General features: G+C 33.9%; 4 protein-coding genes and 1 long non-coding RNA gene across 9 annotated transcripts; 1 reads left to right on the top strand and 4 right to left on the bottom strand.

Moving 5' to 3' along the window:
- The first annotated feature begins 6,232 nt into the window (after positions 1 to 6,232).
- LOC145328963 (uncharacterized) lies at positions 6,233 to 16,644 on the top strand. 2 transcript variants are annotated; one of them, XM_080172943.1, is made up of 15 exons: positions 6,233 to 6,370; positions 6,985 to 7,029; positions 7,455 to 7,504; positions 7,978 to 8,041; positions 8,531 to 8,616; positions 9,455 to 9,507; positions 10,303 to 10,364; positions 11,064 to 11,152; positions 11,942 to 12,148; positions 12,676 to 12,752; positions 13,151 to 13,382; positions 14,171 to 14,235; positions 14,824 to 15,045; positions 15,357 to 15,391; positions 16,060 to 16,644. In XM_080172943.1, exons 1-15 carry the CDS (start codon positions 6,328 to 6,330, stop codon positions 16,173 to 16,175), a joined length of 1,446 nt encoding a protein of 481 aa, XP_080029069.1. In that variant the 5' UTR covers positions 6,233 to 6,327; the 3' UTR covers positions 16,176 to 16,644. The 2 variants fall into 2 exon arrangements, with proteins under 2 accessions (XP_080029069.1, XP_080029070.1); XM_080172944.1 differs by lacking the exon at positions 14,824 to 15,045.
- A 1,082-nt stretch (positions 16,645 to 17,726) lies between these two features.
- Positions 17,727 to 27,064, bottom strand: LOC145328964 (CD82 antigen-like). Of its 3 annotated transcripts, XM_080172947.1 has the most exons (12): positions 26,975 to 27,064; positions 24,312 to 24,389; positions 23,394 to 23,537; positions 22,925 to 23,011; positions 22,523 to 22,579; positions 22,008 to 22,073; positions 21,783 to 21,852; positions 21,001 to 21,074; positions 20,639 to 20,686; positions 18,564 to 18,647; positions 18,005 to 18,097; positions 17,727 to 17,960 (listed from the first exon to the last, which is right to left on the bottom strand). In XM_080172947.1, exons 1-11 carry the CDS (start codon positions 27,032 to 27,034, stop codon positions 18,050 to 18,052), a joined length of 816 nt encoding a protein of 271 aa, XP_080029073.1. In that variant the 5' UTR covers positions 27,035 to 27,064; the 3' UTR covers positions 17,727 to 17,960; positions 18,005 to 18,049. The 3 variants fall into 3 exon arrangements, with proteins under 3 accessions (XP_080029073.1, XP_080029072.1, XP_080029074.1); XM_080172946.1 differs by having other exon boundaries at positions 17,727 to 18,097; XM_080172948.1 differs by lacking the exons at positions 17,727 to 17,960; positions 18,005 to 18,097; positions 18,564 to 18,647 and adding an exon at positions 19,497 to 19,583.
- Positions 27,065 to 34,722: 7,658 nt separating this feature from the next.
- Positions 34,723 to 39,108, bottom strand: LOC145328965 (uncharacterized). Its single transcript, XM_080172949.1, has 5 exons — positions 38,950 to 39,108; positions 36,902 to 36,980; positions 36,186 to 36,223; positions 35,581 to 35,667; positions 34,723 to 34,926 (listed from the first exon to the last, which is right to left on the bottom strand). The coding sequence occupies exons 1-5, from the start codon at positions 38,994 to 38,996 to the stop codon at positions 34,854 to 34,856; spliced, it is 324 nt and encodes a 107-aa protein (XP_080029075.1). The 5' UTR covers positions 38,997 to 39,108; the 3' UTR covers positions 34,723 to 34,853.
- Positions 39,109 to 43,583: 4,475 nt separating this feature from the next.
- On the bottom strand, positions 43,584 to 45,168 carry LOC145328966 (uncharacterized). The gene is made up of 3 exons (XR_013882744.1): positions 45,093 to 45,168; positions 44,662 to 44,710; positions 43,584 to 43,698 (listed from the first exon to the last, which is right to left on the bottom strand). It is a non-coding gene; the product is annotated as an uncharacterized LOC145328966 (long non-coding RNA).
- Positions 45,169 to 47,803: 2,635 nt separating this feature from the next.
- LOC145328967 (uncharacterized) lies at positions 47,804 to 50,273 on the bottom strand. Of its 2 annotated transcripts, none has more exons than XM_080172950.1 (3): positions 50,144 to 50,273; positions 48,997 to 49,076; positions 47,804 to 48,563 (listed from the first exon to the last, which is right to left on the bottom strand). In XM_080172950.1, exon 3 carries the CDS (start codon positions 48,366 to 48,368, stop codon positions 48,024 to 48,026), a length of 345 nt encoding a protein of 114 aa, XP_080029076.1. In that variant the 5' UTR covers positions 48,369 to 48,563; positions 48,997 to 49,076; positions 50,144 to 50,273; the 3' UTR covers positions 47,804 to 48,023. The 2 variants fall into 2 exon arrangements, with proteins under 2 accessions (XP_080029076.1, XP_080029077.1); XM_080172951.1 differs by having other exon boundaries at positions 47,804 to 48,577; positions 50,144 to 50,248.
- Positions 50,274 to 67,706: the final 17,433 nt, after the last annotated feature.

The following is a 67,706-nucleotide window of genomic DNA, read 5'->3' on the forward strand; positions in this document are numbered from 1 at the left end:
TTTAGTAGAGTACATGATAATCAGGTGTAAGACCCAAGTAATAATAAATCAATTACTTTAAGATATAGATGGCTTATTGTTTGATAAAATTCACATGATCATCTTTTGACTCCTTTTATAACTCACTTTAACCGTATGCCTGCTAGTATAAATGGCTATAGAATATACGTGGATATTATGGCAAGGGATAGGTGGGAGGATTGTTTTTTTAGCCAGCTACAAGTTTAATATTTATAACAGTACATGGTAATCCAATTAGAAATAAATCCATTAACTTTAGGTAGATGGCTTGATGTTAAAGAATGAGTTTTTTCTCAATACTTCTACATTTTATAACTCATAATACATAGTAGCTTGATGTCTGTCTGTCCGTCCGTCCGTCCGTCTGAAGCTTAAGATCTCGGTAACCACTGAACCGATCGGATTCTACTCGTCAGGGAATATACCTACTGGTCCTGTGGTGGTTTTAGGCTATTCTTGGGGGGTGGGACACCCCCAACCCCCCAAAAAAACAAAAATTCCCCCCCCCCCTCCATCTTTTTATTTTATTTATTTTTTTTGCAGAACATTTCCTTGGTCCTTTTGTTTATTTTGTTTTTTTTGCAGAACATTTCCTTGGTCCTTTTTTTTGCAGAACATTTCGTTGGTCCTTTTTTTGCTGAAGATTTCCCTGGTCCTTTTACGAATTTTGCCTTATCACCTCTTGGGGCAAATTCCCTAGAGGCTAGGGGCGAAGCCGCTAGTAACTCATATTACACCAAATATTCGTAGAAAAGGCGATCTTTTTATTATTAAAGATTTTTTTCTCACGTTTTGGCTATACCTTATTCCAGATTATTTGTTCATGATCTTGATTTTATAAGGGTTAAAGGCTATCCAATAATTGCTGAATGTCAGACAAATTAGCCAAACCTAATTGTAAATATATTTTCACGCTAATTTAAAGTACAATATAAAATAAATATATTAATACTTGGATTTTGCACCAGATTTTTGTGTGTTTTAATAAAGGAATAATCGCAGCTGGCAAAAATACCGTTAAACCCAATCCATCACTTTTCCCCATCCTCTACTCTCCTATTTCATTAACGAACTGGCCAATAAATGAGATCCATATTAGCAACCTAAAGTTACGATAAACTTTCTTCTGTCAATATATCCACGTATCATATATCAATTTACAATAAAATTGGGAAAACAAGAACATAGTAATTCAAAGGTTAACTCTTGAATAAATGATTTTTGTATCTTTGGAAGAAAAACAATTTTTAAAAAACATGCAATTAATGCGAATTTGAAAATATACGTTCATCAAAATTTAGGAATAAAATAATGATTTAAAAATCAAGTAGAAAAGACGACATTTTAAAAATCCATTTTGACTAAAAACACCATGCTACTTTGATATTGAGGGACATGTCTCTTTATACTTATAGTGATAAAGAAAATTATAAAATCTTTTTAAAAGCGAAGCTTTTATATAATTATGGAAAGTTCGTCCGCCTGTCCGTAACGGTTATTTCTTTTTATAAAATGAAGACGTGTTAGAATTGTCCTGTTGGTTTCAAATTGACATGATGATTCCTACACTAATAAGGTACTATTTAGGAAGCGTAACAACTCTATAACCGTTACCTAAGAGTACGTAAGTCCATTTGAAATATATTGATTATATTATCTTAATTATCAGATTTTGGAATAATGACAACTAGGTCAATATAATTATCTTAAAAATGAAAATTGAATTTTGCAACTAATTTATATGTCATTTTGTTTAGACTTATAAATTAATTTACTGCTAATAAAGTTCTGACACTTTATAAGAATAATTTGTTTGACCATCTTAATGATTTTAGAGCTTTCCCTTTATAAATGTTGTCATCCTTGTTATTTAATAGCCTCATGATTTTATTTGTACTTTTTTGTTATTTTTACTTTGGTGGAGTTTATTACTTATGCATTACAAGCATACCTAACAATTTAGTTAGAAATACCTAGTTGGTATAAAGAAACCTAGACTGTTGTAAATTTTTCATTAATTTATTTAAAAGCTAGTAAAAGTGGCTTACTCAGATTATGACGTAATAAAAATAACCAATGAGAGGCCAGTATACACTGTAATTGGCCAATGGTAAAATTTATAGTGGCCTCTCATTGGTTAATTTTTTTTTGACGTCATAATCTGAGTCAGCCACTTTTACTATCTTCATTTATTTTGCTTTTAATTTATCATTTAGTTTTAAAATCATTAAATTTTAAAAACAATAGTTTTTTTTATTTTAAGACCCTGTTCCTCATTTTTGTTTAACAACAAGCTACCAGACTCTTTGTCTACAGATGGATTTAAAAACTGAAGAGATCTTTATTTGTTTTCTCTAAATTAAATCAAATTTGGTGTCTTTTAGGTTATGATATCCCCCCCTATTGAAAAAATAAGAATAGGGAAGTATTCTTTACCTTTGCCTAACCCTTGTAGGGCTTTAACCCCTGCGGGGCTACTCGGTTTCCAATATAACCTAACATAATCTTACAAAGAAACAAAAAATCCTTCCCTTCCTTTTTTTGAATTTATGTAAAAAAAAATATTTTTTCTAGAGGAGGGGGGGGGGGTATCAGTGATCAACAAGGTTCTTTGTGTGAAAGCCTTGTTGTATCCCTGAAAAATTTTATTTGCCCTATCCCTATTGTATGAATAATGTATATATGAAAATATGTCAAAATCAAATATTTATATAAGCAACCGCCGTTGCTGTGAGGTTGGGGGCTTTCCCAACTAATTTAATAGTGAGAGAGACATGTTATTAGAAAACAATACACAATATGTTAAACTTTTTTATATTTAGAATCATAAGTCTTCGGAAAGGAGAGCTTAATGGCATGCTTATACCCGCCCCTATAGAATAAAATTGGTATGGCCTACCTTCACCCTTTTTCATTCCCTCGTGAAATACACAACCCTTGCAAAACCCATTGATTAAAATATAAAACTCGTTGCGTTACAGGCCAACATACAGACATAATAAAAGAAAGGTAGATGTCTGTCTTTCTGGCTTTCAGTCTGTCTACCTGTCCGGTATGTCTGTGTGTCTGTCTGAAGCTTAATATCTCGGTAACTGCTGTCTGGGCTCGTCTATTCAGAGAATATAGATAAGATAATTGTTGTGTGGTGTTTTTATTTCCTTTGAGGGATTAGACGATATCATCCCTGTATTACTAACTGGACTATAGGTAATAAGCAAGATTTATTTTTCATAAAACAAGTCTTTTACCAGGAATTTTTTTTAGTATTCTTATACTTAAACTATTAACCATAATCCCCCCCCCCCCCCCCCAACTCCCTAGGAACTATTCCCTCCCCCTAAAGAAAGCCCTTCAGTTATTAGACTACTCATGTTACTACCTCTTCTACTTTCCTTTTACATTACATTATACAGTTTCTATAATATTACAATAATTTAGTTTATTAAATAGCAAGACGTATATTAAACAAAGCTTTTCTATATGCAAAAATTGTTTGTTTGTCCGTGATTAATGTTTCTAAAACGGCTGACAAGTTTACAAAGAAACTTTTATTTGTAGATTTTTAATGTTGTTATAATATAACGTTTTGATTAAAAACATTGATCGAAAAGTTTGTGCACTGCTATTTGGACATTAATAAAAATTCAATAAAAGCCAATGAATTAGCTTGGTTATTATACTACATTGGGTACCAGTGTCCCCTTCCTTCTCTGGCTATAACACAAAATATTTTATTTTGCTCTGACTGTCAATTTAAAAAATAATTTGTGTAAATGTAAAAACGATGGTAATATTTTTTTGTGAGTCAATAGTCCGTTTTCTTAAACAAGCTGCTAACTGATCTAAAATAAGTGTGGTTAGGTTACTGGACTCAGTTCAGTTACCAATCATGAAGAACGCAAAAGTTTTATTATGGTTTCATAAATAAACGGATGTGGACAATGCGTCATTTTTAACATAGGTTATAAGCTGTCGTAGTAAACCGATGAAAGGCAGGGTTGCCGTTTTAAAATTCATTTAAATTAGCATAAAAGGCCTGTTTCTGACAAATGTCGTCTTATAAAAGACCATAATATATCTTGGTATTTTTTTATTAATGGTATAAGTAATGAAAAGATGCAAAGAGTATAGAAAATAAAGAAAAAGTACAAAGATTTTTTTTAAAATTTAGGTTAAATAAATATATTATTTATGATGAAAAACTTTTTTTAAATCCCGTGTTAATTAAGATCTTCATAATAGGCGCATGCTGATTTTTACTAATTTTTTATTTTTTTTTTGGGGGGGGGGGGGGTGCAGGGGGCTGGACGCGACCGCAGTTCTTCATTAAGTAATTTTAGGTTTAAAAGTAATTTCTATTTTTCGAGAAAGCTTTGTTTTGATATGGTTTGTAATGGGAGAAAAAAAAATTTCTTCCTTAAAAAATATTATTTTTAAATCTACAAAAGCATCGTAGCTAATTGATAATTTACATAATTAATGCCACCCCATTTCTTGTTTGTTGTTACTTTTTATAGGCTGAAGTACAAATGCCCCGTACGAATTTCGACAGCTTGCTTTGGTTAAGCTGTTTTTACCGCCTTCGGTTAAGTCTTCACTGATGTAAACATTGGTTTAGCTTTAACTTATGTTATGACGTCACACATCGGTTATCATGATCAGTTAAATTTACTTCAGTTTGGTCTATGAAACACTTAACAGCACCCTTAACTTATGTCTAAGCTGCTAACCAATGTCAATTTATTTTATGAAAACGGGGTAATGTCATGTAGAAGAACATTTAGCAGTAGCAGTGCATTTACGTTGTTGTGAGAAGGGAGATGACAATAGTAGTTAAATATATCCAAATCCCTTTCTCACCCCTCAATAGTTTTAAGTTTTGCACTTAAAGAGTTAAAGAGAAGATAGATTAAACCCCATTGTAATATCCCTCCCAATAATATTTAGAGGTTATTTCTATAACAAGTTATTCCCCTTGTATGTTATTAAAGAAGAAAGTTATCTGTATATCAGAAGAGTACCTCAGATTTTGATCAAGTAGAAGTTATCAAAACTGACCCCATCATAAACTTTTTTTTAGGTCCATATCAAAATAAGATAATGTTATTATAGATGTGTGATTTATTCGATTGCTATTCAAGATAGATGGCTGAAATTTTCTGTTAAGATTACCCTTAATTATGCTCATTATGTATTCAACTCACTTTATCTGTCAGGCTGTCGGTCATGCTATATTGGGATAACAAACTTCCTCAGAGAAATGTATTTTTCTCGGCTTATATAAGATATATGTAGATGCATGAAATTTTCGTGTAGGCTGACCAATTATTACCACTTGATAAATTTGTCCGTTTTTCTGTTAAATGTAACTTTCATTTTTAGTTTTATGTTCCAGTTTTACAATTCTTAACTGGACAAAATCCTAGGTACCTTTATAAGCTGAATTATGTATGTGCTATAGAGAAAGTTATTTGGGTGCAAACAGTACGTGATAACTTATACATAATACTAGTTATCAAGTTATTTCAAAGAGCGAAGCTATTTTATACTTAAGTTTAGTTCCGTTACATGGAGTAAAGTGACATAGGACTGTAAAATACGCAGGTGCCTAAAAATCATGTTCATTGATCTCTTATTCGTAAACAAAAAAACTTTGGTTTGTTGTAAGTTAACTATAAATTTTGCCATTGACTTTCAAATATTTGTAATTGTTATTAGATCTTGATTGGTTGGTTCAAACTCTTTAATAATTAATATAAATAACATTTTGGTAATCATCATTTTGCTCATCTCATCTCTTTCGATTACTGGGTCTGATATGTATAATTCTCTAGGCAGGTTATTTATACATTTGATATGTCAGTTCTACATACATGATATATCATAAAACTACTTTATAAACTCTACTCATATCTAAGGTCAGTATGTCCGAGCAAAATAACAATAATTAGACGATTTTATTTTCATAGCGGCTATGAATATAGATATTTGATTTTTCATACGTAGATAATAGATATACATAACTAAAGGTCATGTTAAACCAACTTCGTTTCTTATGGATTTTAGCATCCTTGTTTTGTATATGACTTAAACTTCAGAGTCAAATATTAATAACTAAAAATGTTATATCTAAATGCTATTTAAGTTAGAAAAGATAAAAAAAACAATATAAATTTTAGATTATTGATGCATACTATCTTTAAAAATTTTCAGAATCTAAATTTTAATATCTAAAATGTATAGTTCTAAAAGCTAATAAAGCTAAATTAAATTATTAAATTCATATCATTATTGAAATATATAAAAATGGGAAATTGTGGAAGTAGCGAAGAACCTGTACCTGTTATAGGTAAATTTTTGTTAATGCTAATTGACTTCTGCACCTACAGGCCTTTAGGGGCCCTTGGGGGGAGTGGGGGGGTTGAATTCGACCCCATCATTTTTATTTTAGTTTTAGAAAGAAAAATGGAAGAATTTTTTAGTATAGTCCCTTTCGTGGCAACGCCCATTAATGGGCGATTCGTCGTATTTTTAAAATGGCTTTTAATAGGTTATTTTAGGTTAGGTGATTGCCCCGCAGGGTTAGAGCCCCACGCAGGGGCTAGAAATAGGAAAAAGCAACTGTGAAAATACGAAGAATTGCCCCTTAAGGGGCGTTGCCACGAAAGGGACTATACCCGATTTTTTAGGGGGGGGGGACTCGGGAGAGTAATTTTTCTATAAATGATTTTTCTTAGGATGGTGGCGGTACCCTCCCTAAAATAGTTAAATATGAAAAGCTACACTGTAAAGGACAACCATTTATGTTAAGCAGTTATAGAGATCCTTTAGTACAGACAGACAGACACAGATCCTGTTACTTTTTTTATAAGAAAGAGATAGGAGACCAAAATTTATGAAATATGGCAAAAATTAAGTTGAATTTGAATAATTATGCCTAAAATTAAAAAAATTTATTTTCAGAAAACTTTACTGAAGTTAAAAGCGGAAAGTTTATATATTGGAAAGGTAAGGTTGTATACAATATTGGATAGAGGAATAGGATAATTGACAATGAACGTTAGGTTTTACTCGAGTGTGTAAAATTATTCCTTTAGTAAAATGTTAATAGCCACCCTCCCCTTTATTTGAAATAGATTAAAAATAAGGGTGTTTGGAGTAGGTTTTCTTTATTACCAAATACTGTGTGGCTATCCTGTATTCAATGTAACCTAACCTAACCTAAACAAAAAATCTAAATACTACCCTAAGGACGTTCAAGCTTCTTTCTAGAGGTTAGAGCTAAACACTCTATTATCCCCCTCCCCTTTTGGACGTCCTCTCCATTTAATGAAATTGAAAATATTTTTTTCTTGTTTGTCTTGGCACTGCTTAATCAGAGAATCCGGCAATTTTTTCGTCAAAAATCCGTCAATTTAATCAATTTCTTTTAGAAAGATGGTTAGGGAACAAATGGGAGGATGTGTGGATGACTTTATATCAGGTATAACTGCTACAGGAGAATTATATTGAGTATTAGGATGTTTATGTGTGTATCTATCTACCTCATGATGGATAATTAGTGTTTGTATGTGTATGTCTATCTAATGAATTGATAGCTCGCAAATGGGATAACGCGTCTATATCAGTTATAACTGCTATTTTGTCAGGCGTTCTACTAGAAGTATTAGGAATATAGCATAAAACCTGATTTTTTCCCTGAAAAAGAACCACATTGGAAAAATTGTTGCAGATATGCAAATGACAGTTAGACAGTTGCACAAACTTTCATATGGACAAACATTTAGCAATTTTTGTAAAGTTATTGTTAATTTATCCATTAGATATTTAGAACTAGAAGCTGATTAAGCTTATCCAAACATTATTAAATAGCCTAAAACCTACCTAGTTCCTAAAAAAGTTTGCAATATCATACAAAGACAAACATACAAACACCCCATTTATTTAATTTTTTAGGACAGTACACTTGTGTGGGGAGGAGAAGGGGAAGGACCAAGAGGAGGAATCAAAATCTCTGATGGTATGTCAGTTAGTCCAGGGATGTAAAGGGATAAGACAATAGCTATAAATTGATGTAAATCTACAATGATGATACACAAAATTACCCCTTTTGTAAATAACAATTAATGGTTGAAACGTTTAGACACTCAAATTATTGAACCGGTTAATGAAAATTTAATAAAAGTCCCCAAAGTTGTTAAGCTAACGAGTAAAAATCATTTGTATATAACTTTAGGGACTAGTGTAATAAACGACCCAACGAGATCCTGGAGTCTCATATCAAGAAAACATAAATTAAATCCATCTTTTTTTAAAAGGGGAGGGGGAAGGGGATCTTTATTGGTGATTCTTGTGAGTGTGGAGGTAGTCTCCCAGGGAGAATAAACTTCATTGTAAAGGATAACCATATCGGTTCAGTGGTTAGCGTGATCCTTTTTTGTAGACCCACACACAGACAGAGTACCTGTTACTTTTACAAAAGCTATTTTATTTTATGTATATTTTTTAGCACCTGAATTATTTGGTGCTGGTGAAATGGTGGAGAAAATCCCCAAAGAAAAACCAGACTGGCCAGATTCGAGCTCAAAGAAATCGGTAAGAACATTTCCAGCATGACTTTGCAATAGATTGATATCCGCTGGATTAGAACCAGTTCTAAGCCATACTGAAATATCATGTATTGTATCTTATATCCAGCTTTCTACGATTCATATTAAAATCATTTGTTAGCCAATGCCTTCGTTTTTAATCTTATAGTTGTACATTATTATATCCGCGGAAAGCTGTTTATAATACGATGCGATAAATAACTATTTTATATTTTGGTTTGTACCTGAGGTTTCTTAATAGATAAAACAATTGTCGATAAATTTATATGATACTCAATTTTTCTAATAAAAATTGGCCTATTCTGTAGATTAAGATTATAGGTTGAAAAGTTTAGACAAACTATCATAATTCAATAAAGTTATCCAATGTTTTTCATTATTTCTGACTCTTTTATTATGACTGCATTCTTAAGTTGATATTTTGACAACTCATTTTATCGAAGGATCCTTAAATTACATAACCTTTGTTTGGAAGTCCTAACTATTTATTGTAAAGTAATAATGTGACAGTATGGCAAAAAGGTATAAGTTTACCTACATCCTTATGAATGGATATATACCCAATTGGATATTGCACCAAATTTCCCCCTACTCAAATGAAAATTATTTTTCTAGTTATCTAATATAACTAAATCACCCCCACGGCTTTTGTTTTTATCCCATACCTTCCCCTGATCATGGAGGAACGCATTGTCCAACAGCTGTTGACTGTATTAGCAACCTAAAAATTCCGCCGTCAGTCACAATATCCACGTACTATATATCTATTACCTTTGGAATTAAATAGAATTTAGGCTAATAAGTAATATTGTTTTATTCTCTAGGCAATGGCTATTGGAACTCGAGAAAGTGATAAAATCTATTGGTTTATTGCAAGGTATACTATAGAATCTATAATACAAAGTAGCTTGATGTCTGTCCGTCTGTCTGTCCCTTAAGATCTCGGTAACCACTGAACCGATTGGATTCTACTCTTCAGGGTATATACCTATTGGTCCTCTGGTGGTTTTAAGCTATTTTCTTGGGGGGTGGGACACCCCCAACCCCCCCAAAAACAAAAAAAATCCCTCCATTTTTTTTTTTTTTTTTGTAAGAAATATCCTTGGTCCTTTGTAGAAGATTTCCTTTGTGGAATATTTTTTTAAACTAATTTCACCTTACATTTTTTTACCATCTCTTGGGGCAAAGCCCTTAGAGGCTAGGGGCGAAGCCGCTAGTATAGAATAAACTAGACAGTAATACTAGTTAATCTTATATTCAAAACAGCGGCTACGCCCTTAGAGGCCTCTAGTGGCACTTTAAATGTTTGTTTATTTATTTTAAATATCTAATTTGAGAAAAAAATTGTTAAGATTAGCTGATCTTTATTCATGTTTATACGATACTGGCGCTACCCTGTAGGAAAATTTTAAAAGTTTTTAGGCTATTTCTCCTGAGAAGGTGGTATTTCCCTCCTCCAAAATAGTTCCAAACCTTCCCAGGACATATGAGAAGCCACTATGTAAAGGAGAACTTTATCAGTACAGCTGTTAGCGAGATCCTTCGGTATAGACAAACAGACATCCTATTTCTTTTATAAGGATATGTAGAAAATCTGTCTGTCTAAATGTTTGTCCGCTAAGATCTCATGAATGGCTGGGCCAAAGTTTCACATTCTTCGTTTTTATTTCAGATCTGAAGCTGATTTACAAAGCTGGATACAAGCAATAGTTTCTACTTTACCACCCCCTCCAGGTATAGGATAGATAGATAGCTGGATATATAGGTATATAGATGAATAGTTAGATAGATAGATAGATTTACAAAGCTGGATTGAAACATAGTTTCAACTTTACCACCTCCTCCATGTATATGATATATAGACAGCTGAATAGATAGATATTTAGACATATAGATAGTTAGATTTACAAAGCTAGATTCAAGCAATAGTCTCTACTTTACCACCAGGTATAGATAGATTGCTGGATAGATAGTTATATAGACAGCTTTAAAGTTAGATATATAGTTAGATAGATAGATTATACATATCGAAAGACAGACAGAAAACTAGACATATAGACAGACAAATAGAATTATAGTTACTTATTAAGAACAGACAGTCAGACAGACAGAAAAATAGACATACATCGACAGGGAGACAGATAGACTAACAGAATAACAGAAAGAATGACAGACTAACCAACCTACAAATTTTTTAGGTCAATCTCCACAGCAAAACTACAACCCTAACCTACATCTATTTAAGGTCAACCGCAATAACAAAACTACAACCCTAACCTACATCTATTTTAGGTCAACCGCAACAACAAAACTGGTACACTAATCTACATCCTTTTTAGGTCAACCGCAACAACAAAACTGGGACACTAACCTACACCTATTTAAGGTCAACCGCAACAACAAAACTGGAACTCTAACCTGCATCTATTTAAGGTCAACCGCCACAGCAAAACTACAACCCAAACCTACCGCCTGCAGCACAACCAAGTGTACCACAACAACCCCCACCTTACTCACAACAGGTTGGTTTGGGCAGCAAATATACTTTATAATTGAATTTCCGTCTGTCCGTATGTACATTAGATTCATTCTTGCTCTATTTTGCTGTTCCAAATATTTAAATGATTTTTTTTTAAATTTCAATGCTTTATTGTTGTTTTATTTTTGTGATTTATGTTACTAGTTTCATAACCATATTGCTTAAATACACTAAGGGGGGGGGGAAGTTCTGACACATTTTCGTAAACCTGGTGTATAGGCTTTATCTTTGGACTGAGAGGATAGGTTATTAGGGATAAAATCATTCTTATATGATGAATTTCCCCCAGATTTAAGATTTTTTGGATAGGCCTCCAGGTTCCGGAGCTCCAGGTAAAAATGAAAAAAAAAAAATTTTAAGAGTTAGATGTCAGCTTATGAGACAAAATATGTATGTAATTTCTTCAAATATGTGAATAACAATCAAAAAGAAGCATATTTTGTTTTAATAGTTAACCTCTAACTCTTCAAAAAAAAATCTTATTTTTAACTTTTACCTGTACAGAGACCACCTGGAGGCCTGGAGCTCCGGAACCTGGAGGCCCATCCAAAAGATCTTAAATCTGGGGGAAATTCATCATATAAGAATGATTTTATCTCTTATAACCTACCTTCTCAGTCCAAAGATAAAGCCTATACACAAGGTTTACGCAAATGTGTCAGAACTTCTCCCCCCTTATTATGTTATTTTGAACATTTTATTGTAAAAATTAATTATTCATTATTTAGAGTGCGTTGGTGGAATATTATTTTCATTTTCTGTGTAATTATAGAATCCTGGCGCACCGCCTCAAGATATTCAACCAGGGGCAGCTCCTTACCCCCCACAACCTGGAGGTGGAGGAGCGCCATACCCCCCACAACAAGGTGGTGGAGCCCCCTACCCACCCCAGCAGAGGCCGCCTTATCCTGGACAACCCCAAGGGGGTCAATATCCCCCCCGACCTGGATATCCACAAGGTGGAGCTGGTTATGGACAGGTTTGCTTTATTCGAACATTATCTTCACGAATGCTTTGTCGCTTAAGTGTCTGGTCGATCACAGACCACCACTTTTGATGGAAACCCCCCAAAAAAATCAAATTAAAGAAAAATTAATAAAAAACAAATTATATCTTGATATGACCTGTTGTGTTGTTTTTGGTTTATATTTTTCCAAAATTGCTCATAACTATCACCAAAAATCATAAATGTTAAAAAAGTTTATATACATAGGTACATAAAATACAAGAAATAAACAGAATTTTTTTTCCAGTGTGGCTTCGAAACCGAATAATACCATGTGGATAAGAACCGGTTATCAGCCACACTGAAAAATCATGTATCGTAGCGTATTATATTTAGTTTTCTACGATTATAAAAATGTGCAATCATAATATTAAAACCATTTTTGTTAGTCCGTGCCTTGGGCATCTCGGGACTAACAAAACTGGTTTTAATATAGTTGTACATTCTTATATTCGCGGAAAGCTGTTTATATTACGATGCGAAATAAATAACTATTTTAGTATGGAGGTGGTGGGGGAGGTACAACCATAATCATGGACCGAGGGGGAGGTGGCTACGGAGGGGGGTATGGAGGGAGGTAATATTTTTTTAGCCCCAAAATTAATTCAAATAAATTATCGATATGTTATTTTTTATGCATTTTAAAATAATTAGTTTATACTTGCAAATAAGTTAATTCGTATTCAAATATTTCGTTGTAATTAGTGGCACCTTGACCTAAACAAAGTATTTGACATGTCGAAATTTAATTATCGGCTGGATTAGAACCGTTTCTAACCATCATGTATAGTCTCGTATTATATCTTGTTTTCTACGAATATAAAAATTTCATTATATCTAAACCAGCTTTGTTAATCCTTAACTTCGGCATCACGGGGCTAATAAACTGGTTTAAATCTTTTAATTGTACATCTTAATATCCTCTTAAAGCTGTTTATAATACGATACGATAAATAACTATTCTCGAACATTTAGGGATTCGGGACCAGGTTTTGGCACTGGTTTCGGGACCGGGATGCTAGCTGGCGGTCTTCTGGGCTATGGCCTCGGCGGAGGTTGGGGTATGGGCGGCGGGTTAGGGATAGGTGGCGGATTTGGGGGCTTTGGTGGTGGTTTGGGCGGAAGAGGTGGATTTTACAACAATGAGACAAATACATCAGAAAATGTGACTAATAATGAAACTGTCAATAACTACTATTATGGACAGGTGATAATTAAATCAGAATGATTTTCGATCGCGTCTTATTTCCGCGGATTAAAACATGAAAAATTATAAGATCAAAACCCGTTTTGTTAGCCCTGAGGGGCCGAACTATCAAAATAAATTTATGATTTTTATTTTAATATTCGTGGAAAATTTCTGTAATACGATGTTATACATGATTTGTCAGTATAACTAAGAACCGATTCGAATCCAGCGGATAGTAATCGTGTTCAAAGTTAGAATGGAAATATTGGCAATAAGATTTGTCAGTTTGCACTTAGTTTATACACGTTTTTTTAGATTATTCATAGATTAGGTAAATAAACACTTTTTCAAATCATTTCTATCCATTTAAAATTATTTTGATAATGTTACACCATTTATAGCCTTAACAGACAAAAAACTAAAAAACTTCAAAAAATATGACGATCTGCTTGTTTGTCTGTTCTGTCCAATAACATTCTTCGGTTAAATCCAGGGATCTAAAGTGATAAGACAATGGCCGATGAACTGATGTACATCCCCAATGATGTTAGAAGAAAATAACCTTATTTCAGTTAGTGGTTAAAACGTTTGGACACATAACTTCATGAACTTACCAATAAAAATTAAATAAATGTACCCAAACTTGTTATGCTTACGAATAAGAGGACGTTATTAAAAAACTTTGGGGACTAGTGTAATAAGCAGCTCATTCTTTGCTTACATCCTGAGGTTAATTATTTTGCATTTCTTAGGGTTCCAGGTAGTTGTCTGGTTATACATCTATATTTTTAAATTTATTTTTTCAGGATCCGAATGCTGCAGGATCAGATGCGCTGCCAGGAGTACCAGAACAACCACCTCAAATGCCTCAAGGAATAAATACTTAAATTAAATCTTTTTTAGTAAAACAACATTTTTAGTAGCGACACTACTTTTAAATTTGAAATGTCCGTTTGCAAGGAACGGTTGAGGAAATTTCTTGCTGCTCTTCAAGATAACCGGCTGATTTTTTGTGTAGATGGCTGGACCAATAAATATTTAGTAAATTATTAACTGGGTCCGTCGAACTATCGGTCATGCAATAGATTTTTTATTTTCAACTATGTTGTCATCCTTGTTTAATGTTTATGTATAGTAAAATGCACATATCTTTTATTCAAAGTTTCATACTTTTCAATTCTAAAAGGAATACAAATTGAATTCATGTCGGCTACGAGACAATGAATAATATGCTATTGTTGTTTGTTTCATATTTTTATGAGAATAAATTTTTATTATTGCTCTAAAATTAAAAATTAAATTAAAATATGTTAATTTATCGCAGCTAAGCTATTAAAATGCATATTTTTATTAGTACTTAACCTGCATCATATTTTAAATTTATAAAGTATTTACAAAAACTCCCTAAGTAAAAAAAAGAAAATGGGTTTTAATGATACGCATTAAGTATTTTACTATTAGAACCAATCCAAGCCCCCGAGGAACCCACCCAGGAACAATTTTCTCAAGAACCAATTCAACCCCCGCAAGAACCCTCCCAGGAACAATTTGAACCCATCCCAGAGCCCCAAGAGCAATTTCAACCCCCTCCAGAGCAATATGACCAATTTCAGCCCCCTCCAGAGCAATATGACCAATTTCAACCCCCTCCAGAGCAATATGACCAATTTCAGCCCCCTCAAGGAAAGAATACTTAGCTACCCTTAAACAATCAAAATATTATAACCTCAGGGAGGGAAGGGACTGTAAATTTAACTGCCACTTTATAACCACGTTATCTTATTTGATTTTTTTTTTAATTGTGTACTTTTTACCAACTATTGATTGGTTGGCTTCAAGCCAGAAGTGTCTAAAGTTTTAACTTATTCTATAGTATATAGGGGTAATTTTGTTTATCGAAATAAGGGTTATTTAACAATCAAGGTAAAAGCATAAATCAAAAGGAAAATAGATTGTTTGTTGCACTAATATTTATCTAAGTATTTATTTTACAGAACAATTTGTGGATCCTGGCTATTATGATCAAGGTTAGACTTTTTTAACGCTGAGCTTTTCTATAATTAGGGTCAGTCCGTCATTAACAGTTAGCTTTTTCATTGATTTTGACATTTTAGAATTCTCCAATTGATTGCAAACTTTGCATAATGATTACTACAATAGTTAGGTACGATTAGGACTCTATAATTGTTAATATAAAGTTCGTACGTCTATATTCTGCTTATTCAGTTCAGACACTACAAAATTAATGTTTGTTTGTCTTACCGTTACAGAGCTTCGATATTATAGATGTTGTCATCCTTGTTTGTGTGCAAATCTTCAACTGTCAACTGTTTGGTTCTATTCTGTAGCACAATTATAAGACATAACAACTAACTACTCTAGAATATATCAATACAAACTAAAAAATAAAGTAGGTTATTTTGTCTCTTGTCCTTAATAGGACCTGTCTGTATTTTATGGTATTGGGAACATCGTGTCCAACGAAATATTCTGAGCTGATAAAAAAGATATTTTTGGCGAAGACTTCAATGAGCTTTTAATGTTAACGTGTACATTTAGCTTCAATTCTTCAATTCACATGTATGTCTGTTCAAATTGCTACTTACTGATCACACTATTGTGGATGTGTAAATAACAATTTATTATCCATTGTATTATCCATGGTCTTATCCCTCAAGATATCTTTATATTTAAGAACCTGACATGGGTGGAGATTTTGGCGGAGATTATGGAGGCGAAATGGACGATTATGGCGGAGACATGGACTTTGGCGGAGGCGATATGGATTTCGGCGGAGATATGGAATTCTAAAAAGAGCATAGTACAACATAACAACAAATATTTCAAGCAAGGGCCGTGATTCAACAAATTAATTCCATTTGAGATCTAATAATATCGTAATATTGGTGTAAAAGTTGTTTTGTGCTGTAACTAAATGGAGGTGGATAAGAAGGCGGGAGGGAGGAAGTGTTTTTTTTGATATTTTTAATAAATATTGTTTGTCAGAATCCTGTTCCCTTGATCTCTATTTCAAGCTAGATATAATTAATATTATTTTACCAGAAAATGTTTTTTTTTAATTTTAATATAAACGAGTTAAGAAATTTAAAATTAAAAAATGTTATCTTCGGATTTAAAGGTTTTAATATTTAATGATTTAATATTTAGAAAATGTATTTAGAGTTTTTCTATATAAAAATGCTAATTATTCTATAATTTAAATATATTTATAAAATCTTATATTAAGTAAGTGTATGTTTAATAAACTTATGATATTTAATTTTTGTCTTTTTATAAATTATTTTTGTTGAAATAATTCTAAAACAAGAATAGGAATATCCATGAAAGCGAAGCACGCCAAATCAGAGAAACAAGCGAACAATTACTAACTAGAAGAATTTCATGTTGTGAAAAAGTAATATCAAAGTGACGGTAGGATTTAAGCTTCGTGGAAACGTTCAGTCTGACAAGGCAATCGCAGAAAAGCTACGCTTTAAAGTAATAAGTTATAGAGCTGCTACGCTATAGAATGAAACACAGCACAGGCTATCTCTGGATAGGCAGGGTTAAGCAGGATTAACATATAGATTCATAGATTTCATGGATTTGTATTTGAGCCAGGGAGTAAGGGAGGGGATAATGGATCGAATATTCAAATTTTAGGAGTCTCAAACTTTGGGGACTGGCTTAAAGGGAATGTGCAACAATTTAGCAGTTTCTGACTGAGTTTGGGGACTTGCGCATGAAATGCCGCTACTCGTTGTGTATGTTTTGAATATTGCAGACGGGGAGAAGGGATAAGGGAAGTGGGGGCAAGGGAAATAACTACTCGTTGTGTTAGTTTGGAATGTAGCAGACGGGGAGAAGGGAGAAGGGAAGTGGGGGCAAGGGGCAAGGGAAATAAACAAAATAAAAAGGGGCAGTCATATTCTTGCTAGCAGCTGGCCGGGTCCAATAATCTTGTAATATAAAAATCACACCTTAAAACCTCAATATATTTCATCAAAAACAAGTTGTGATTTCACTTTACATGACGCTATGGAAATCTATTATTCAATTAACAATCCCTTTATAATTTCCTACAAATTTATTGGATTAAACTGGATTTCATGCCCTTTCTTTGATAACTCTTATATTGAATTAATTGCCCATTGTCCCCTCCCTTACTCCCTGATTTGAGCAAGGAATCTGATCACACACAAAAATTCATCCATAATTTCATACAAAATATTTAATAACAAGAATAACCCATTTGCAAAGAAGCGCAACTAGCCTAAATCATCCTGCCTGGTCACTTCAATAAGACGGACAACACACTTATTTAGAATAGTTTCACTATTTCAGTCATAAGAAAATCAAATAAACAATTATTTTACTTTATTAATTTAATATATGATTATATTTTTAAAAGAATTTTTTTATAATTTGCCAAAAAAATATCATATTAAAAGTCGTTTTCGTATGAAACAATTTTAAAAATTATTCTTATATAGCGTTAAAAATTAGAAAATTAAGGTGTAAAAATACATATAATACATTTGACACAATTACTTAACAGGTAGATATGGTTTGTCTAGGACCTATACTCCTTTGGTATTTGGTCTGTTGGTCCCCGGAGTTTAGTCTGTTAGTCCCCGGAGTTTGGTCTGTTGGTCCCCGGAGTTTGGTCTGTTGGTCCCCGGAGCTTATTCTGCCATTGTGCACAGGGCAAAGGCGCACAACATGTTCAAGAACTGAAAAATAATAAAAATAAATCATGTAAAATATTCCCAATGGTGTTAACAAAACAACCACTTCTATAGATTAAAAATATTTGTTGAAAAGTCTGGACAATCCTAGTTTTGAACCAACCTATCAAATTCATAAAGGGTGCTCAAGGTTTTTAAAACAACTTATAAGAAACGTGGTTATAAAACTTTGAGTACCAGACCCCAGATTGAAAATAAACTTTATAAAATAAAGACTAAAATTAGCATTTTGGACATATTAATGTACAAGAAATAATGCTCAATATGAATAAAACCCGTAATTTTGAGTGGACTAAATATTGAGAGGCACAGTTTTAAAATCCGCTGGATTAGAACCAATATTTTTAGCTAAGGCCGTCGGTCCTCGGGGATAACAAAACTGGTTTTAATCTTATACTTTTTCACTTTAATATAGAAATACGATGTGATGGATAACTATTCTTTGACTTACCATGACAACAATTGTAGCAATAGCTGCTGCGAATATCTTGTCTTGTTGCTTGTTTATTTGGTCAGTAAAGGCATCATAACATCCCTAAACAAGTATGTTATTAGATCTATTATCTTGTTGCTTGTTTATTTGGTCTGTAAAGGCATCATAACATCCCTAAACAAGTATGTTATTAGATCTATTATTTAATTGCTTGTTTATTTGGTCTGTAAAGGCATCATAACATCCATAAACAAGTATGTTATTAGATATATTATCTTGTTGCTTGTTCATTTGTTCTATAAAGGCATCATAACATCCCTAAACAAGTATGTTATTAAATAAATTATCTTGTTGCTTGTTTATTTGGTCTGTACAGGCATCATAACATCCCTAAACAAGTATGTTATTAGATCTATTATCTAGTTGCTTGTTTATTTGGTCTGTAAAGGCATCATAACATCCCTAAACAAGTATGTTATTAGATCTATTATCTAGTTGTTTGTTTATTTGTTCTGTAAAGGCATCATAACATCCCTAAACAAGTATGTTATTAGATCTATAATCTAGTTGTTTGTTTATTTGTTCTGTAAAGGCATCATAACATCCCTAAACAAGTATGTTATTAGATCTATAATCTAGTTGCTTGTTTATTTGGTCAGTAAAGGCATCATAACATCCCTAAACAAGTATGTTATTAGATTTATTATCTAGTTGCTTGTTTATTTGGTCTGTAAAGGCATCATAATATCCCTAAACAAGTATGTTATTAGATCTATTATCTAGTTGTTTGTTTATTTGGTCTGTAAAGGCATCATAATATCCCTAAACAAGTATGTTATTAGATTTATTATCTAGTTGCTTGTTTATTTGGTCTGTAAAGGCATCATAATATCCCTAAACAAGTATGTTATTAGATTTATTATCTAGTTGCTTGTTTATTTGGTCTGTACAGGCATCATAACATCCCTAAACAAGTATGTTATTAGATCTATTATCTAGTTGCTTGTTTATTTGGTCTGTAAAGGCATCATAACATCCCTAAACAAGTATGTTATTAGATCTATTATCTAGTTGTTTGTTTATTAGTTCTGTAAAGGCATCATAACATCCCTAAACAAGTATGTTATTAGATCTATAATCTAGTTGCTTGTTTATTTGGTCAGTAAAGGCATCATAACATCCCTAAACAAGTATGTTATTAGATTTATTATCTAGTTGCTTGTTTATTTGGTCTGTAAAGGCATCATAATATCCCTAAACAAGTATGTTATTAGATCTATTATCTAGTTGTTTGTTTATTTGGTCTGTAAAGGCATCATAATATCCCTAAACAAGTATGTTATTAGATTTATTATCTAGTTGCTTGTTTATTTGGTCTGTAAAGGCATCATAATATCCCTAAACAAGTATGTTATTAGATCTATTATCTTGTTGCTTGTTTATTTGGTCTGTAAAGGCATCGGAAACATCTAAATCATAAATGGCCGATTAATTGATTTATATCACCAATGACGATACACAAAATTACACCTTCTGTAGATTACAATTAGTATTTAAAACAATGGATACTCAACTTGTTGAATCAACCATAAATTCAATAAAAGTCCCCAAAGTTCTTAAGCCAACGAATAAGAAAACGTTTAAATAAAACTTTGAGGATTAGTGTAGTAAACAGCCCATTGTCTACTCCCTCCCTTGTGTTATTAGATTTATTACCCTAGAGGGGCTGTCAAACAAAATAATCCGTCAAGCTAAAAAGAAAAAATATTTCATTTATTTTCGATAGCTCATACAGATACAAAAAGGTTTTTTCGTATATCTATTTCTATTTTTAAAAATAGGGTATCTATTAAACTGAGGTGGATTCTCAAAAAAACCTTTTGGCTAACTGACTAACTAAAACCAGTGAGGGTCGCTAAAAATTAGGTGGGGATAATTTTGTCTCACTGCGACCATAACTGATTTTAGGGAGCCAGTGAGCCAAAAGATTTTTAAAAAAAGGATCCACCTCTGACATGAGAGACCTACTTGAAAACATAGTAGCTCTGCAACTAAATTATATTACTACTTTTCATATGATGAAAATATGGTACCTTAAAGTAGTATTTTTCTGTCATGGTGTAATCAGCCTTTCTGCATTCCTAAAATAAAATAATTTCAATCTATAATAAAATTTTCATTATATGCATGGAATTTTTGTTGCTGTAAGGTTTACATTGCATTGTAGGGAATTTTGTACTTCTAACGTCAACTATTTCAAGAGGATATGCCAAAGAAAAAAAATCAACACCTCCCCCCCCCCCTCCCTTAAGAAAATTTCATTTAATTTTCTAAAATCTGAAAATGAGGGTCGACTGATACACCTTTCCTAAATTGCCCCCAGAAACCTCTAGGGGCATAGCTGCTAGTATTGAATATTTTTTATCAATTAATGCTTTATTAGGAATGATTGTACCTTAATTTGATCAGCAGTATTTTCAGTATCCTGTCCTCTGGACCACTTACAACATCCAGCTGGCTTGTTAGCATCTAAAATCATTCATCAGAAAATAAAAGAATTAAGAACTAGATGCCTTTTACTAAATTTTACTTTTCTCTGAAGTTACGAATTTTTTATACACATGGAGATTTGAGGTGAGAATCCTTTGGCCAATCATAGATTGGTAAGCTTGCTGATTCGCAATTCTCATGGAATCCACTCAATTATTACAACCCCCTGGCCTAAATGTTTACTAAATCCTTATGCTGCTCGTCTTAGTGTAAAGGAACTCGTTTTGTTAGCATCTGAAATAAATCATCAGAAAATAAAGTTTTCAACAAATACGATGTTATTTACTGAAACCTTTAAATGTTCGTCTGTATAAAGGATCTTGCTAAACTCTGGACAGTGGTTTCTCCCTTTACATTGAAGCTTACTATAGGACCATGGAAGGTTTATAACTATTCTGAGGTTGGGTACTTTCCCCAGAGAACACCCCATGAGAAATTGCCTTAGAAAAATTACCACCACCTCCCCCACCCCCTCCAAAACCAGTTTTGTTTATTATTATTTTTTTTAACTGAAATTGAAGGTATATTTCTGACTATCCCCCCTTAAGTGCCGCTTTGTTTTATGAGGCTTTTTGTTTTGTTTTTCCCGAAATATCAATATCTAACATTAACATTTTATTTTATGTTTTCTTGTTTTGTTTTAATTTATTTCATAATAAGAGTTATATTATAAAAAAAAAACCCTACCAGCTTGGTCCCAGTTTGGTTTATCAGCTGTTTTCCAATCTGCAGCCTGTTCAACTCCACAGCAACGCAACTGAAATATGCAAAGGTCTATAGAGTAGCTGCGATACAAATGACAAATCATAAACTACTAGGTTATTTTTAAGCAATGCACTATTCACTAGAATCATTGTTTTTAAATTGGGGATGGGGGGTTCAGTGCTTAATAGGCTTGTAAAAACTATTTACCTCAGCTTGAACTTCGTTGAAGATAGTCTTGAAAGCGGCATCCTTAGAATCATCAACAGGAGAGTCCTGTAAACATTTTATTTTATTATTCAAGAAAACTTGGTATTTATTGATAAGACAATTGACGATAACTGATATAATGATAACAATCAAAATCACCCCATCTGCGGATAAAAATTATTGAATGAAAACTTTTGACAAAATTTTAAAAAGTACCCAACTTGTTTGATTCAGCGAATAAGACAATACAACACAATTTTGTAAATGTTTATGATTGCCACGCAGAGTTAGAGCCCCCGCAGGAGCTTGAAATGGGAGAAAAGCTAGTATAAAGATACTACGAAACCGCTACTTCGTTTTCTTTCCACGATCTTAATTTTCCATCATAAAAGCGGGGTAACTTAACCAAAAAAATCAGCTGCCTATCTGTATCGCAACTGAGAAAGTCGCTTTTCCCCCATTGTGCTACGGACAAAGTTAAAGGATTATAAAATTCATATTTTAAAAATACTTACATTATATTTAACAACAGCCTCATTCAGTGGCTTCTTGATTTCATCTTCAAACTTACCCTGAAAAAGTTGTGTTTTAGTTAATTTCATATAAAATTTTAACTAGCATTCAAGAGTGAAGCCGCTAATGATGGTAAATTATCCTATTTAAGTTTTAAATCGTTAAGTTGAAACATTTATGAAATGTAGAATCTAAATCTATGACAGAGCACCAGCCATAGTGAAAAATCATGTATAGCATCATATTACAGACAATTTTCCACGAAAATTTAAATAATAATCATAAAATCAATACCTGTTTTGTTAGCCATTTGACCCTTGTGGCTAACAGAACTGGTTTTGATCCTATAATTTTATATTTTTATATCTGAGGAAAGCTGTTTTATAATACTATTCTAAACTAACCTGGTTAACAAAAACAGCTCCGACAATGCAGGCAATGAAGATGGCCAAGAGAATGATGAAGTAGGTGATCAACATACATTTGTTCTCCTAGAATACATAGTTGACCACGTTGTTAAGAGAAATTGTTTGTAAACTTTTTAAAATCAGTAGTAAGAATATTAGATTAATCAGAATTAAATATTATTTTTCAATATCCTTTTCTACAATTCCAATTTTAGTTGTGATAAGTAAAAATATATTTTAGGACGCCCCCCCCCCCCTCCACATTTTCTGGGGGCGATTTCTTACTCAAAATAGTTATAAACCTTCACTGGACCTTGCCTATGTGAAGCTAAAATGTAAAGATAAATCATATTGGTTCAGCGGTTTTCGAAATCTTTTGCTACTGACAGTTGTCCATCCTTTTACTTTTATAATGGATCATTCTAAAAGCAGCTTTTCAGCTGCTCAAAAAGATGACAACAGTTACCTTAACAGCTCCGCAGCAGCCAAAGAAGGCAATGAGTGAGGTTAGAACAGCTACAACAATGAGTATGATGGGAGCCCCAGCATATACACCAATCTCAAAACTGCTTGTATCACCAATGTCATTCTCGTTCAGGATATCCTGTGCCTACAATAAATTAAAATTACCAGATTGATCACATCACACAAATATATGGTGAAATTGATATGCTTGTTATTTTGAAAATTGGGAAGGAAGGTAGGCGTAAGTTTCACCCTTAGAAACAAAAGCAAATCGCAAATAAACTCACATAGTAGTAAGAGGATTACCAAGGATACTTTATTGTAGTAAAAAAATGTGAAGAAACGATGTTTTAATCAACATCAACTGATAATCCCAAAACAATCAGGGCGGTAAATGATCATTTATAGATTGATCCATCAACGATACTTTACGTCATAATACATTAGAACAGCTAAAAACGACAAGCCCAATGCTGTAAATTTTTCCAAAGCTTAATTACGTTATGATGGCTTTTAAAAAGTTATACATCCACCTTTAAACAAAGTATAAGAGAAAATACAAATAGTCAAATAAATACAAAATCAAGCCATAAAAAATCGGATGGTTGTAGGTGGGTAGAAAAATAAGTCAGCAAGACATACCCACGTTATGGAGTTGCTGTGCCTTTGAATCATATAAAAATGTTTAATTACGCCGCTCATGAACAAATAAACTTAGAAAACAATCTTATCTTTTTTGTTCTAATTATAGAGCTTGTACGTTAATCTAATCTTTCCTTATCTTGCTTCCAAAAACTTTCTAAGTCTAATTTTCTACAATTGAAACAAAAGTCTATCCTTAAACAAAAGTAACAGAATGACGTACGGACGACCAGAATAAGGGGATTATATAATAGCCTCACTAATGAAATATACTTACTGAAGAAAACAGATCTAAGAAAGATGGTTTATCCACCAAGACCCAGATTCCAAAACCAAGGGTTACCAGTCCCAATACCTTTAAAAAATTAAATTCAATACCATTTCAATAAAAAGGGATAGTTGCATGAAGTGCATTTCAGAAAAATTATTTCTAGCATATGTTACAAGTATACCATCAAATATATATTTTTTTTCTACATTAAATAACAAACAATTAAGACATGACTAAATTAGTCGTCATGTTGTTTTTGGGGAAATAAGTCAGCTATATTATACATTGCATACCAAGTCTTGATATTTTTTATACTACATGGTGTAGAACTAAAATTTTTCAAATATATGCCCCATTAGTGTTGTTCAAACCATTGAACAGGAAATGCAGGATGCAGTTCACTAAATCTAAGTTTAAATGCATTTCGTGAAACTACCCCTTTGCATTTTTCTAAATTGATGATAATTACGACACGCAAGAGATTAAATAAACTATAACTACAAATAATAATAAGGTTTTGGGGAAGATTAAATTGTTGTATAAGCATAACAAAAACTTCTTCAAAACTTCTAGTACCAACAGCTACCGTCTAGAACCGTTTGATAGCGTTTTGGAGTGGAAAAGAGTATTATGTGGAGATAGGTTTCGTGACTAATTTGCAATAAAGATATCAAAAAATTTGCAAAACGGCTGAGCCGCAATCCGTTAGCCGTTACTTTTTCAACTTTTTGTTCGATTTAGGGGAAATAGACCTACCAAGGATTACTCATGCAACATTTCAGATGGAAATTCGAATTCTAAGTGCCATTTGCTCACTGATTACGAGATGGTTACATTTAACCCCCCCCCACCCTTATTATTGCTCTTGAAACCTTGTATATTGTATAAATTCCTTTTCAAATGTTAGCATACATTAACACAAAAAAATGTACCACAAAAAAGTTGTTTGTGTATGACGTAAGCAAGTGATATTCTTTTATTTATTTTATCAAGGATAAGGAAATGACATTTAAATAAAAATTGTAATTAGCCTCCATCTTTTCTGTTAATAAATATCAGTTGATTAAGATATTGTAAAAGAATGACCCATGCGGGCAGCACTAACCCAGCGTGACTACCCTGTACCCAATATAACCTAACCTAGTCTGCCCCCCCCCCCTCAGTGACCCTCATTTACAATTTAATTCAAAATAAGGAGAGAGGAATGTTCTGTGCTCGACTATGCAATTTGTGGGAAACCACCGATTAATTAATAATTGAGGTAAATCTGGGAGTAAAATAAGTGTTCTTTAGGTGCAATATCACAGCACTAAATGTATAAGTTTAGATATGTATGACCCAGACAACTACTGGCCCAAGTGGTAAGGACCTTTCACTGCAAGCAAATTGCTTTCTGCTGTTTTGTAGTGACTTGGATGTGTTTCCGACGCTAATGGTTGATATTCAAAGATCCAATTGAAAGTCGGCTCAGAGAGCTCCCCCCTTGGGTAGAGTTGCATATTGCTCGTGCCCCCTCTATTGTATTACTTTAATGTGTCAATAATGAAAATTTGTCCGTAATGATTTTTCATTGTTAAATATAATATTCCCGTGTCCTATCCTTAATGTTTGAAAATGATAAGGACATGTATCTAGGCTTAAACAAATAATAAATGTCAATACTTTATACTTTTCCAGTAATTTTCAATACCCCATAATATCTATAATACAAAGTAGAACGATGTCTGTCAGTCCGTCTGAAGCTTAAGATCTCAGTAACCACTGAATCGATTGGGCTCTACTCTTCAGAGAATATACCTACTGGTCCTGTGATGGTTTTAAGCTATTTTCTTAGGGGGTTGATCAAAGTAGTAAGTTTTTGTCTAAGGCTTAATATTACAATAACTAATGAATTGATTAAGTTCTCCTTTTTAGGGAAGCCTCAAAAAGGTCCCGTGTAGTATATTCTATATCCATAATTTGAATAGATTTGAGTAAACGTTTATTAATAAATTGTTTTTTTTAGAAAGTCTAGACAATTAACCTTACAATAATGTTAATTATTATTAATTAAAATATGTACATATGTTTTAATTTAAACTTGATAAGGTTAAGGAAACAAAAAAACAAGAGCAACTACATTAACATATAACTCAGCAACACTATAAAATTACAAATTAATCATTAATTTTTAGATATTTTACACAATCCGTTGTATATTTTTTTAAGTTTTAAGATATATGAGGGACATAGAACGTGCATAATATACCCTTGTTATAGAGTCATTGTGCTTTTACGGTATCAAATTGAAATAATTGAAAAGTAGCAACGCTTTTAAAAGTCCTAAAATGACCAACGACGGTTGAGTTATAGAGCAAATGTTCAGTGGTCGTAAAAAAAGAGAGAGAGAAAGAATAAATGGTAAAAGAATGATAAAAATCACGAAACCTTGTTATAATTTTGTCTTTTATAACAACGAACCGAGGATAAAAGTAAGTTGTATAATGGATGCTCTTTAAAAAGTGTAATCTGCAAATAACAAATCAGGAGTTTAGCTTTAATAGCTCCTTAGAAAATCATATTGGACGGACAGAAGAAGAGATTTATAGAATAGCTTCTCTGCAAAAGTGTGGATTTTTCTTGCAGTTCACAGTGGGACAAACCCAGGAATAAAATGTGAAAATACTTACAAAGACTAGAAAATTTGTGAAGAACAAACTGTATTTCACCGACTTCTGGCAACAGCCCATTGTATTTTAACTTTTTTTTCTGAAATAAAAATAATAAATTTAACTTTTTCTGCTCCAAAAAAGGAAAATGAAATAAATCTATTTAAATATTCGTGGAAAACGATGCGATGAATAACTACACATCATATGAAACTAAAAAATTTAACTAACATTATGATTGTACAGTAAGGATTAACACAAAGTAAAATGTCTTATCATAATATTATAAATATTTATTTATCAAATACCACAGAAATATCAACATTTGATAGCTAATCAAACTTCCTTTCATGAAAAGAACACGTTTTTAAATTTCTATAATTAACTTACATAAATCACGTTACCAATAATTGAGACGAAAATAGAACATTAAACTATGATTCACCAAAAAAATATTCATCACTTAGTAAATGTAATTAATTAGAGAACATGAAAAAGACTTTGTAGGAAAAGTAAAATGAGTGCATATATTCATGATTTCAATCAAAGTGCTTAACATAGAGGCCATAGAGTTTTTTCTTTAAGTCTAACCCTGCACTAACACACAAAAACCTCATACCTCCCTCCCGCCTATTTTTAATTTATTTTAAAACCAAGTATGGGGTTTTGTGTTCGACAAGGCATTTGTAATCACTAAACTGTTAAACTACATTAGTATTTGTATGTGTGTGTACAGAAGAATCTTGCTAGTTGCTCAACCAATTTGGTTCTTATTACAAAATGTAGCTTCTCATAGGTCCTGGGAAGGTTTATAACCAGCTTATATACCAATAACGAAATTAATTCGGGAAAAAAATCACGAAACCTATACGTGTTTTCAGCTGTAGTTGGGGGGCAACACACCGTAAAATTGACGACCTCTCCATTTGCCCTCCAAATATTATTTTAGATTTATTTCGCTTGTTGGTTATACCTTATACCTGGATTATAACTCTTTAGGGGAAAAACTAAAATTGAGAAGCCGCTAGTCATTAAATACTTAAAATGGAACAATCTCTTTTCTTTACTAAAACGATTTAAAAATGACAATTATAAAATGTAAAGAAAATAATAACATGAATCATTTAAATGATATAATATAATGAAATAACACCTGTTGACTAAAGTCACTGTTAATCAATACTAAATACTTGTTACAGTGTTACATAGAGGTATGCCCCACAAACAGAGCAGGTTATTCTAACAAATTTTCCAGTATGGCTTTAGCATTAATTCGTTATCAGACTCTTGGCCATACTAAAAAATCATGTATAACATCGTATTATAGACAACCTTTTGCGAATATTAAAATGAAAATGATAAAATTAATACCAGTTAAACTATTTTGATTATGTACTTACATTTCCTTTTAATAACCCGTGCAGATACTTTATAGTCTTGGTTTCAAGCTATTTTTGCAGCCCCTTGATGCGCAGCACCTAGTAAAGATTACGAAGTAAAAGTTGTATCCTAATTTAAATGGCCTAAATATTGTCCCAATCTCTGAATATTTTATACTTTTTTCTGCTATGTTAAAAGAATTGTTTACTTAATATTGAAATAAATATATAACAAGGAAGAAAACATTCAAAAATAATTATTTAAACTATAATAATATTATTCCACAAATTACTCATTCTGTAGATTATAATTATTGGTTGAATAATTTGAACATTAAGAGTTTATAACAAAGTTTGTAGTGCAGCAAATAAGATAACGCGGTTTTAAAACTTTGGGTACCAGTATAACTTACTGTTCATTGTCCACTCCCTCTCCGATTGTCTTTTTAATTCTTTGTAAATGAGTCAGACATGATTTAAATCAATTTCAATGAAACGACAATTCTTACGACAGTTAGTGACCTAATTTTTAAAAGCTAAGCTTTTCTATAATTAGGATCGGTCCGTACGTCCGTCCGTCCGTCACAGACGAATAGCTTTTTTTCATTAATTTAGGCATGTTAGAATTGTCCTATAGATTTCAAAATTTGTATGATGACTCCTATAGGAGTAAGGTACGATTTAGAAACTCTATAATCGTTACCAGAATGTCCATACGTCCATTAATTAAACATGTTGCTTTTTAACTTTTTTCACATCAAATTTTATGTGATTAAATTATTCCATTGGTCTGATTTTTCTTTTAAATACTGAGTCCTAGGACAACAAAGTACACTGTTTTAAGCGAATCATTTCTATAACCAAGTCCTAAAAATGTAAGTATGTCCTTATATAAGCAGTTTTTCAGCAGATTTACTTACAATTTTGTTTCGTTCGACTTTTATACATTTATATTCTGATTATTCAGTTCTGACACCATACAAGTGTTAATGTTCGTTTGCCCTACCGTTTCAGAGCTTCGCTTTTATGGATGCTGTCATCCTTGTTTTTATGTACACAATGTAATATACAAGTTTAATTTTATTCTAAAATACACCAAAATATAAATTACATTACTTATTGTTTTCAAATTAAAGCAATCAATAAACAAGTACAATAATGTCTCTATGAAGCAGAGAACAAATTTGCAGTAAAAATCCAGGTAGAAAAAGTTTCGTCAAAGATTTTGCCAACATGGACAACGTTTCTTGGTCAGTTCGTTCATACACTAGAAGGAGAGATGGGGTACAGGGGGGGGGGGGATCCTATTTTAGCCAGTTAAAAGTTTAACTTTATTAGATTACTTGATAATCTGTTATAAGATCCATGTAAAAGCCATGTCAGTATTAAAAATTTGTATTATAATAATAACTGCTTGGTATACAGTTGTAGGGCGAAAAACACATTACTTAATAATTGAAAGAAGGTGTATCAACTTTTTTGCTTTTTATTTAAGATAGCTAGCCGGTTCTTTCAGTAAGTAGTAGATGTAAAATTTTTCATAGAATTCAGATATGCAATCGGTTTTTTTGTAGACCTCTTATTTTTTACGTAATTTAAGTTTTTAAAAAAAATAATTAAGTCGGTTTTAAGGTACTAAAATGCAACAAAATAAAAGAAGAAAATGGCCAGTATGAACAAAAATAGTAAGATCTTTAATTTGACACCTTACTTTTAAAATTCTGTTGAGTAATTATTGAAAAAATCTATTTTTTTAACCTCGGTTGAATAAAAACTTTAGACCTAAATATTTTCTCAAACAGACATAAAAAACATGGGTTCATATATACCTTTAGAATCAGAAAAATATTACGAATCTATTCTAAGCAAAATTGAAAAAGTTTTATAAAACTATAATAAAAAAAAATAAGTTTATTTTAAGAATCATAATTTTCGGCTTTAAAGGGTTAGCTTGAACCAAACCTGAACAAAACCTAAACAAAAGACAATGCAATGTAGCAGATATTTTTTAAACACAAGAAACAATAATGTATTTTTAACTGCATTGTTTTGAAGTTTATAAACAGACTGATGCATATTTGTTCATAATTTTTCATTCTTTACATGTTCTTTAATATCACTATATTTATTGTAGTATCTATTGTATATATTGTATGAACGTTCTCCTTTTTTTCTGGCAATTCTATAGGTTAATTTTATAGGTTAAGCTTCTCGATTCGTCAATTTTTGCGATTTGTGATTGGCTAGTTTAGTAGTTACAATTCTTAAAATAAACTTTTTATTTTTTCTATTTTTTATTACAATTTTTTAAAACTTTTTCAATTTTGCTTAGAATGAATTCATATTATTTTTCTCATTCTAATGGTATATATGAACCCACATTTTTTATGTCTTTATGAGAAAATATTTAGGTTTAATGTTTTGATTAAACCGAGGTTAAAAAAATAGATTTTTTCAACAATTACTCAACAGAATTTTAAAAGTAAGGTGTCAAATTAAAGAACTTACTATTTTTGTTCATACTGGCTATTTTCTTGTTTTATTTTGTTGCGTTTTAGTACCTTAAAACCGACTTAATTATTTTTTTTTTAAACTTAAATTACTTAAAAAATAAGAGGTCTACAAAAAAACCGATTGCATATCTGAATTCTATGAAAAATTTTACATCTACTACTTACTGAAAGAACCGGCTAGCTATCTTAAATAAAAAGCAAAAAAGTTGATACAACTTCTTTAGAACTAAAAAAACAACAAAAGTTCTTAATATAAAATTGGAAGATTTTTACGTTAAAGTTTCGAAGATTTTTTAAAAACTGTTAAAATTTGTAATAAAACTATTTTATGTTATCAATTACACTGCATAGTTTATGACTAATAGAGAATATGTTATCGCCTCACCACTTTATATCGAGTAAAAAGGTTAGCACTTTTTAGACGAATAAACTTTTACTAGAGCGATTACGTCCATTAATTTTAATGATTTATTTAGAAATTACTTATCAATTAAAGCAGGGATGACAACAAAACCTTATTCGTTGGCCCAAAAACTATAGGTACTTCCCCTTAATTATATGTTGTTTATTACACAAGTCCCCAAAGTTTTATAATAATATTATCTTATTGGTTGGTGTAACATTTTTGGGGATTAATTATTAGCACTTTTTAGACGAATAAACTTTTACTAGAGCGATTACGTCCATTAGTTTTAATGATTTATTTAGAAATTACTTATCAATTAAAGCAGGGATGACAACAAAACCTTATTCGTTGGCCCAAAAACTATAGGTACTTCCCCTTAATTATATGTTGTTTATTACACAAGTCCCCAAAGTTTTATAATAATATTATCTTATTGGTTGGTGTAACATTTTTGGGGATTAATTAGTTAAGGTGAGTGTCTAATCGTTTCAACCATTAATTGCAATTTGAAGAAGGCTTGTGTATCATCATTAGGGAATCACATCAATTTATCGGCCTTTGTCTTATCCCTTTCGATCCCTTATATTTTCATAATTGAATTATTGGCCGGAAAGAGCTTAACAATGCCGAAAAAAGATAAGAGAAATCGTCAAAGCTAGCTAGACCTTGGAAACGTAGCTTTCATTTAATTAAGACATGTCTGTGTGTAAATCATATACAGACGAACAAACATGCAGTGAAATAAAGAATGTACATTAGAATTGGGGAAAATCGTCGAATAACATTGCTATTCAAGAAAACTAGAGTTAAACATGGAATAGTTATTTTTCGTATCGTATTATAAACGGCTTTCCGCGGATATAGAATGTATAATTATAAGATTAAAACTAGTTTTTTTAGCCCCTAAGTGCCGAAGGCACCGGCTAAAAAAACTGGTTTTAATCTTATTATATATGGATGAGAACCGGTTCCTATCCACCGGATTCAAATGAATACGAGAAAGTAACTTATAAAGTTGCTTTACTGTACAATTAAAATCATAAGCTCGTAGTTGCTGCTCTTCTTAGAACATAAACGTTCTTGATGACATTACATTTATAAAAGCGAGGCTTTTCTACAATTACGGTAGGTCTGTCCGTAATATATAGTTAGTTTATAGAATTATTCTATCAGTTTCAATCTTGACATATATCCTTTTATAGTTAGGTACAATCTAGCAATATAGCGTAGCAATTCTATAATAATAACCAAAAAGTCCGTATGTCCATTTTAAATGTGAGATTTTTAAATAATATTTTTATGAATATAATAATCTAATGCACTTAATTTTGGAAATATCGATTCCTAGAACCATTAGGTATAATGTTATAAACGAAGCATCTCTATAATAAAGTCTAAAATGTAAATTTGTCCATTTTAAATTTTAATTTTGGGATACTTTACAAATGTTCGTTCGTTATGGATGTTGTCATCTTTGTTCACCTAAAACGCTCAAATGGCAATTGCTCACTATTTCATAAAGTCTTTATTGTGGTAGGCGGCATACGGACAAGCCTTTTTCAGAGTATGCGATGCTCCGTGTTTACCAAATAACACCCCGACGCTAATCCCAGCTTATCACAATTCACCCTAGCCCCTTTCTGGTCATTGTCTACACATCAGAGTCGGCGGTCAACTTGGACACCGCTGATAATGGGAGGGGCACTGCCCCTCTCCCCTACATGCCTCCAGCAACCTACCCTTTTCTGGGAGACGTCTACCTTACCCCCTACAGGAGCCTACCACTCTACTGCTCACCTGAATGGGGCTTCTCCCCATCTCCCCCACACCCTTCTCTACCTAACCCATTTATAATCTATTTTGTATAAACTAGTAACTTTGTTGTATATGCATTTATAGAACAAATAACAGTCCAATGTCCACTCCCTCCCTGCTTTATAAGACACAAGTGAATTATAAAGTACTTCTGCTAATAAAAATTATATTTATTAGTCATTCATTTAGAAATTTGAAGAAATCATAAAATTTCCATTAATTGCTTAATAATTTAAGTGATAAGTTTTTCAATTATGACGAAATGACATTTGAAACGTCAAGAAAATTTAATATGATTAAACTAATAATTTAACAAGGAATATAAAAATCGAATATAGCAATTAATTTTAATACTTCAGTCTGTATTTTATTAATAGCAAAGATGCTCTGTAACTCACATTATCGGTATGTCCAGAACACTATCGGCAAATGAATTTCTCGGGTGCTATTCAACATACACGGCTGAATTTTTTTGGTAAAGGTTCCATGTACCATTAAGCATCCAGTATATAATTTTCTTGGTCCATATGACTATTATTTTAGCTACAAATACAAATCATAGTTGAAAGATTTCGCGATTTTTCCTCTTCAAAATTATTTATGACCAATGAACATCGGACTCTTAAATAACTAATCACATTTCCATCCATGATTTTTTGTGCTTTGCTACTTATGGATGTTGTCATTCCAATTATACATGTACTGCATTTTACTAAAGACATTAATGTTAATTTTAGAAAAAGAATTTAAGCCCTAATCTAAACTAACTAGAGTTGGGCTCGATATAATTATCTCGCTGTTGGCTAGGTTTATTCAATGTTTTATTTACTTTCTTTTGGTTATCTGAATTCTGACTATTAACCCTATTCTTCCATTATCTTCTCCCTGACGATTTCTTTCTTTAAACTATTTTAGGATCTTAATATTTTTTATTTCAAATTATCGTCCTGAAAGGGTTAAAATGTTTAGTTAACTGTTAGATTTTAGTTCAATATCTGACCACATTACGCATGTATCGCTAGTATTACATTATTTTAAAACTATGTTTTCTTTTATTTACTATATTATAAATTTAAATTTTCCGTTTTGTGGATAGAAATTTAATACTTCAATATAATTCAAATAGCAACATAAAATAAAATAATGAATTGGTCTGGTCAATGAGAGTTTATTACGGATTATTGGAGCACTATGAGTTTTAAACATTTATCGCTTGAAAAACTTGAGCTCATATATAGACATTTATTTCCTATATAGATCTGTCATGGATCTTCATGCAATAAAGTAGGCTGTTTTGTAAATGTTAAAAATTGGAAGATTTCATTAAACAAAAGTTCCCGCAAATATAAGTATTAAATAATCAACAGGCCAATTCTAAAATTTACTACCGTTTAAATAATTTTGTCCTAGATAGGATGTAGAATATGTGGATATCTTGACAGGGGAAAGTTAATAGTCAATTTAAATTCTAATATGGACCTCATTTATTGATCAGTTTGTTCATAGTAGTAGGAGACGGGATTAGGTAAAGCGAGTGGATGAGAGGTTTTATCATTTTAGCAAACTGCGAGTTTCACTTGATATGTAAGCTTTATAGAACATGCTTTGCAGGATTTAATATAAAAAAGTATATTTGTATTCGAACAATTCTCAATGTTTCAGAAATATAAAACTCACTTTATTTAGTAATCAATATAAAAGGACAATGAGCACAGGACAAAATACTTAACTTACAATAATGTTGTAGGTACTTGGTGTACTAGGAAAGTACATTAATAGATATGTTTTTATTCAACAGATTTATCCTTGTTCATACTGAGAAATGTGTGCCACTCGGGATACGCTAAGGTCCACACAACTCTGAAAAAAAAATGAGGAATAAGTTATAGTCAACAAGCAAAATAAATCTAAAATAATGTATGGATGACAGATAAGTTTGTCAATTCTACCATTATTGGTTCGTTAATTTAAATGTCCAAACGCATCAACCTCTAATAATAATGTTCAAGAGGGGTAAGTTTGTGTATAATTATTGGGGATGTATATCAATTTATCGTCCATTGTCTTATACCTTAAGATCCCTGCAAATTACTGTGTTTATGATAAGAGGTTGCCTGTATTTTAGCTAGTCGAAGAAATGTTTTACTCCTCTAGTCGATCATAGATGTAGCTCTTTTATGAGAGGTATGAAAGCGGCAAAAAACAGTTAAAATATTAAATGGTAAAAGATGACCATTAATAGGGGAAAATACTCCAAAAAATAAGTGAATTTGGATACAGTGTTAGAAAAACTCAACATATACATACAGGTTGCTTTGAAGCTGTCATTCAATGGTCTGGTTTCCAATCTTGTTAAAGCTCAAACCTTAAGGGAAATTAACACAAGAAAACTTGGACCTCTATCTTTATAATAAATCTCATTTTTGTGACCAGTCTCGGTCATACTGACAGACGGACGGAAGTACGCACGGACTAGTCCTAATTAAATAGCAGCTGCGCTACTGAAACCCTTACCTGCAAAATTCAAAGAAGCCAAGAGCCATAACAGCAGAGGTGATTATGTAACCTAGCTTGTCACCTTGACCTCCTCTCTCGTGGACTCTAAAAGTACAAGAATACTTATCTCAAAGTACCTTTCAATTACAAAAAACCCTTATTTTTTTAAACAACTCTATTTTACGTAGTGGGGTGTGGGGATTTTCTCTTTTACCCAAAAACAACCATCCCCCAATTCTTTCTTAATCTTCCTTCAAAATAAGGTCGGGGGAAGATGGATTTGTGCTACTCAGTGCACTTAAAAGGAAAATCCTCAAAAGCTTTTACAAAAATTCATGGATTATAAAATTCTAAATGCATACCTAATACATCAACAAGTCGGACAAACGAATTTATAATCAAAATCTGACAATACTTTGGATATTGGATAGAAATTCTACTAATTTAAAGTATACAAAAAATACGCTCGAAAAAAAAATTAACTATGCATTTTGCTGAATAAAATACCATATTGGAGTGAAATTAATAAAAGAGGAGATCTAATTATTCCTTTGGTATGATGGCATCTTTATGGGACAGGCATACTTTCCTAAATAGTCTTTATTATGATTGAAGTTACTTACCTTAAACCATTGTCAATAGCAAATTCCATTTGTCTCTTCTACAATAAAAATGCAATCAAACAAGACTGTTAAAATATTTAGATTATTTACAAAAACTTTGATAAAAGAGAAGAAAAGTTATTTATCGCTAAGTATTATATGTATACAGTCTTCCGCGGATATTAAAAGAAAAAATTAAAATAGTTTTCTGGTATTATTTAATTCTATGATTTTATGTTAATAATTGTCTGTAATAAGATGCTATACATCATTTTTCAGACTGGCTGAGAACCGGCAGAATTTCTAAGCAATACTGGAACAGATTATTCTAAGCATGAGGATTATACTAAACAACGGGTTATGTTATTTTTATTTTTGTTGGCATGTTAGCAAAAAAAACTTTATAACAATGTCCTCACGAAACCTTTTTTTTTCAATTTCTCCAGTAAATGAAATTGTTTACGTAATACCAGCTTATACCAACAACTAAATTAATTCGGAAGAAAATCACTTAACCAAGTGGGGAAGGGGGGACACATAGTAAGATTGACATTTTTTTATCTGCCCCCTAAATGTTATTTTAGATTTATTTCGCTAGTTGGCTATACCTTTTTCCTTACGTAATACGCAATTTTTAAAGCTGTAGATTAAAAAACATCTGCGGATTTTAATGCACATGGACAAGCTCTCGTTATAGATTAGGTACGCTATATACTCATAAGATAAAAAAAACATACCTTGATCTTTCTAAGTTCAGGAGCATAAGCTTCCAGGTTGACTCCCTTCACAAGCCTGGATCTGGTAGTTGTCAGGCTCCTGCAAAAAAAATTTCAGGGTTGTCAAACAAAGAAAAAATATCTGTCATCTTGGGATAATACAATAAAAAAATTGTTGTTTATACCTAAAGATGTCAAACAAATTCAACCCTTCTGTAGATTAAAATTATTAACTTACAAGTTTGACAAATATTATATTGAACAGACCAATTAATTCAAAATAAGTACCCAACGTTATTAATGGAACAAGGATGACAACATCCATAAAAGCGAAGCACTGAAACGATAGGACAAACGGACATTAACACTTGTATAGTGTCAGAACTGAATAAGCATAATATATATGTATAAGAGTCAAAGCAAAATTGTAAGTTAATTTGTTGAAAAACTGCTTGATTCAGGATAATGTTTATGGACATACTTACATTTTTAGGACTTGATTTAGGACTTATTACATTATGCTTTGTTGTCCCAGGAATCAATATACCAAAAATCAGATCAATCGGATGATTAGATCACAAAAAAATTGTTGTTAAAAAAGTTAAAAAATCAACATGTTTAAAATGGACGTACGGACATTTTGGTGATGATTATAGAGTTGCTACGCTTTCTAAATCGTACCTAACTATTAAAGGAATCACCATGCAAAATTTGAAATCGATAGGACAATTCTAACATGCCTAAATTAACGAAAAAAGCTATCCGTTACGGACGTACGGACGGACGGACGGACCGACCCTAATTATAGAAAAGCTTCGCTTTTAAAAATGTGTTTTGAAACTTTGGTACCAGTTTAACTTCGTTTAAAATTCAAATTGTGCAGCTTGTGTTAATAGTAATAGTTATGTCTCGCATCGTATTATAAACGGCTTTCCGCGGATATAGAATGTACAATTATAAGAATTTTTCGTATGGATGAGAACCGGTTCCTATCCACCGAATTCGAATGAATAAGAGAAAAAATTATATGAATACCGTTAGAACCGCTATGATGTCTATTTTTTGGAAATATAACAATTTTTTAACTGCTTTAACAACTGCGACGTATAGTTAGGGAGCTACGTGGTAACAGATCTTTTTGCACATCATATTCTCTAATATTTAGTATTTTACTAGCAAGTCAAGTTTTACTTCAGTTGAAACATTTTAACGCGTAGCTCCTTACCTATGCGTAGCACGAGAATCTTTTTACATTTCCAAAAGATAAACTTCATAGCGGTTCTAATGGTATGCCTACCTTTTTTCTACCATTAATACAAGCCGCGCAATTTGAATTTTAAATTTCTACGCATTTTTTTTGCTCACCCTTAAATTTCTGGTCATTTGTTTATTATGAACAAAAACCATCCCTTCTTTTTAAAATATTTTTAAGGGTGGACTAGAACCCTTCGGAGCCACACTGTACACAATGTAATCAAAATCTGAACTGAAGTATAAACAAACAAAAACTACATCCCATCCTACTTCAACTATTTCAAATAATATCAATATAGGGTTTCTATGGTCAGAGATTAAAAAAATCAGTTTTTTTTTAAAAGAACAAACCAGTTTGTTTTTTTGGTTTAAACAAGGTTTTTTGTTTTTTTTTTTATAAAAACCAGTTTTTTTGGGTTTTTTTTAATATCCAAATTATAGGCCTGCCCCCCCCCCCCTCTTTTTTCAACCCCTCCCACTTTTTCTCACCCCCGAAACGGGGGGTGCCCAAATCTGCCCAAAAGGACCCGAAAAAGGGCAGCCCAAAACCACCCGCCCAAAAGCGCCCGCCCGATTTGACAACCCTGACTGACAGTTATTTACTGTATTATTTACGTTATGAAAAGAAAAGATATAACTGGAAAGATAGGCCTTTGTATAAATATTTTTTTTAAAAAAACATTTAAACCATCCCACCTTGTTTTTTTTTGTTTTTTTTAAGCTTTTTTTTTTGGTTTAAACCACGTGGTTTTTTTGTGCCATCTCTGTCTATGGTCGACTAGACACTGTGAGGGAAACCGCCCAATAAATATTACCTTTGAAAGAGCCTGGCTGATGATAGAACGCGCTGAGATAAAACCATTTTTGTCTATTGGAACAAAATTGAACAATAAAAGAAATTGTACAGCATTGCTTTATTGTAATACTACTGGCAACACCTCTAGCCTCTATGGGCGTCATATTTTATTCATTTATTATCTTAAAACTTAAGCAATTGTTTTGGGAATGGGGTATCCAATTGTATCCAATCCCTACGGAAAATAGCTAAAAGCAATGACAGGAATAGTAGGTATATTCCCTGAAAAGCACAACCTAATTTGTTCAATGGTTTTAGAGAATTTAAGCATAAGACGGACAAACTTTTATATTAAGGACAAGTGCTGATTCTGATTATACACTCCTGGCTTCCTTTAACATTATACAACCATTTTAATCATCACGATTGAAAAATTCGGGAATAGTCCCTTTCGTGACATCGCGCCTAAAGGGGCGATTTTTCGTATTTTTAAAATGGCTTTTTATAAGTTATTTTAGGTTATTTTGGGTTAGGTGATTGCCCCACAGGGTTGAGTAATTGGCCTCGCAGGGTTAGAGCCCCCCCCACAGGGGCTGGAAATAGGAGAAAACTACTGTGAAAAATACGAAGAATCGCCACTTAAGGTGCGAGGTCACGAAAGGGACTATACCCGAAAATTCTAATATCTTATCAATTGCCATTTTAGGAATAATAGCAGTCTCACTTGTATAAATTATCACAGTTGTTTAACAAAAATAAAAATACTACTGAGAAAAATCCTCTAAATTGGTTGACATATAAAAACCTTATTTATTATTAATTAAATGATATTATAACTGAGAAGGAGAGAGATAATTTTGTATTAATAAAAAAACAATTTGATTAAGTCGAACCTTTTCTATTTTCAATGTTAGTTTTAAAGAAAAAGTAAACAAAAATTTTGGGGGGTTAATTTTTTCTTGAGGCGATTCTCTTGAGAGGGTGTTGATACCTTTCTCTAAAAATTATATAACTTTTCTGAACCTATGAGAAACGACATTTAAAAGAACCATATTGATTCAGCAGTTAGGGAGATTCATTGGTACAGACATACAGACAAACATCCTGCAACTTTCCTTACCTAAAATAATGTGTAAGGAAAATAGTAAAACCAATGACTTTTTCGAATGCTGTTTCTCCATTTCAATAACTCGAAAATCAATAGATGGTATAAATATCACAAGATATTGTTTCCAGGCATATTAAACAAGAATAAACTGCGAACCATCCTTATAATAAAGTAATAGGATGTTTGTCTGTACTATACCGGAGGATCCCACTAACCTCCGAACCTATATGGATCTCCTGTATAGGGTAGCTTTATATAGGTCCTGGGAAGGTTCATAGCTATTTGGGGAAAGGTATAACCACCCTCCCAAGAGAAATCTCAAAAAAAACTCCATCTAGCGACGAAAAACTATTTTTTGGTTAACAGCTGATCTTAACGAAAACTTTGAAGTTTGCACATGCCCCTAGAGGCCTTTAGGGGCCCAAGTCGCTAGTGAGAAATACAGCATAAACTTTATAAGGCTAACTGTACCAGTTTTGATTAACAACTTTTAAACAATTTGATTAAAAGAAAAATATAAAAGATTTTCATAATTAGAAGGAAGTTTTATGTGTTTTAAGTTTAAGAATAACAATATTCGTAACTCTACATGTGTTACTTTGTTATGATATGTTCATATTATAGAAAATGTTTGCTTTCAACCAATGTAACATTTGTAAATATCACGATGAATTCTTAATATGCTCTATTCTAGTTGCAAATTGCATCGTATTCAAGACAGTTTTACACGAAAAATAAAATTAAAAATATATAATATATTTATGGTTTCTTTTGGCCCTTAGAGGCCAATTGCCTTGTCCTACAACGTATCTTGTTTAAAATCAAAATGTTAAATGTTATTGAAAATTCTAAAATCAGTACAGTCGTTAAGAGATCTAAAATAGACATATAAACATTCTGTTTATTAAGCAAAATAAATTGAAAAATTAAACTCGCCGGATATTAAGCTTCATAAAAAAAGAAACAGATACCAAAAGACACCCTGGTTCTTATTTAAAAATATAACAAGGTATATAATCACTCTTTATATGTTAACGGGCAAAATTAAACTAACTTTAAAAATTTACCGTACATGTGTACAGAAAAGAAGTCATTCAAAACTGTATAAAAATGCTTAATGTAAATGTTTTTTTTAAATCTAAAGGATATTTTACAGCTTTTAATTGTAGTGTAAAAAGTAAATAAACGTCCAATAAAAAATTATTTTAAGCTTTTGTGTTTCAATATCTATTTTTATTCCTTTCATGATTTGAAATAATGAGCTAGTAGCTAGCAACATCTATTAAATATCAATTTATCTCTAAATATCTGGAATTTTTTTAATATTTTTTCTCTCTTTTTTATTTCCAGTTTATATAAAGGCTTGCATTAGCAATAAAATAGATTAATAAATTTTTTCCATATTATACCAATCAATAACAAGAATCCTTCCATTAACGTAAAAGATTATTGCTTTGTAAAAAGTAGTATTTATTCTCCGGAACTAAATGAACACTCGAATGTAGTAATTGATTTACAATTACTTGAATGATGCACCAGATCTTAATGAACTCTGATAAAGTGACACTCCCAGCTGGCTAAAATAAAATACCATCCATCCAACCTTTTCAACCCATTCCCTCCCCCCTATTGGATGAAATAATTGACCAATAAATGAGTTACATATTTAACAAATGTTCTCCTGTCAATGCATCCACGTATGCTTTATCCATTAATGTAGTTGAGCTACTCTACGATTAAATGAAGACAAATTATTCTTTATTTAAAACTACAAAAGACTCAATTTATATAAATTTTCTTTTTGAAATTTTTGTATGAATATTTTTAAAAATTAAAATTCAATTCTGATTTGGCAGGGCCTTTGTCTGGATTTCATAACTGTGCATGGTATTGAATTTAGTCTGTTTTAAGCCACGGTATTCCCTCTAATGTAATTATTGATGGCGTATATATGATAAAGCAGTAATAGGACCTATTTTTAACGTCTTTGCTTATGACTCGATGTTCAGTAAAGATTCGAACCCGACGACTAGCTTTTATAACTATTAACTATATCTTTATTTTAAACTAAAATGATATACAATTTGTTAATTTACAAAAATTTTATTAACACATTGTTTGGTCTTGGTTTTTCTTTTTTTGCTTCAATACATTGACTCAGAAGGCTAAAAATACAATATTTATTTATCGCATCGTATTATAGACAGCCATCCGTGGATGTTAAACTGAAGAAGTATAATATTAAAAAGGTATAAATTTTATAATTTTCATTTTAATATTCTTGAAAAATTGTCTGTAATACGATGCTATACATGATTATATAGTATGGCGTAGAACAGGTTCTAATCCAGCCGATATTAATCGTCTTCAAAGCTATACTGGATTGTTACAAGATAACAGCATTTGCTATATCTTTGTAGTTCCCTTTGACAAATTATCAAAAGCTGTATAACATACGTTTGTCTGATGGTTTAGTATTAAATATGGGTAAATAAATTTTTGACTGAGTTATACATTTAAAAGATTAAATACATAAAGATTAAAATATCATATGGCCGTTACAGAGATCTTTTCCAACAGAGAAACCTCCTTTTAATACAAATATTATACATACCAACGGCGGCAGCTTTAATGCCAGATTTTCTGATGATATCATCTGTTGTAAACTTTACAATTAGAATATTCTTTTTTGACCTCATCAAGAGGTTTGACGGCAGCTTGGATCCACATAAGCCCAACTAAAATAATTAATAGTATGTCAGGGATGAAGGGGACAGTGGGCTGTAAATTATACTGGTGCCCAAATTTTTATAAACTTTATGTTTTCTCATTTATTATCTTACAAACAAAAAGGGGAACTTTTTATTAAATCTTGATTGAATGTTTTAAACTTTTCAATCAATAATGCAAAAAATGTTATTTTGTTTTTTATGTTCTTTAAGGTTGGACATTACTTCATTGTCATTTTCTTATTCCGTAATATCCCTGACGGTATGTCTATAAGAAAGCGCAGCAGTAAGAAATTATAAAAGTGCAAAAACAAAAAAATGTAAATTTTATTAGCGACCCTCCAAAAGTAGAGCAATTTCAAGCTTTTAATAATTTAGGTTAAATTAAATTATTACAAATCCGGTCATTTAGGATAATAAATCAGAATTTATAAAAAAAAAAAACTGTATAAATACTGTATATATCCTTAAATAAAAGCAACAGGATGTCTGTTCTCTATGTATAGCAATGGATCTTGCTAACCAAATAGCCGATATGATTCTCCTTAAAAGTTGATAAAAGGTCCAGAGAAGGTTTATAACTATTTTTAGTGAAGATGCCTCTACTTTCCCAAGATAATCGCCTATGGAACAATAACACCCCCTCGCCCTTTCACCCGAAGTTAAATTTATGTTCTCTTTTCAAAACTAAAATTGAAAGAAGAGTGTCGAAATTCTACCCAGGCCCCTCCCTCAAGTTCCCCTAGTGGCCCTAAGTAAAATTTATCAGATGAACAAGCGGACATACCAATATTATTAATTAGTTTCTCTATTGACAAACCTTGTGATATTTCTCTAGAGGAAATATTGAAAACTGATCTTTTACACAAATTCTACTCCACTCAATGTTAAAACTATCAAAAACCAAGGAAATTTTGTGTCCAGGCTGTGTCTTAACAAAAAACAAGGATGATAAAATCCATAAATGCAAAGATTAACAAATCAGATAGTCAGACAAACGAACATTAAGTTTGGTTAGGATTTATTTTATGACCATTTACTGTGACAAGAACTCTCAAGGTACCAGGTACTTCTGGTACTAGGTATACCTGACAACAGCCTGTCTGGAGTCACAAAGTGGTTGTAGTATTCTTATGATCAATGTGGTTCCACTACAAACGCAGGAGTCCCAAACGTCGGAGTGGACAAACGCAGGAGCGTTAAAATATTAATTTAAGTAAGTATTTCTATACAGGTTAGGTTAGGTTAAGATATGAATATACAAATAAGCCCCCCGCAGGGGTTAGGCATTTAAAAAACCTAAATCATGGTTTAAATTAGGTTAGGTTAAGGGTCCACTCCTGCGTTTGTCCACTCCGACGTTTGGGACTCCTGCGTTTGTCCTAGGACCATCAATGTTACTTTGTGTTTGGGCTTAATAATTTTGAAGTTTTGGGCAACTTAAAAAATTTACATGGATTTACCTGGATTTTGAAGGGCTCCTCTGGGGCTATAAGTCGCATATTTGTAAATCGTATAACCCAAACAGCAAAATGGAATTTAAGACAATTTGAATATTTTTTTTAAAATGCAAGAAAGGAAAGAATAGTTTCTTGGAGACAGACAAAAAGACATCCTAAAACTTTGACAAATATACATATTACTCATATGTAGTAAATCCTATAGAAAGAATTTTCCAGTATCGCACGGAACAGATTAATATCAGGTAGATTAGAACCGGCTCTCAGCCATACTGAAAAATTATGTATAGCATCGTATTATATCTAGTTTTCTACGAATATAAAAATGTAGAATCATAAGATTAAAACAATTTTTTAGCCGGTGCCTTTGGCATTTTGAATTTTTTTATATCCACGGAAAGATATTTATAATATGATGCGATAAATAGCTAAACCTTAATTCTCCAGGTACAATCTTTATTGTTTGGATACTGATCAGGATAACTGAAATATATAAAATTATTTTATTTAATCGGTTTCGTGACTTTTATTTCATTTTATGATTTTCATAATCTTTAATCTACTCTACATATATATGTAATGTATGTCTATCCATTTCTGTTTTTCTGTGTGACTGTTAGTCTGTTTTACATAATACTAGCGGCTGCGCCCCTAGAGGGCTCTATATAGCTAAGTTCCTTTGTGTATCTATTCAGCTACAAAATTAAATAGGAAAAAAACATGAAACACTTACGTGATTTTCAGTAAAATAAGGGGGCAACGCTTAGTAGTAATGACGAACTTTTTATCTGCCCCCAAATATTATTTTAAGTTAATATTGCTTGTTGACAATATATCTTATTCCTGGTATCTTTTTTTATCTTACTTTAAGGTATTAATGTTAGTTACAGACCCATCTGGTACAATCCAAATATTACAATTACAATCATCACAGCTTCCCTTAAAAGTAAAAGATAAATTCTCACTAACTGACATCACCCTCCTTTTGCCATTTTTACAATGACAAAGAAGGGAAAAGGAAAGCTTTTAAATGTTCTAATGGTGTTCTATAAAGATTTGCCTTTTATTAAATCTTGAATGTTTGGTTAGTTAAAATTATTCCACCTTTAATTTTAATTTATAGAGTGAGTAGTTTTGTTTAATATATTTCATATGTTTTGGGATGTGTATCAATTTTTCGTTTATTATATTATCCCTTTAGATCCTTGGCTGCAGTTTTATTTTATAACAACTTACTAGAACTTTATAAAAACCAAGAAAGTTCACAAAAATAACAGAAATCAAATAACTGCTTCTCATTTTGTTTAAAATTTGACTAAAATTATTTTATTAACCAATTAAATTTTCACTTGTTCAGTTCTATGATTCAGGATAAACAAACAAAATTAAAGCAAGGATGACAACATCCATAAGAAGCGAACCACCCAAACAAAATGCAAGGACGGACAAAGTGATTTACAGAGCAAATGTGCAGTTGTCATAAATTAGAAATGAATTTACAGAAAAAAATCCCCTAACCTTTCTCATACATCTAGGATATAATATTTATACTTTTGTAGCTTGACTGACTGACCAACGGATTAAGAAAATTATACCCCACTGTGGGCTATAATTTAATCAAGACAAAAGTAAGTGCCGAGCCCTGGGACCTATGTATGGTGAAAAAAGACATAAAACCATGATGATTCCAGGTAAAACAAAAATATTTCAGCGGGGGCTTTTTGAGAAAATTAGATTTGAAAATTTCAAGTTCAATTTTCACCCCATAGGAGTTGCCGCATAATCATGACAAGAAAAGCAAATATTATCTATTTTAAATTTTGAACAACTTTGCTTTTATGAAGTCCTTCTTAAAATCTCTATATATGATTTATTTTAGGCTGAATTTTCGTGACCTTTGCAAAGCAAGTGATAAAATTGGCCATTTATTAACTCCCTTCAGGAGTGGTTTTATGAAGAACTTTATAAAAGCAAAGTTGTTCAAGATTTAAAATAAATAATGTTTGCTTTTCTTGTCTTGATTATGCGGCAACTCCTAGGGGGTGAAAATTGAACTTGAAATTTTCAAATCTAATTTTCTCAAAAAGCCCCCGCTGAAATATTTTGGTTTTACCTGGAATCATCATGGTTTTATGTCTATTTTCACCATACATAGGTCTCAGGGCTCGGCACTTACTTTTGTCTTGATTCAATTCTAGCCCACAGTGACCCTGTATCATCACTCTTGTAAGGTATCTTCACACTAAAAAATCAACTATCTATCTCAATTAGCAGCCGCATTGTATTACAAACGGACGTATGGCCACACAGACAAAGTAAATTATAGAATAGCATTGACACTGATAAAAGAAAAATACTCTAGGAGAAGCACACCTAGTATGATTGAACAGTTATCCAGATGACCTTTATTTTTTAGAAAAAATAGGGACAAGTGTAACACATTTTGTTTAGGTTTTATATTGATAGTTAAATAATTCTTCAGCACAAGGGTAGGCAAATTTAGCCTTATTCAATCGCGTGACTTACAGAAGATTCGCCAACCGCCGCGTGACTTACATAATCCTTAGATTTTGACGAAGCAACAATAAGCGTCAGCAACCAAATTCCAATAAATAAAATATGGCACAAACCTTCAAAGCTTTAAACCAGAGTCACCCTCTACAACGTAGGAGTCAGTTTCACCAACCCCAACTTTTTTTTACTTTGAAATAGCAGAGCTGCTTGTATTAGACTCCAGGGGTAGTTATTCTAACAATCAATTCTATAAAAAAAATCACGAAACCTCTGAAGTAAGGTAGAAATATATTTTTTTTATGTAATTAAAGAGGGGTGGGTAAGAAGGGAGGGAAAGGGGGTTAGACTCAAAGTGACACAGCCGCAGCTACAAAATGTGAAACTTTAGGCGACACTCGCAACCACCCTCATAAAACAGCTATGCGGCTGTCAAGCCATGGAAGAACATTTTACAGTTTCCAAGTGATTAGAATTATAATTACTTCGGAAAGTAAACAAATATTATGGAAAAAATATTAACAAATCATATTTTTTTATTCATATTTAGCTGGAAATGTGTAAAATTCGTATGCAAATTTAAAATTTCCTTTGGCTGAATTATACCCCATTTTATTAATTAGGCGCCTGCAGAACAATAGTCAGCTTTATTACTTCAAAAATAAACTAGTAGTAGATTCTAGAGGAGGGCGAAGGATATTAGGAAAAGCCTAAAACCACCCAAAAACATTTATAAAGCTGCCCTAAAAAGTTTAATAAGTTGGATAACCAGTTTCAGAGATATTTAGCTTCAGACAAAACTATTTACTTTATATTATAGGACATTCAAAACAAATTTTAACCAGTTTTTGGAATATACAGAGACGTGCGGAAACGGTATTGTTAAGAATTACTACGCTTTATGAATTATATGGAACTGATATAAACAGGAATCAATATGCCATGGTTAAAATTGATAAGACAGTTCTAACAATTCTAAATTTATAATGAAAGCTATTCGTTATGAACGTAAGGACGATTTTTATTTCTAGAAAAGGCTTTGCCTTAAAAAAATTAAAGCGTAAATTGGTTAAAATAAATTTTATCTATAAGACAAATTATACAAAATGAAGCTATTATTCAACAATCATGAAAAATTCATATATACAAAAGCATAAAGACTATCAAGAAAATTTTTTAATTAATAATCAAATTATAAAAATTACAAAAATTATGAACAACACAAGACATTACAAGTTTGTACAACTAATGTCAATTATTGATCACCAAAAGAAAAGAAAACATCTTATGTGAGGCACAGAACGTCTGACGGCTCAATAAACTTCCAACCGCCGGCGGGAAACATATATTCCTTAGTTGATCTTACAGCGGCTTTAGTAGTGTTGATCATAGACTTCTCCTCCTTTCTACCGCTAACCATCGTCGGGGCAGTTGATTTCGTGAAAAATCCGCTGCCGAACACTGATGACACAATGCCGCTTTGCGGCGGCGGCGGATTGTCGCTGCCTGTTGCGCAAGCATTCATAGCCGCCATTGCATTGGCATCACCACTAGCGCCAGTCGGTGCGCTCACCCAAAAGTTCTGAACTCCGCCGGGCACGTATTCGGGGTTGGCATTGAAATTAAACATTTTCGCGAATTTTTCAAATCACTTTTTTTGAAGATTTTCTTTCAACAGGCTAGATTTGATGCAAATCTTTTTGGATGTGTAAATTTAATTATTACAATATGTGTTTTACTGTAGAAAAATGCAAAAAAAAAACGTGTCAAATTTTGCAGAGAACTTCACCAAGATGTATCACGGCCAGAAGGAACGTTAGGGAACCTAGAATAGGAACACTGGCAAAACAAAAATGATATAAAGTTCTTTGAAATAAATTTGTAGATGGACTACAAACATTTACAACTTTATAGCTGGGTAACGAATAGTTTATTTGGTAAAACCACATAAAAATATAGAAATTGGACTAGCGTATGAAGGGGAGGGGGGGGGGGAGTAATGTCATTATGTTATTATAAAAAGGGGGTGGTCAGTAGTATAAAAAACTAGTTATTAAGGTTATTAGGAACGTTAATATATTATTGAAAGAAACCAGCCTGCCCCCCCCCCCCGTAAAGAATAATAAAAAAAATTATTTAACTAAAAAAGATTGGATAAAAATATTATCAATAACGAAGGTAATATAAGCATTTTTTCACAATATTGACTCTTAGTAAAAAAAAACTTATGACCGTAGCTACTCTATAGTTAAACATACCTGAAAACAACGTTGACACTGGATTTCATAATAAACAGACTTGGCGCCACTGGATTTCTTAATTTCATCTGATTGTACACCTAAATATAAAATAATTAGTTTGCTGCACTTTTGCAATTGTTAATTTGGAAATATAGGTGCTTTCCATCAAAGTACCTAGCGAGCACAGAACCCTCTACCCTTGTTCTTTAGGTAAATAGAAAATAAGTTGAAATTTTCTTGTTATTTGCATTATCCCATTGGAGTGCCTAACTTTGTTGTGCTATACTTACAGTGCTCTAAACCTGCAGGGCTGTCCTCTATCCAATAAAACCTAACAGAACAATTAACAAAAGTTAACCCCTCTTCATTTTTAGTTTTGTTTCAAGAGTTCTTTTCAATATTAAAGTTTAATAGTAGAATCATTTTAGTAGTTAGTTATAGAGTAGCATCGCTAACTAAAGATAAAATATCAAACTTGAAACTAGGACTTGTCAAATAAACAAAATATATTTGTATAATAAGATACATAATAAATGACCTTCATAAAATTAAGTACAAAAATATTTTGAACATTTTTTAAGTTCATGCAATTTAACCGCGTATTTTAAGGAAAGCTTTCTGAAAATTTCATCATTTTTAAAGATATGTTTGAAATGTTTAAAGAAATTTTGGCAAATGTACAAATTTCACAAGTAAACTACCCCCCCCCCCCCCCCCCTCCATATTTTAAATATGACATAATATGTCAAGTTACATAAGATAACACATAGATATACAAGAACTCATATGAATAAAGTCAAAAATAATATTTTCATATGAATAAAGTCAAAAATATGTCAAACTAAAAAATATATATATAGAAAAGGGCAGTCTCAATAAAAATTTAAATAAAAAAATGGATCATGTACAGAAAACGAAGTTGCGGGATTCGTCGTATTTTCATAGTAGCCTTTCTCCTATTTCTAGCCCCTGTGGTGGGGGCTCTTAACCTACTGGGCCAAAATCCTAACCCTAAAAATTAGCATTTACCTAAACTAAAATAACCTATCAAAACCGACTGTGAAGATACGATGAAACCTGCTGCTTCCATGATCCAAAAAAGTTTCTTACTGTGTTTGAAGTAAAACAATAACAAAATATATAAAAAATGATTGAAAATACTTACTGATATAGAACTAGAAGAAGTAAATAAAAACAAGCCCAACAAAAGTAGTTTTCCAGAAAACTTGTAGAATTAAATAAAAACTAACTGACATTAATTTTCATAATACGTGCGCTTTTAAATGCTTAAAACCACCCCTTTTCAGGCCATAGAAGCATTTCTTTCCCCAAAACATAAATACGGCTGTTTCTAAAGCATTATATGTTTTAGTATAACTAAACAATAGCAGCTAGTTTAAGCTTTAAAGCTACTATGATACTTTTCATAAAATGCCTTTAACACCAGCCTATACTCGAATACGGCCATCCCCAAAAATTAAAAGCGCAAACGCCTCCCTTTCGGTGTTTTTGCTTTTTAACGAAAATCCTCGTAGATGATGGTCGAAAATATCCAATATTAGGGGCAAAAACAATAACAGAGCATACGTTGTATAATAGTGAAATATAATTTATAAATAGATTTTAAACAATAATAAAGAAATAAAATTGAATTAATAATCTGTTATTGTTAGAAATATTAAAAAGTTAGCTTTTATCTATTTTGTATGAGAACTTGGGATTTCAAGAATATATATATTGGTGTGCCCCTACTTCCGTATACCGTAAAACACGACAAATGTAATACAATTGTAATGGAAATTTTGGAGGACCACATTTATTGGTAAGTTCGTTCATCTGTCCTGTAGGAGGGGAGGGGATGGGGTGAAGGGAGTGGATGGATGTAGGTATCGTTTTTTTGCCAACTGGGACGAGAATCACTTTTTTGAGTATATAAAATTCTGTTGCAACATCCAGATAAATATAGATCGATTACAGTAGTAATCTATAATACAAAGTAGAATGATGTCTGTCCGTCCGTCCGTCCGTCTGTCTGTCCGTCTGAAGCTTAAAATCTCGGTAACCACTTTTCAAATTGGATTCTACTCTTCAGGGTATATACCTATTGGTCCTGTGGTGGTTTTAAGCTATTTTCTTGGGGGGTGGGACACCCCCAACCCCCCCAAAAATGAAAATTTCCCCCCCAAAAAAATAATTTTCATATGTTTTTTATGTTTTTATATATTTTTATATCTTTTTATAACTTTTTATATCTTTTTATATTTTTTTATACTTTTTTATATTTTCTTTATATTTTCAATTATTTTTCTTCTTTTTAAATTTCTTTTCTTCTTTTAAACTTTGTTTTATCAAATTCAAAAAGATTGTGAAAACTTCCTTCTCCTGTAGGGGCGAAGCCCCAAAAAGGCTAATGGCAAAGAAATTTTAAAAACAATAAGAAGAAAGAAAAACTCAAATGTTTTAAATAATATAAATCAATATAAATAAATATAAAAAGTTATAAAGAGTTATAAAATGTTATTAAGAGTTATAAAATGATATAAAGAGTTATAAAATGTTATAAAATACAGAAAATATCTAAAAAAAATGTAAACAAAATTTTTAAAATTCTCCCCTAAACCTTTAGAAAAAAGCCGCTAGTCTATAATACAAAGTAGCTTGATGTCTGTCCGTCCGTCCATCTGAAGCTTAAGATCTCGGTAACCACTGAACCGATCAGATTCTACTTTTCAGAGAATATACCTACTGGTCTTGTAGTGGTTTTAGGCTATTTTCTTGGGAATGGGGGGGGGTGATCACCTCTAGAGGCTAGGGGCAAAGCCGCTAGTAACTTTATGAAGGAGGGGCAATTTTTCAAAGTATAAGCAAATTACAGGGTTGCTTAGGGATAAGACAATGGTCGATAAATTGATGTACATACCAATGATGATAAAGAAAATTACTTGTAAATTACTGTAGATTAAAATTAATGGTTGAAAAGTTTGAATCAAACTAATCAAAATACAATTAAAGTTTTTGACCAAAGACTAAGAAAATCTTGTTATAAAACTTTTGGTACCAGTGTAATTTACAGTCCAATGTTCACTCCCTCAGTGAGCATATTGACAATGACGGCTTGTGCTGAAATTGATCATGCAATACATTTTTGCGATAGTGATAGCACACCATAGATTTTAAGTTTTGCGGTGGTCACGTGAGGGTACATGAATAGGGTGCCTTAATTAATAACTGGGGGAGGGGGGGATCAAAGAGATAGGACAATGGACGATAAATTATTATGTCCCCAAATTATGAATTTTAAAATTGACACTGTTGTATACCTAAACTATTGATTGGAAAGTTTATATAGTGTTATTTTTTACAATCCTACCAAGACCGACCCTTTCCTAAATTGTTTATGCAAATGAATATTTTCTTAATTTGGAGGTAGGAAACACTAACAGTCTAATGTCCTCTCTTTAGAAAAAAATCTAATCTTTTTAGAAATTACCAAGAAAATTTTTAAAATAATAGTTTGAACTTTTTACTTTTAACCTTAACTTCAAAATGCTATCTAAGCTTTGAAATTTACTTATTTTCATCAAAATGGATTTATAAGTACTTGGATCTTACAACAGATTTTCATGTTATATGATAAAATGAACGTTGTAGCAGGCTAAAATAACGACCCCTATCACCGCCCCCTCCCTTTCATCCCATCCAGTCCCATCCTACTGGATAAACGGCTCGACTAATAAATGACAATGGAAATAGCAAGCTAAATTGACAACAATTTTTCATAATTTCTATTTTCATCAATACAAAAAATTTCAAGCTTAATTTTATGATTTTTTTTTCTTTTTTATATACCTACCCAATAATTGACATAAACAATTGATTCTTATATGCAAACATATGGTAGGGTGACGGGGGGAGGGTAAATTTATCTTTCATTATCATATCTCTATTACGGAATAAAACTTGAGGCACTCTAGAATAAATCTATAGACATAAGCAACCCCTGAAGTAATTGTAAATATTAGAAAGTTTTGTTGCAATTGTTAGCATTATTATAGCATACAAAATAATAAGAAGACAAAATAACAACCATAGCTCGGCAGTCGCGCCTTCATCCTACAGGGTGACTTTGGGTGGCTGAATTCAAATTTGATGACTTAAGGTTGTATGTGTTCGATTATACACCAAAAATGAAAACCGTCACTATATTATTAACTACTAGCAGCTTCGCCCCTAGGCTTTAGGGGCTTTGCCCCATGAGGTAATTAAAAAAAATAAAATACAAAATTGGACGTGCCCCCACTATTTTGAATTTTTTTAAATTAGGGGGATTTTTGGGGAAGTTGGGGATGTCCCACCCCCCAAGTAAATAGCCTACAACCACCACTGGAACAGTAGGTATATTCCTTACGAGTAGAATACGATCGGTTCAGTGGTTACCGAGACGTACGGACAGACATACATCGTTCTACTTTGTATTATAGACTAGCGGCTTGGGGGGTCCCAACCCCCAAGAAAATAGTTATAAACCTTCCCGGGTTTTATGAGAAGTTTCCCTGTTCAGGAGAACCCGATCGGTTCAGCGGTTAGCGAGATCCTTCGTTACAAACAGACAAACAAATAGACAGACAGGCATCGTTCTACTTTGTTTTATAGATAGCAATAAAAGAAGTCGACAAGTCCCCATTAGATTTTTGTAAGTCAACATTTAAATACACATTAGTTCCAGGTTCCAAAGGGGACCTCAATTTCATCTCCCATTGGCTTTTCCTTTAATCCCTGCCAAAATGTGTATTCAAACAGGGATCTAAAGGGATAATGCATTTGCCGATAAATTGATGTACATCCCCAATGACGATACACAAAATTACCCCATTTATAGATTACAATTAGTGGTTGAAAGTGAAACGTTTGGACATTCAACTAAATTAATCAACCAATCAAAATTCTGTAAAAGTCCCGAAAGTTGCTAATCATAAGAATTTGGGACTAGTGTAATAAAAAGCACAGCCTAATGATCCCTCCCTCCTTCCTTGTACTCAAAACTTTTCCTGTGTTTATTATCATATGTTTAGAATAATTCTAGTTGAAACATGTTAAAGGGTTGAACCGGTGCAATCCTGTTTTGGAAAATCACCTTCCTTGTTTTCACAAAATTTTGATTTAAAATACCAGAGGCATTGACTTGTATTGATAAAAATAAAGCTGCATTGCTTTCATGCTTAATTTATTTTATGTTGTGTTAATCCCCAATAGATTTAAAACATTCTTAACAATTAAATCAATTGTAGCAGACACTCAAGTCAAATTGCAACAAACGTTTTAATTAAGCAACTGTTTTAACCCTACAGGGCCTTACCCCAAATAGTATGCTAAACCTCAAGACATAACCTAACTCTAAAATTAAAAATGTGGTATTTTTATCTTCTTTGCCCTGACGATAGTGAATCCGCATAAACAGAAACACCGGTTTTAACCTCCCTTTTCTACAGATCTCCCTCCCGTTTTCTTTCCTTTGACCCCCTCCCCCCCCCCCCATGTCATAAGCCGAGCGGTCAAATTAAGAAGCTAGTTATAAGATTTTGGAAAGAGTTCATGCGGTACAAAAACTAATATTAGAAGCATCTGCTCTGTAACTATATGCATGTCTATCATATCCGTATTAATTGAAAGAGTCACAAAATTCAATGTTTATCTTAAATAGCAGCCAAGAAATTTATATTTTTCCCATAATAGCTTTATTTAGATAAAAATCAGGAAAAATCTATTTTTAAATTTTTTGTACAAAATTAATCTACATATAGTACGTTCAATACGAAGAAAAATTAGTCAGAGTGATTAGATAGACAGTCTGGGGTAAAGGAATAATGATAATAATAACTTCAGCATTGTCGGCCAAGAGGGGTCAAACATTAGAGCCAACAAATCATGGATTTTTTTTTATCATCTTTTATTTTATTTCTCTGTGGAAAGTTGTCTGTAATATATTACGACTAGCGGATTCGCCCCTAGCCTCTAGGGGCTTTTCCCCAAGAGGTTTGATCAAACTAATTTTTCGTGTTTTAGATTTTAAAGAAAATTTTAAAAAAAAAATTGGGGGGTTGGGTTAGTCGATCCCACTATTTTAATTTTGGTTTAAAAAAAAATTGGGGGGGGGGGATTAGGGGTGTCCCACCCCCCAAGAAAATAGTTATAAACCTTCTCGGGACCTATGAGAAGCTATCCTGTAATAGAGAACCCAATCAGCGGTTAGCGAGATCCTTCGCTACAACAAACAAACAAACAGACAAACAAACAGACAAACAAACAGACAAACAGACAAACAAACAGACAAACAAACAGACAAACAAACAGACAAACAAATAGTTATAAACCTTCTCGGGACCTATGAGAAGCTATCCTGTAATAGAGAACCCAATCAGCGGTTAGCGAGATCCTTCGCTACAACTAACAAACAGACAGACAAACAAACAGACAAACAAACAGACAAACTAACAGACAAACAAACAGACAAACAAACAGACAAACAAACAGACAAACAAACAGACAAACAAACAGACAAACAAACAGACAAACAAACAGACAAACAAACAGACAAACAAACAGACAAACAAACAGACAAACAAACAGACAAACAAACAGACAAACAAACAGACAAACAAACAGACAAACAAACAGACAAACAAACAGACAAACAAACAGACAAACAAACAGACAAACAAACAGACAAACAAACAGACAAACAGACAGACAGACAGACATCGTTCTACTTTATATTATAGGTATAGTTTTTCAGTATGGCTCAGAACCAGTTGTAATTTAGCAGATATTAGACTGATTCCAAGCCATAGTAGAAAATGATTACTTAAAAATAGCAGGGAAAAATAGTAATATAACAACAAAATCTTTTTTGAACCTATACAAGGATGAGATTCATGGTGTTAACCTTTTAATTGCTTGAACTTTTTCTAGCAGATGTAACTGTTAATGACAAAAAGTTGCGCCCATTCATGTGTTGAGACAATCCACCTACTGTTGCTATAGATAAAAATAGTGGTTGATTGAGTCTAAATAAAAAATTGCGACCACAGGAGTAATTCAAAGTTTCCTGGGTACATGAAGGATCTAGACCTATTGAAACACGTAAGCAAATTTTAAAAACCTATATTTCATATATTTTTTTTAGCGCGTAGTTATAAAATTTGCTTGGAGCTAAAATAAGCCTAAGTATCAAGCGGTTAGCGAGATCCTTTGCTAAAGATAGACACTTTGTTACTTATATAAATGCTTTGTTAAAGTCAACAATTGATTATTGCTTTTCCCGGATTTAAAACGTTATGACACGCACATTTAAACAAAAGTTGCATAATTAAAAAACGAATAATATTTTATAATGACAATAAAGTTACAGCTTATGAGAACCTGTTACTGTACTGTCTTTATTATGTAATATTACGTCTTTAGAAATATACAACCTTAAAATTTAAAGTGAAGTATGTACTCTCGAGAGAAAATAAAACGACAAGAACAACTTTCGGTAAATTGCGCAGCTAATAACAAGGACTTTCAACAGTGACATTGAAAATTGACATAATACATTTCTATATTGAAACAAAAAAATAATCGAATATTAAGATTTATCTGTAGGTTTGTCTGTGTTTCGAAGAAGTTTTAATGTAAAGCATTATCTATAATATTATGTAAAGTAGTAAGGTTTTTGTCTAAGCTTTTTGTAGTTTAAAATTGATACCTTGGGTTGGTTTTAAGCTATGTTTCTGCCCCCCCCCCTCCCCTTTGGATAGGGAGCTCGAAGTGTTAATATATAAAGTAACTAGTGGATGCACCCAGTCCCAAAGCATCTAGGGGCTCTCTTCAATGGGTAGATAATAGGATTAAAATGTATCCTAAAACTATACCAAAGCTTAAATCTGAAAATAAGATAGCCTAAAACCATTCTGAAACCTATGTGAAGCTCAAATAAAAGGGAAAACTCAATCAGTTTGGAAGTTGTTGAAATCTTAAGTATTAAACAAAAATCCTTACTACTTTATAAAATAGGATTTCAGGGCAGCTTCACATTACTTCTTGGATCGTTTTAGGCTGTTATATGAATTGAAGTTTGAGATGAATTTGGTTTTTATAAAATATAAGTTATATGTATTTTCTAAAAATATTGCAATTCCCCATTCCCCTTAAAACCACGGGTAAAAAATTTTAGGAATAAAGATTGAAAAAGTGGGGGGGGGGATAATTTATAATCTATTAACCTATCTCTATGTCCCAGGCAACTTTGCAAGAAGTTTGAATTTCCAATATGAAAGTATCCTTTGATTTTACTGGTTTGCTCTAGTAATTGTTTGAAAGGTGATAGAAACGATTGTGTACTACTCTAGTAAACGTTTTCAATTGATATCCTCACATAAAAATGTAGAATATACGTTTATATTATGACAGGGGAAAATTGTCGCCAATTTAAGTTGCTGTTATGGAAATCATTTATTGGTCAGTTCGTTCATCCATTAGGAGGGGAGGGGATTTTTGTTCTAAATTATATTACCATGATCCCCTTCCAATTTTGGTCAAATTTTCTGGATAAATCTGGTTTTTATCGCTTTTTGTCAAAAACTCTTAAATTAAATTAATTGCCCATTGTCCCCTTCTTTACTCCTTGGGAGAAATCCCTCCTGGAAAAATTTTAAATAATGAGTAAATGCTCAATGCTCATCAATCCTAGGATTTATTGTAGGAGCAAGTTTCTTCAGGGAGGGAGTGGACAATGGGCTGTTTATTATATTAGTCCCCAAAGTCTTATAATAACGTTTTCTTATTTCATTGACTCCACAACTTTTGGGACTTGTGATTTATGTAGTTCAACCATTAATTGTAATCTACAGAAGGGGCAATTTGGAATCAGCTCCAAATGGATTTCCTATTCTAGCCCTAGTTTCCTAAAGTGTACAGCAGATAACCCAATTATTGCAGACCCTTTTTTCAGCTACTCCGGAAATTTGTAAAAGCAAAGCTATTTATACATTATACATTCAAAATTTTAATGTTTAAAATTTTAATTTTTTTTGGAAGTTTGAAGCTTTTTTAGCTAATGGCAAATTTCGAGATAGGACGCGGACGCTAGGTACACTTGGAAACTAAATTGGAGTTCATCCAATTTAGTGTATATTCCTTGGAAATATGCATTTAAACATATGACGGCCATTGTCTTATCCCTTTAGGTCCCTGACTTTTTTTATCACAGGGAACGTTTTGCAAATGTTATCACAATTGTTATAATAGAGATAACTCTAGTAACATTAATTATTCTGAATGATTATTATTAATCTTCATCTTTAAATCAGAAATAATGGAAAATGTTAAAGACAACAATATTTTATTCTCTATAATCAAATAAAGAGTATCTTGTATTTACCCAATTTTGCTACAAATTTACTAATTAACATTCTGCTTATTAAGTTCTGACACTCTACAAGTGTTATTGTTCGTTTGTCCTACCAACTAATTCTAAACCTTCTCTTTTCTGTCATCCTTGTTTTTAAATAACTTTAGGAGTTTTTATTTAAAAGTCTGTTGATAATTATCCTATCATTTAAAGTAGTAAGCGTTTTTTGTCTGTCCCGTAGTATCTCGCTAACCACTGAACCGATCAAGTTCTCCTTTACAGGATAGCTTCTTATAGGTCCCGGGAAGGTTTATAACTATTTTGGGGGAGGGTACCGCCACCCTACCAAGAGAAATTACCCCTAGAAAAAATTACCCCCTCCCTAAAATATTTTTTTTAAATTTTACTTTTTAAATCTAAAATAAGAAATTGGGTTATCAAATTCGATTCCCCACTCCTTAAGGGCTCCTAGAGGCCTCTAGGGGCGTAGCCGCTAGTAATATATACGGCATTCCCACTTATATTCATGGGCCAATATTAGACATTAATAATTAAAATAACATGTTACTTAAATATTTGAAGAAAATCGTTTGAGATATGATTCATATCTACATTTGTCAACAATCTTGAATGTATCATGCAAACTATCATGTAACTTTTTACTTATCTAAGTTTTAAATTATCATGTTGTACAATAAGATAAGATACATATATATTACATATTAATTATTTTTTTAACTTCTCACATATTAATAAGAACATAACGGCTTTTTTAAAAAGTAAAATCTTATGATTGTACATTTTTATATTTGTAGAAAACTGGATATAATACGATGCTGGACATAATTTTTTTCTTCGTATAGCTGAGAACCGGTTCTAATCCACTGGATATTAATCGGTTTCGAATGAATACGAATAAGATTTTTTGGCTTCGCTTTGAACTTTCCACATTTAAAACAATTTGTTTTATTTTGATTTTAAAACTATTAGGGATCTAAAGGGATTCGACAATGACCAATAAATTAATGTAATTCGCCAGTGATGATACACAAAATTACCCCTTCTGTAGATTGAAATTATTGGTTATACATTTGAACACTCGACTTAATAATAATGAGCCAGCCAATCACTAAAGTCCCTAAAGTTGGTAAGCCAACGAATAAGGAAACGTTATTATAAAACTTTGGGGACTAGTGTCTTTCTCTCTCTCTCTCTATCTATCGATCTATCTATCTATCTATCTATCTATCTATCTATCTATCTATCTATCTATCTATCTATCTATCTATCTATCTATCTATCTATCTATCTATCTATCTATCTATCTATCTATCTATCTATCTATCTATCTATCTATCTATCTATCTATCTATCTATCTATCTATCTATCTATCTATCTATCTATCTATCTATCTATCTATCTATCTCTCTCTCTCTCTCTCTCTCTCTCTCTCTCTCTCTCTCTCTCTCTCTCTCTCTCTCTCTCTCTCTCTCTGTAAGACTATACTGTTATTGTTGTACTTTGGTCATTGTACTTTCCTCTTTGACCCTGAATCATAAATAGAGACAAATGCGTAATTAAATAGTAGTGGATTTTTGCAGCGAGGCCTTTTTAAAAGTGAAGCTTATCTAAAATTAAGGTAGGTTCGTCCGTCCGTCGGTCTAAAGTTAGCTTTTAAAGTGGAACGTATAGCTCTTTTAGCTAATTTAGACATGTTACAATTGTCCTATTGATTTTAAACTTTGCATGATGATTCCTATAACAGTCTGTAGCATAGAGTCAGGCTACTCGATGCACCGATATGGTTCTTCTGTGTGCAATCTTCTTATAGGTTCTAGCAAGGTTTATAACTATTTTTGGGGAGATTACCTGTGCCTGTCGAAAGATAATTCTTTTTTTTGATCAGAAGTTGCTATTGGTTAAATATGACACAGTACCCGCTGTATTAGCGTAATTGATAGCCTGCCTGCTTGCTGTTGTGAGGTGTCGGGCTCGATTCTGGACCACACCGTGTCACTCTAGAGACGTTAAAATGAGACATATTACGTTATCTCGGGCGTTACACTAATATGGCAAGAGTAAGGGGAATGACTTAGCCCTAAAAAGGCTCTTCTTTATACTAGGCACACTTAGGACTTCCAGACAAATATCGTCCAATGGACAATGGACGATAATTTGACATACATCCAAAATGATGAATAACAAAATTGCCTCATCTGTAGAATCTAATTATTGGCTGAAAAGTTTGGAACCAACCAATCGAAATTGAAAAAAAGTACCCACAGTTTTTGAGGCAACGAACAAAATGACGTAGTTATAAATATTCGGGTACAAGTGTAAATTATAGTCCAATGTACCCTGCCTCCCTGGCTAAAATATTAAACTTTAAAGTTTTTAAATCTTTATCGATCCTGTTCTATAGTTCATAAATACACCAAAAAGGGATTTGACAATGAACTAGAAAATCAAGTTCTCACCCAAACGTTTTTTTTTATAGGTAATGCCTTTGGAAGCCAAAAATTATTATGAAAAGTTTAACAAAGCACAATAAAACACAAAATCAATTTAACCTACCCTAGCAGAATTTTTGATGAAATTGGGGTAAGGATTACTTTTTTTCTTAGACCTGTCCCTTTTTTCCTGATCTAAGCTAATAATCTCTTAAACAACCCGCTCCCCTATACCCCCCACCCCCCCCCCCCCCTAAAAAAGTTCTATCACTATTTTCCTGTACTAAGCCCTGATGTATAGATGCCTAAATGTTTCTGCGCCCCATGCAGCCTCCGCGTGATTTTAAATAGGGATTATTATTTTCCAGGAGCAAAGCTTATCTGTCGTTTACTTAAGACGATTATACATTTAATATTTTAGAATTTAGGTAAAAGAGCTTAAAAATGAGAGTGCCTAATTTGCGTCAATAGAAATTTATCGTCTTAGATGTTTTGACTTATGGTTCAGAATTTAATTTTTATAGTTTCTTATAAGTGCAGATTTTCTATATATAAGGTCTGTTTATATTTGCATAGTACATCGCTCCCTATAAATTCCCACAAAATCTTCATACGTTTGCTATACATGATTTAAAAGTCTTACGTCCCTTCTAAAAACAGCTTTAAGCCTGCCCATAAAATGTATTTGTAGATCATTACTCTTTTTTCGAGATCCTGCTGACCCTGGACAAAAATGAGGACCTATCCAATATACAATGGATATAGAATACGTGGATAGTATGACAGATTCTATATGCTACTTTCAGCTGGCTAATATATCAATACCCTACATCAACCCCCTTTGTCAATCTCCTTACCTTCTACAGGTGAAACGAAGTGACCATTGACCAATAAATGAAGAATATTGTAGCAACCTAAATTGACGACAGAAATTCCCCTATTACAATATCCACGTATTTTTTATCCATTAATATAACACATAATTAGCTGATGTTAGCAAAATTTCGTTCTTGTGTCGTATTTAGAAATAAAAGAACGGTAAAATGGTTCGAACTTTGGATTTGATTGAAGGAATATTTTTTGGTTCTACTCCTATTACTCGTATCTATCTTGTAAAAGCAGGGATGGAGAGAAAATTGAAAATTATTACACTGGTACTCAAAGTTTTTAAAAACAAGTTTTCTTAATAGTTAGCTTAACAAATTTGGGGACCTGCGAAAATGAACTGTAAATTACACTGGTACCCAAAGTTTTAGAAATAAGATCTTATTCGTTGGCTCAAACTTGAAGGGGTAATATTGTCTATCAAAATTGGGTACATGAATCAATTTAGCGCCCATTGTCCATTGTCCATTATCCCTTAGTCCCCCCCCCCCCCTCCAAGGTTTAAGGCATTTTAGAAGAACATTCAGACAAAAGCTATGCAATCAATGAAAACATTTCCTTTCACCCTGAGTATGCTTGAAGCAAAACTCAAATCTCCAATTAAAATCTTGTTTTTTCGCATTTCACTTCCCATTAAATTTTTGCAAATTAAATCTGTAAAAATTCCACGCAATTTTTTTCATAGTAGAGTGAAGCTACTCCAACCAACCCTTTTATTGCAAAACCCTTTGATGTAGATCCTATATGTACGTATGTTATCACACAAACAAAAAAATTGTATATAAGCCTTAATAGCACATATTAAAAGCTTTACTGTAAAATGGAACCATATCTGTTTGGCTGTAAGCGAGATCCTGACAGACAAACATACATAATGTTACTTTTTATAAGGACTAAATGATACAACCCTAATGACTTCTAGGGGCACAAGTGTGAAGGAGGGGAAGAGGGGGGGGGGGGTAAAACCTCAACTTTCAATTTAAATTTATGGAAGGTGAGAGAGAAATATAAATTTTTATGTGGGCGTTTTTTCTTTGGGAATATTTGTAAAGGAGAATCATATTGGTTCAACAGATAACGAGATCCTTTGCATCAAAGAGACACAAACACAAAGACAGGACAATGAGATTTTTTTTGTTTGTGGATCAAGGTATTCCCCGGGGTCTTACTATAGCAATAAACATGACAAGACTAACATTTTGACATAAATTTTAGCTAGGAATCAAACCCTTCACCTTCAAAGTATTTTATTTATTGTTGAATTAATCAAACACATTGATGATGTCTTAACAATGGACATATTGATTATAGAGTATAGCTACGTTTTTCAAGAAATTTATTCAAATTAAAGCACAGTGAACTTTGTTCAGTCGATTAAATTATAACGATTACATTTAACAGTAGCGCAGATTTTTCATAAATAGGGATATAAACTTTCTTATTAGCTAGCGGTCACTCCTTCTGAAGGAAATAATTTTTATTTTTGGGGTGCGATTAAACCTCCAAGGGTGGAGAATCCCCCCTTATAAAATATGGAGAAAAAAATGTATCAGGATGTGGTAATACGACAACCAGACGGACAGGCAGTTTACAGAGTTGCTACGCTGTGACTTATCATAACAAACCCTCTGCACTAATCTTATTATATCACCATCTATCTCATGACCAATGTTGACCCCGCTATCTAGCGGTCAAACTGGCCTGCCTAAATGTGGGGAGGGACTCAAACACGCAGCTATCACGCGCCCCTCACGCGATTATACAACCGGGAGGCGCTGCCTCCCCTTTTACCACCGCTGCCCCCACAGCCTGTCTACCGCCGGGAGCTAAGCCCTAGCGTCCCACACCCCCTTCAAACCTAACCATTGTTATAATCTGTTGTATATATATAGTAAACATTCATTGTAAATATTATTCAGTTAAATATATAATTTCTGTATGACTAAATCCTGCTAGTTTGTTTTGGTAGAATAATTCAAGGCTAGGGCTCGTTGAACTCGAACTCATTACCCTGTGGGCCGAGAACGCTCGGCTTACCATAACTTGGTGTCAGCTGTGAGATCGAGCCTTACAGAAACTAGCCTATTCTACCTCTGATTGGACCCTTTGGCAAGTAAGGGGACAATCAGCCGCCAACTGAGAAGCCAACTGACCCGTGAGACGGCCTTTTTAGGTCAAATTTCCATCATTTTGAACGCAATATGTGGGCCTCTGGCCTACGGCAAGCAGATTTAGCCTGCTAAAAGCGCCAGTTAAGACGCTTTTTCCGTACCGTGTAGGAGTAGCGCTAGGTGCGCAGCCACGGTAATCGGATAATTTAGCTCAGACGGCTACAGAACTGAGTCTAAATTGGCAAGTGTAGCTGGGACAAGCCCCAGGACACCCAGGCCAAACCTACGAGACAGACAGCTGGGTGCTGGTCTCCTTGAGAAGGCAATGTGTGGCTGCGAAGCTTCAGCACACAAGTAAGCCCTACCACTGCGACGGATAGCAGATTTTGAGCCACAGGCACGGCAGGACGGGACATTCCCTGCCGCTGCCTTCCAGGATTCGAACCCGAGGCGCTGTAGGACGGGCCATTCCCTGCCGCCATTTTCGGGATTCGAACCAGCGGCGCTGTAGGACGGGTCATTCCCTACCGCCGTCACCCCTCTGAACCTTGCAGGACGGACATTCCCTGCTGCCAGTGCTTCCAGAATCACACCTAGAGCTCCTAGTGATAACAACACATAAGTGTGTATAAATGTCAACCAAGTGATAAAAAGAAATATAAAATTGTTGACCCAGTGATAATTAATAAGCTCTAGTGATTCGAAGCTACAGTCTAAGCCACCATGGTAAGCGATACCACCATAGCTGGGGTTCGGCCACCACCGAAGTTTCTGCCAACCCCAGCCGAACGGGAGGCCCCCTTGTCTCAAGGGCAGGACCTCCACTTCCCCTGCCATATCAGGGTGAGGTTTCCTACTCCTGACCCTGCCCAGCATGTACAGGTTGATGCCATGATCGATTCTGGCAACCGTGTACCAGGGTCTGCTGTAATTTCTGAACACCTCATGCACGCAATGGGCGTGCAACGCATGTTGATTCCGGACAACACCCAAATCCTGACTGCTAACGAGGAAGGCCAGCCCCTCCAGGTAATAGGAAAATTGAAAGAATTATATATGGCAGTCTCACACACCCTTATACTCCATCTTTACCACGTGACTGTGGTCCGGAACCTCTCACACCCTCTGAACCTAGGAGGGTATTTTCTCAAGGAGTTCGGAACTAGGCTCTGTTTCGACATGCAACCACCTTGCTTGTGGGTGCGTGGGGAGTTTATCCCACTCCGTGGCGTCCCCATTGACCGGGAGACAGCCGAGAGAGAGTTGAGTTATGAGGGGCCTCTGCCAGGCCCACTGCCAGAGCAGCCGCGTGTGGTCGAGAAAGGCACGCACTGGGTGGATACTGCGCTCAACGCCCATAGGGGGGCCAACCTGCTAGCCATGGGGTTGCCCCCAGTGCCCAAGGTGCCGCGGGAGAACCTGCCAACAACGTTCCCTGAGATTGCCAGCCCTCCAGAACCAATCTTCTCCGCCGACACCTTTATCAACGGCCAGCCGTGTCCACCTGGCCCCCTCTACCTGGGACCCCCAGCCAGTCAACCAGCCAAGTCCGAGTCCAGACCCGTCAAGTCGCGGTCTGATGCACCCGGAGCCACACTCAACTCCCAGGAATCAGCCTCTCCCGGCGCCGTGCCCGTCAAGTCGTGGCCGGCCGCCTCCAGAGCCACGCATGGCTCCGCTGCCTCAGCCTCTCCCAGCGCCGAGCCCGTCAAATCGTGGCCGGACGCCCTCGGAGCCACACCTGGCTCCGACACGTCAGCCCCTCCCAAGGCCGAGCCCGTCAAGTCGCGGCCGGTGGGTCCCGGAGCCGAAGCTGACCCCGCACCAGCCACGTATAGGCTAAGCGCTGTCACTCCAACTGACGGCCAGCCACCCCAACTTCGCACGGCCAAGCGGGTGGTCTTGCCTGGCCGCGGTGTCATGGCGGTCCCTGTTGAGTTAGTAGGCCACCGCACCAAGGATGCCATCCAACTAGCTGCCCCAGAACAGAGGTTTGGGGAGGATCTTGTCATCCCAGAAGGCCTGTATGCCCACAGGCCTGGATCCGCCACTGTGTTCCGAGTGCTGGTGGTAAATGAAGGGGAGACGCCCCTCCTGCTGGACGCTGGCCTCCCAGTGGCAGGGGAGCTGGTCAAGCCTGACATTTTAGAGGTTTCTGATAAGCCTCCCCCGAGTCTCCACTCGTTCCAAGAGCCTGTTGAGCCCCCAGACATGCAGGAGTTGTGGGAGGCCCTTGAGATGGAAGACAACGAGTTCCTGCGCAAGGATCCCTTGCTCAAAAAGGAGGTTTGGACCATGTTATCAGAGTACAGGGACGTCTTCTCCAACTCTACCCCCGGCTGCACAGATGTAGTCGAGCTGCAGCTGCGCCTCAAGCCAGGGACCCAGCCGATCCGTCAGAGATTTAGGGATCTGAACCCGCGGCAGGAGGCTGAGCTGGAGAAACAATTGGACACTTGGCTACAGGAGGGAGTCATAGAGCCGTCAGACTCCGCCTGGAGCAGCCCCTTGGTGCCCATCAAGAAGAAGGACGGGAGCACCCGCTGGGCCGTCGACTACAGAGCCCTCAACAAGTGCCTGGAGCTGGATAGCTACCCTCTGCCCAGGATCCAGCAGCTGGTAGAACGAGCTGGAGGGCACCGCGTCTACAGTGCCCTAGACGCGGTGGCCGCATACTACACCATCCGTGTGTCTGAGGACAGCCGGCCCTGCACCGCCTTCACCACCCCCAGGGGCTTGTATCAATGGAAAAGGATGCCCTTTGGCCTGGCTACGGCACCATCTGTCTATTCCAGATTTATTGCAGGGGTCCTAAACCCATTAGGCACAGCCAACCTCCAGTCATACCTTGACGACGTCCTGACCTTCCACCAGGATACCTGGGCCCACCTGGCTAGGCTCCGGGAGGTTTTGGAAGCCCACCGCAGGGGAGGAATCCGCCTCAAGCCAGCCAAGACCAAGCTGTTCCGAGCCAAGGTGGATTATCTGGGCCACACCCTCAGCCGTGAGGGGATAGCCATGCAAGAGGATTATATTGACCGTATCCTGGACTGGCCGGCCCCCAGCACCCCCAAAGATTTGCTGGCGCTTCTGGGGTTCTTTGGATACTACCGCCTGTTCATCCCAGAGTATGCTGACCTCACCTACGAGATGAATCGGCAGAAGACGGCCAAGACCCTAGCCTGGACACCTGAGATGGAAGCCCAGCTGCTGCAGCTCAAGGACAAGTTCCGTCAAGCCCCCATCCGAGCGCCGCCCAGGTTTGACTTGCCAGCGGTATTCCAGCTCACCACAGATTTCAGCAGCCGCGCCATCTCTGCCATTCTGAGTCAATGCCAGGACGGCAAGGAGAGGCTGATTGCCGCCGTGGGGCGCAAGACAACTGACCCCGAGACTCGCTACCCGTCCTGGAAGGGAGAGATGGCCGCCATTATGTATGGAATCCGGAAATTCCACGGCATCTTGTCCTACCGCAGCTTCCAGATCAACACTGATTCCTCAGCCTTGCTGCAGATGAAGTCGCTGAACACATCCACAGGGATGGTGGCCCGCTGGCAAGAGGAGCTAGCGGCCCTAGATTTTACTGTCTGCCACCGTCCTGGCACCCAGAATACCAACGCTGACGCCCTCAGCCGCCGGGAGGACGCCAACATGCCAACGGCCAGCGCCGAAGAATTAGCAGAGCAGGCTGAGTATATCCATAACCTTTGCCAGCTAGGGGAGTCCGCAGCCAGCCGGCCCCCTGCCGCCCGACTGGACCCAACTAGAGTACTAGAAGCCCAGACACAAGACCCTCTCCTGCTCCGTGTCCGCCAGTGGGTGGCTGATGGCAGAGCCCCAACCAAGGCTGAGCTGCGTGGCAAGGAACGAGACGAGCAGCAGTACGCCAG

This window comes from Acartia tonsa, chromosome 9, assembly GCF_053477335.1.
Source record: "Acartia tonsa isolate MP-2025a chromosome 9, ASM5347733v1, whole genome shotgun sequence".
NCBI classification, from domain to species: domain Eukaryota; kingdom Metazoa; phylum Arthropoda; class Copepoda; order Calanoida; family Acartiidae; genus Acartia; species Acartia tonsa.

Excerpts from the sequence above, each read along its gene's own strand:
- LOC145328963 (XM_080172943.1), top strand. The coding sequence starts at position 6,328 with ATGGGAAATTGTGGAAGTAGCGAAGAACCTGTACCTGTTATAG. Across the intron at positions 11,153-11,941 it reads CCCCACCTTACTCACAACAG|AATCCTGGCGCACCGCCTCA; the intron begins GTTGGTTTGGGC and ends GTGTAATTATAG. Across the intron at positions 12,149-12,675 it reads GTGGAGCTGGTTATGGACAG|TATGGAGGTGGTGGGGGAGG; the intron begins GTTTGCTTTATT and ends TAACTATTTTAG.
- LOC145328964 (XM_080172947.1), bottom strand. The coding sequence starts at position 27,034 with ATGGGCTGTTGCCAGAAGTCGGTGAAATACAGTTTGTTCTTCACAAAT. Across the intron at positions 23,012-23,393 it reads GCTGCTGCGGAGCTGTTAAG|GAGAACAAATGTATGTTGAT; the intron begins GTAACTGTTGTC and ends TATGTATTCTAG. Across the intron at positions 18,098-18,563 it reads TTGCTACAATTGTTGTCATG|TTCTTGAACATGTTGTGCGC; the intron begins GTAAGTCAAAGA and ends ATTATTTTTCAG.
- LOC145328965 (XM_080172949.1), bottom strand. The coding sequence starts at position 38,996 with ATGGTTTTATCTCAGCGCGTTCTATCATCAGCCAGGCTCTTTCAAAG. Across the intron at positions 35,668-36,185 it reads GCTATTGACAATGGTTTAAG|AGTCCACGAGAGAGGAGGTC; the intron begins GTAAGTAACTTC and ends TTGTACTTTTAG. Across the intron at positions 34,927-35,580 it reads GGCTTCTTTGAATTTTGCAG|AGTTGTGTGGACCTTAGCGT; the intron begins GTAAGGGTTTCA and ends TTTTTTTTTCAG.
- LOC145328967 (XM_080172950.1), bottom strand. The coding sequence starts at position 48,368 with ATGTTTAATTTCAATGCCAACCCCGAATACGTGCCCGGCGGAGTTCAG.